This window comes from Capsicum annuum, chromosome 7 (assembly GCF_002878395.1).
Source record: "Capsicum annuum cultivar UCD-10X-F1 chromosome 7, UCD10Xv1.1, whole genome shotgun sequence".
NCBI classification, from domain to species: domain Eukaryota; kingdom Viridiplantae; phylum Streptophyta; class Magnoliopsida; order Solanales; family Solanaceae; genus Capsicum; species Capsicum annuum.
In genome coordinates, this window is record NC_061117.1 from 176,375,472 (window position 1) to 176,447,560 (window position 72,089).

At 34.6% G+C, this 72,089-nt stretch overlaps 2 pseudogenes; both read right to left on the minus strand.

The window, feature by feature from the left end:
• Positions 1-23,014: 23,014 nt before the first annotated feature.
• Positions 23,015-24,957, minus strand: LOC107878042 (annotated as a pseudogene).
• A 3,650-nt stretch (positions 24,958-28,607) lies between these two features.
• LOC107876626 lies at positions 28,608-29,808 on the minus strand (annotated as a pseudogene).
• Between the last annotated feature and the right edge of the window lie 42,281 nt (positions 29,809-72,089).

The following is a 72,089-nucleotide window of genomic DNA, read 5'->3' on the forward strand; positions in this document are numbered from 1 at the left end:
TTCCAACCCCAAGGGAAAGGAAACCAAGGTTGGAACTATTATGAAAGATAAAGAGACCATAGCAGGGAACGAATGGTGATAGGAGAAAGAAGGATAACTATAAAGAGAAGGGAGACTGGTACATTCCGCCTGGCAGATGAGATATAGAATCAAGAATAGAAGAAATGTTGACTAAGTTGGGAAAGGGTCAAGAAAATCTGGAGAATAGCCATAAGGAGAATAAGGCTGATATTTCAAGGTTGACCCAGAAGGTTGAATCTCATGACACTGCTATCTAGCATTGGAGTAATAATTTAGGTAGATGTCAGCAACACTGAAACAAAGGTAGCCAGGTATCCTTCCAAGCAACACTCTTCAAAATAAAAAAAATAATGGTCATATTCTTGCTATTACTACAAGGAGTGGTATGACTACTGTAGATCCCCCATTACTTGCTACAAAAACTCCAAGGCATGATGAATTTTCTATCGATAAGACATCTATTATGGAGTTAAAAAAAGCAATATGTGGTAATGATAAAGTTTGTAAGGACAAAGGTAAGAGTCATGTAGTTGAGCCAAAAATACGACAAATTCCAAAACCACCCCCACCTTATCCTCAAAGACTAAAGTAGAAAAGAGAGGAAGGGAAGTTCAATAAACTCATAAATATATTAAAGGATTTGATCTTGAACATCCTTCTTATGAGGCATTGGATAAGATTCCTGGATATGTCGGGTTTATGAAGCAATTGGTTATAAAGAAGAAAAGGGCTAGTATCGAGGATGTTGATGGATTGCACCACTGTAGTGCAGTTACGACTAAGTCTCTGGCCCATAAAAAGGGAAATCCCAGAGCATTCACTATGCCATGCATTATTAGGACATCCAGATTTACCAAAGCTTTATGTGACTTAGGAGCCAGTAAAAACTTGATATCGTTGGTTGTATTCAAACAATTGGTATTGAGCCCTCCTGAACCGATAGTGATGCAGTTTTTGATGGTTGACCATACTGTGAAGAGACTTTTGGGCATTTCCTTTGATGTCATTGTGAGAGTTGACAGCTTTATCTTTTTGGTTGACTTTATCATTCTGGACTGTGAGGTTGACGCTAAGATTCCCATCATGTTGGGGAGACTATTTATAGCAATAGGTAGAGTGATGGTTGACATAGAAAATGGGGAGGTAAAGTTCAAAGTCAATGGTGAAGAGGTCATATTCAACATCTAAAAATTAATAAAGCACTCAACTGACATAAGGATAGTGTCGATGATAGATTATATTAATAACTTGGGAGGGTATTCATATGGGTATCTTGATGAATTTTAAGTAATTAAGGTACTCGTATTGTACCACAATGTTAAATCAAGCGCTGCATAAAAGGCAACCCATGGGCTTTTTGGTAAAGTCTAAGTAACCAACATAATTAAGTTGTGCCACAATGTTAAATCAAACATTTCTTGGGAGTCAATCCAAGGTACATGAAAACTTAATGTGTCCCAAGTATTTACTCATTCACTTTGATTTATATTATTTTAGCATATTGGAGATAGTGCACAGCCTTTTAGTTGGGGTGGTGTATACCGTAACTGTCGTAGGTTTTTATTGTCATGCTTCTTTTCCTGTGGGTCGCATATGGTTGTAGAACTGTCATGTCTAAAGTAAAATTTATGTTGTATTATGTTTTGTTTCATACTGTGTTGTGTTTTTGTGTAGTTAGGATATTTTTAAGCATTTAGAGAAGTTATCATGTTTTTGATTGATTTTTGAGAAAAATGATAACCCTCTAAAATTTTAGAACTAAGTGAATGTATATATGTGTGAACATTGTGGAACTTTCCATGACATTAAGATTGGGGACATGATAATCGTTGCTAATAATTGTATGAACTAGATATGTAGTATCTTGTGATATTGATTTTTGCCATGTGTGTGTGAGATGCTACATAGTTCCCTTTATATGTCAAAACCAAAACTTGTCCAGTTAGTCTTGCCTAGGTTTTAGGAGAGTTAGTTAGGAAATGATCATAGGTTATTTTTTTAGTTAGCCCACTTTTAGCCTAAATAACCTTCCATGTGTGAATTGTATCCCTTGATCCCTAAATTTGAGCCCTATAGCCTATTTTTCCTGTTACGAATTTCACCTTCTCATTTGTTTTGCAATAATATGTTTTGGCTCATTTCTTGGATATTGTGCACCTCAACTCAGGCAAATCGCCTATGTTAAGGGTGGCTATCATAGGGGTGTGTGATGTAAAGTGGGTATGAAGAAGGGTAAAATGAGAGAAAAAGATAGCAGGGTTGGGTGTGGTATCAAAAGAAAAGAAAAAGAAAAAAAAAGAAGAAGAAAAGGAAAAAAATGTAAAAAAGTAAAAAAAAATAAATAAAAGACCACACCCAACCTGAATGTGCAATAAATAATAAAAGAGAGAAATAAGGGTGGAATAAAAAGAAAGATGGTTAATGAGCAGACCCCAAAGTTAGTGTAGTGACAAGGAGTCTTAGCAACTGGATATCCATATTTACCATATCAGCCCCCCAATCTTACATCATAAGTTAAGAAAATTCCTATAGTGATCCTAACTTGACTGTCTGAATAGTAAGGTAAAGAAAATAAGGGCAAGTTTATGGTGGTTGACATGAATTGACTGGAACTTCTCTTCTGAGTGTGTTTGTCTCTTGATTTTTCCTGCATTGACATGCATTATTTCATATAATTGAGTGGGACTCTTTTGTTGTGAGGGCACATGAGACATAAAGCGATGAAAATATGCAAGTTTCTAAGGATATTTTGTTATATATAATGTATTTTGGGTATGTTTTGTTGGAAACTAGGTGTTGGATGCTAAGTTCAAGAAAAAGATGCAAAATGGAGTTTTTTGCTACTTACGTGATCATTCTTAGGTATTTGTAGCACTTACCGGATGTACGTGACCAAAGCATGTGATGAAAAACTTGAAGACCAGAAGTTTTGTAAGAATTAGAAGGCCTGGTACTTACCTATGTCCACATATGGACCACATGTAGCATATGTGATCCATATGTGACTAAGGTAAGTACCAGAATTGAAGATTCTGAGCCTGTAAAAGCTAAAGAACTTACGTCACTTACCTATGTCTACATGTGAACTGCATGTGGTATATGTGGACCGCATGTGGGCAAGGCAAGTGCCGAAGTTCAAAGTCTTGAGATCAAAATGTCCCAAGAAATTTTTATGGCACCTACATGGGTCTACATGCAGACCGCATATGGTATATACGCCCACTACCAGAACACATGTAAACATAGGTAAGTGGCCACTAATCCTTTTTGTCCTTTTTTATCCAAGCTTTGATTATTAAGGTTTTCTTATGTACTATAAATACCATATATGTGTTTTTTAGTAGAGGTTATGCACTCCTTAAACTCACAAACATATACTTGATTCTGAGAACCATTTTTGGTCTTGGAATTATTCTGTATTGATTTTGGATGCTAATTAAGTTAAATTTTTGGGTTTTCAATTGTTGATTATTGTGTGATTGTTGAATGCCTTCAAAAATGAATTTGCTTAATTATTACACAAGCATAAGTGGCTAATCTCCCTTAGCTAGGGTTGTGGGAACCCTTTCTACATAACGAAGTAGGGGAAGTGTTCAATCTTTCTAGAGTATTGTTGTTGTATGTATTTGGGTTTTCTTCGCTTTGATTAATTTCTTAATCAGTGCACATGTTAGGATCTAGACTATATTCACTATGAACCTGAGAGGAAGGTAGGAAAAGGAAATCACAACGGCGATTCAGGGTTAATTGTCGATATAAACTTACTTGAACTATCTTTTAAGCCAGTTAAATCCCATATAGTAAACTTAAAACCGAGAGCAGATAGTTGTTACTAGGGTCCAAGGTAGGGGTTAGTAAAGCGACACTCTGAGACTGAGAGGAGATGAGTAAAATTTACCAAATGGTGTGGAGAGGCAGTTGGTGATACCAGCAATTATTAGTTGGACTGAGCACGAGAAGCTTACTGAGTTAGAATCCAGAGGGGACACTGCCCTAGTGTTTGTCTATGACTAAAATACAACCAAAGTTAATATTCGCTACTTGTTTGATAAAATCACTACAAACCCCCTATTTTCTTTCGATTTTTGCCTGTTGACTATATCAGTTAAGAGTCACAAATCCATGTATTCCCTTATAATTTGACCCCAACCTTTGTTGGTTTACTGTATTTGAAAACTACCGCATAATCTTCAGATTGAAGGTGTAGCTTTGGCATGATCATGGGTTCAATCCAAAAGGTATACACCTAAAAGCATAGGTTTCATATGGATGAGTAAGTGCTGTCTTATCCTAGTCTTCTGGCATTATGGCTATCTGATTATAGCCAGAATATCCATCAAGGAAGTAGTAATATTCCTGTCCAGCAAGTCTATCATGCATTTGGTCAATAAAAAAGATTGGATAATGATCCTTTCAGGTGGAATCAGTGATCTTTCTATAGTCCATACAGATTCTCCACTCGATTATAATATGGGTTGGGATCAACTCGTTATTTTCATTCATTACAACTTCTATATCTCCCTTCTTTGGGATGCACTAAATGGGAATGACCCTTTTGTTATCTGAGATAGGATAAACTATCCATACATCGAACCACTTGATCACTTTCTTTCTGAATACCTCCTTCATCACTGGATTTAATCTTTGTTGATGTTGCACACTTGGATTATGACCTTCTTTCATAAATATTTTTTGCATTCAGAAAGTAGGAGTAATTCCTTAGATATCTGATGTTTTCCATCCTATAGCTTTCTTTCTTCTTCTAAGCACTGCCAATGCCTCCTTTACCTATACATCAGATAAACATACAGAGAGAATTACATGTAAAGTGTCATCATCACTAAATAAGGCATATTTAAGATGGAAAGGTGGAGCCTTAAGCTCTAACTTAGGGTCCTTCTCAATGGAAGGCCTGGGGGAAGGTCTAAGGGTCCTATTCAAAGGTTTAAATACACCGTTTCAAATATAGACACTTGCAACTTCCAAGATTTAAACCATCTCATATGCTTCTGCATCACCAAGAATATTATACCCTACTAATACTCATTCCAAGGGCTCCTTGGATGTAATAAGAGGAGCTTAGAGTCCAAGTCGATCACTGTGATAGTAGATAATTCCTCATATATTGTCGGTAGCTTCATTTCCTTATACATATCAAATACTTTAAATCTATCATGACCTCTCATTGTCAACTGCCCTGCACCCATATCGATCTATACATGTCTGTTTCTAAGAAAAAATGTCCTAAGATAAATGGGACTTCCGAATCAACATTAATATCTAGAATTATAAAGTTGACCAAAATTAAGAAAAACCCCACTTGGACTAGCACATCTTCAAATATCCCATGTGGGATGGCCAGTGAATGGTTCTCCAACTATAAAATCACTATGGTGGGTCTCGAGCCACCCAACCCCATCTTCTTGAACAAAAAATATAGGCATGACGTTAACTCGCCCCAAGATCACATAAGCCTTTAGCACAGACAAACTGCCCAATAGTGATTCAAATAGTAAAACTGCCTAGATTTTAAAGCTTTTTTGGTAGCATATTCTGAATTCTTAAGGTTCACTCCTCAATAAGTTCAACAGTGCCAAATTCAATCAACTGGTTCTTATTTTCCATAATATCTATAATGTTCTTAGCATATTTCAGAACACCCTGTGGAATATCAACAAGAGAAAGGTTAATGTGAACCTTTTTCAACAAAATAAATTTAAGATAACATGCTTCCTCTTTCTGCTTCTTTAGCCTCTGTGGAAATGGTGGAGGTGGCTTTACACTTTCCACCTTGATCTTAGTACTTTCAACTTTATCATTCTCACCTTCTCTTTATCCTTAACAATAGCTCTGTGAGTCAACTTCCTCGGCTCTAACTCCTCTAATTGCAACCTAATGTGAGTAGACATTATTTTCACTTTCTTGGGATTTAGATCAATATCACTTGGTAAATCTACCTGAGGTCTAGTATTATGTGCTCCCGTAAGCTAACCCAACTGCACCTCTAGTGTCTTAGTTGCTAACTGCTAATTCTTTATATCGGCCACTATCTGCACTTGAGTATCCATAATCAGTTTCAGCATTTTCTCTATATTGTTTGACTGTGTATTTGCCTGATTACCCTGAGCTTGTTATTATTGATTCTGATTTTATGGCCCTCTATGCTAATTTGTATATTATGCCTAATTTCCACCCTATGAGAAGGTTGGTGATTTCTCCAGTTAGCATTATAAGTATTGTCAAAATTTTGATTTGCTTGGCGTTGTGCATTACCCATATAATTAACTGATTAAAGATTTGATGCACAAGCATGTGTTGTATGGTCACTACTTCCGCATACCTCATACCAAGTCTACGATTATGTACTGTATTTATTGTCGCTGGTGTGTGGCTCAAACTTAAAGTGCTAAACTATGTATTCATCTGGTTATTAATAAAGCAATTTGTGATGCAATATCTATCAACTGGTCAACTTCTAACACTCATGCAACTTTCTTGGGAGTGCTCCTCGATATATCTGCATTCTACTTAAGATTCCCCTATGAAATTTGATTCACCATCGTTTATAGTTAATCATAAGTCCTTTACAATGCATGCCCACCTATAACTAAATCCAGGAGAATCTTCTTATTTAGATCGAGACCCTCAATAAAAGTATACACCAACACGTCATTAGTCTGATAATGGTGAGGACAATCATAGAGCATAGACATAAATCTTTTCTAAGATTGGTACAGATTCTCTTCATCTTTCTACCTCAAACTCATAATTTCACTTCTCAACTATGCAGTGTTTCCAGATGGAAAGAATCGAATAAGAAACTTTGGAGCCAAGTCATCCCAGAAAATGATGCGATTCGGTGGCTCCACCTTTAGCCATCTCTTTGCTTCCCCCAATAGATAAAAAGGGAAAAGAATAAGTATAACATAGTTAGTAGATACTCTAGAGGGAATGTACGTATCACTGATCTTAAGGAAGTTCTATAAATATTGTTGTGGGTCCTTATAAGATAAACCAGTGAATTGACCATTCGTTTGCAAGAGTTGCATCATATTTTATTTCAATTAAAATCAACCACATACAGATGGTTTGTTGATACAATTAGTAATAATGTTTGCGAGTGGGATTTCCACTTTGCAAATGAGCATAGCCGCTGGTGCATTGGTAGGAACAATATCTGTCGGATCTACCATATGTAGCTGCTGAATTAGGTATTGGAGTGTAACTGCCCTCCTTTGTTGATGAAATACTCGCTCAGGTTCCAAATACAGCTCAACCGATTCTCTTTCCTTTGTCAGCTGACGTATCAATTACACCTGTAAAAGTCAGTCGCTAAAATCAAGTAGTCAACACTCAAATATTATTATAAAAAGCAAAAATTCAGAAAATTACTAATTACTTGAGTCTCTAGCAATGGCACCAAAAAACTTGTTGTGGCCTATCACACATGCAAGTGTATGTGGTCGGACAAGTAATATAATCACTCTAAAGAGCCAGTTATCGAACCCACAGGGACTACTTATTTAGTAATTCACTTAAATTTAGTTTCCGACAATATTTCAATCAAGTGTTGTAAGGCACCAAAGTGTTTTTGAAAGTTTAGTAACTAATAAAAATGTAAGAGAGTAATCAAAAGTAGCAATCACAACATAGGTAAAGTTGTAATCAATACGAGGGGAGATAAAAGGGCCAAGACACTCTCAGTAAATATGTAAATCATTATCTATTATGTTAGTTAGATTGGTTTCCGAGTTGTTGATTCACATGCTTAATAATACGATTATGGTCTTTCAAACCTCTAATCATCTACCTGAAAGGATATCACAACTACATCGTTGAGCGGGATGCAAGAATCTATTTTATACACTTTACATTATCTTCTTATAGTTGAAAAACCCAAGGCATTCTACGAATATTCCTATGCTAAACGCGAATTTGAATCTTTCGTTACTCAAAATATAAGAACTTGCTCATTAAACCCTTGATCTATCCTCATGATTTTCTTTCCGGGTTCGCAAAAGGATTAAACATGAATTTTAGTGACTGCTAATCATCAAAATAGTAAAAATAAGGAATTAAAAACAACTCATATGAATAACCAACGTTTAACCAACTCTATGTATAATGAAGTACAATCATGTGCTTGGCCTCAACCCTAGAACAAGGGAATTTAGCCATTTACGTTCATAATCCACATCCAAAAAATAGAAATAATCATACCAAATTCTATGTAAGATTAGAACAACAAAAACAACCCTTAAAAAAGCCCTCGTATGTTTTTCCTTGCCTCGACATATGCAAAATATATTCTAAAATATTACAAGTTTTTCTTTTATAGTTAGGATTGAATGCACAATTTTAACATATCAACGTGCTAGACCTATATTGCGGAGTCTAAGGGTCATGGTACTCTAATATCATAGAGGCATACTGGAAATTTCTATTCTGCTTTTAAGCCTTCTCTGAGCCACTCCCTTATCATAGAGGATAAGTGACATGGTACACCACTATTGCGCATGCCCACTGGAAATTTCCATCAGCTTTTAAACCACCAACGTGCCACACCCTTATCACGGAAGATAGGGTCTAAGGTATTCAGATATGTTAAGTTCTATATTTTAACTTATTATGCACTCTACCTCTTTTGATCCTTAATCCCATGATTTACAAGATTTTTCCACTCTTTTTTTGCTCGCCATGTTGCTTCTAACATTTCCAATGATCTATAGCTTGATGTTCATGCCCAAAACATGATCATTTTAACTGAATTCAAGACCAGCAGCACTAATCATATCCATTAGCTGGACAGTATAATTTTTGCTAAAACATAAGATATTTTACAAGATTTAGCTCATAGAATAAGTACACATATGGGTCATAATTTATACTTGGATGTACAAAATACGCCCAAGATCAATAGAAGCAATATTTTTTCTTAGTGGAGTTTGCTTATAATATTAGCTACCATTCAAGTATTTAGATAACACCTTTTGAGGTATTGTATGATAGACATTGTTAGTATCTTATTGGATTGTTTGAGAATACAAAGGTTAGACCTCGCGGTATTGACTTGTTTTGTGATTCTTTTGATAGGGTTCGAATGACTTAAGATAGACTTCAAGAAGCTCCAGTTGACAAAAGAGTTATATGAACCATAAGCTTCGTGCCTTTAAGTTTATGACTGGTGATCATGTTTTTCTTTATTTATCACCAATGAAGTGATTGATGAGGTTTGAAAATATGGCCAAGCTTAGTCCTAGGTATATTGTACCTTTTGAGATTCTTCAAAAAGTTGGAAAGATTGCTTATGAGTTGGCCTTACCTAAGGACTTTTCAACTGTTTATCTAGTTTTTCCTTTAACTATGCTTCAGTGCTATATTTTAAATGAGTCTCACGTGCTTTATTGGAAATCAGTTCAGTTGGATAAGGGATTGACCATTGTAGAGGAGTCGGTGTCCAGTTTATCTAGAGATGTTAGACAGCTGCATTACAAGATTTTCCTGTGGTTAAGGTTCAGTGGTGATACCATCTTGTTAAGGAATCTACTTGGGAGGTCAAATCTGACATGTATTATAGTTATGCTCAGATCTTTATCGATTTAGATATTTTCTTGCCTTTTAGATCGAGGATGACCTAGAGTCTTAGTGGTGGATGCTGTAATGATCAAAATTGTGAAATCTTACTTTTTATGTATTTAACCATTTTACCCTTCTATGCAGTTTCTAAAAGTTGATTTTCATATAAGGGGATGATTGGCGGCAATCAGGAATGATTTTGGTCCCTTTGTGGTTTTTAGAGGCTTTAAAAGCCGTATAGTTGACTTCGATCAATATTTATTGTTCTGAATATCGGATGTCAATTTTGACAGTTCCATTGGATCCTGATTGTTGAATTTAGGTTAGTAGCGTGGTTGGTTTAGGTTCAGAATGTTTATTTTGCATTCTGATCCTTTATTCAAAAATAATGAAAAAGGGTCTTCGGAATTGATTTATTGAAAATAATATTTTTTAGAATCTAACATCGCCATTGAGTCTGAAACATCGAAGAAATCCCGGTAGCATATATGGTTTGTTTTTGTCGGGTCTCGAACAAATTCCAAGGGTCTATTCAGAAGATTCAAAATCATGCAAAATCAATACTTTTGTTCATATAAAGTTCAAGCTAAATTCTTCTTTGCGAATGCGGACCTATGGCCATGAATGTGGAGAATAATATGTTCTTTGCGAACGCAACGAGGTTGTCGCGAATGAAAAGGCCCGAATCATCATCCTTTGCAAATATAAAGCCTTGTCCATGATTGTGAAGGCCATTTTAGTGGCTAGTCAAGATTAACCCTCGCGAACACGAAGGGTTGACTGCATTCGCAAGTACTATTCATAGAACTATATAAATACCCTATTTTCATGATTCTCACCATTTTTTGACCTGCGAGCTTCGGAAAGAGGCAATTTCTTAGGGTTTTCTCACCATTGTTGCTTGTCTAAACTCCTATATTATATTTTTATTATTTCACACTGATTACATCTTTGAAAATACCTTTTAATCATGATTTTAAAATGGGATTTTAAGGTTTTTACCAGTAAAGCTTAAAAATGATTTTTTTTATCTTGGACCTCATTTTTAATCTATTTTTGCATGAATTTTTAACTGTAGACTCCTATAATCTTAGAAAATATATTTCTAAAATAAAATTTTAATTTGATCCCTTTTATTTCTGAACTTAATTTTCAAACTCATTTTAGACCCAGCTCAAATATGGACAATATGGGTATCGTTGGCTTTTTTTTTTTAATATGTAGATGCTATTTTTAAATATTATAGTTGATTCTGGGTCCGTTCAAAAGGGAAAATCTCCGTGTTGAAGCACTTTAGGCTAGGATTTGATTATTTTGAGGTATGACTTAACTTCTTTCAGATTGGGTTGGGTAGTTAATAAATAAGTAAAAATACTATGGGTTGGGAAAAATAACTATGGATTTTATATTTTGTGATTTTAAATATTGTTGTATGTCCGAGTGGGGGCTTATATTCAATTGTTATTAACTTGTGATATATGATATTGTGTGTTGTCCATGTAGGGGCAGTATTTGACATTATTAGTTTTATCTGATGCCTTTATTATAGATATAATGTCAGTGCAGGGGCTTTAGTTGTTATTATATACCTTATTGAGAATTGGTTGGCTTTATCAGGATAGAAATACCTGAGTTAGGGGTTGATATGACATTTATGAGGTATTGCATGCATATTTATTTTGATGGTGTCTAATTAGAGTTGATAATCATAAGTTTTCGACATATTAAATTGATTTATGAGCTTACATATATACGTGTTGAGTGGATTGGATATATTCATATTGTTTTAATTATGATCACTACATCCTCATTCCAAATATATTCATTCATGAGATACCAGAACCATTGAGGAATACTATTTTTAAAAAAATAATAAGATATTGTTATTAAAAACCTCTCAATAAATAGGGGCCAGAATGGTGGGTTGATCTGGAGATACGAGTTATAGTATATGGGTTGTGAACCCCCATAAGTCCTATCTTTGGAGTTACGATCTTGATAGGTGTATACAAAAAGTCATGTAATGGCTTTCACCATTCATCCCATCTTTATTGCATTTGCATTGCCTATGCGTCTTTCATGATTTCCTTAGTTTCTCTTGACTTATGTTTTGTTTCACTATATTCTTTGTGTATGTCTATGCTACTTTCATTTCTATAAATATACTAGAACTATTAGTGGAGACAGTGTAAGTTACCATTTGGGACTTTTCTGCTTGCACGTAACGTACTCATAGTGTTATTTTACTTACCATACTTTTGACTTTACTCAGTCGACCTATGATACCTACAGAATACAAGTGGACTGTATTCACCTTCACTATGCCCCTTTGATGTAGATCCAAGTTTTAGGACTGCGTGTGGAGGTTGAGGTTTCGGGTAAAATTTTATCATATTTGAGGTACTGGATTGTTCTAGTGTTCAGAGATGATTTCAGATCTCATTCAATAGTTCACCTTATCTTTATTTTTGATTAGAGACAGATTTTGTATTTCAGTTTCAGATATTGTAATTAGATGTTCTTACATTATGAATCCAAATTTTGGGTGATTTATGGCATTTCTTTCAGACTTCCACTTTATTTATATTTTGTGTTGGCTAGACTTAATTCTAGAAGTCTCGTCTTGCTTATTTTATTGCTTGTTGGATTTTTCTTTTCTTTTTTTATTATTGGTGATAAAGCCCTAGCTACACCTTCACTCTGATTATATGGTCTTTTTCAAATATAGTAACCCAACAAAGTTTGGGGTTGAATCCTAAGGAAACACGTGGAATCGTGGCCCTCAACTGTTGTAACCAATGGGCTGAATTGGTAAAGTAAATGGGGGTTTTAAGTAGAAATATTGAACAAGTGGAAAATATAAACTTCGATTATAATCAGTCATAAGTGAGCACTAGGATTGTGTTCCCCTGGCTTCTCAACTCTGTAGGCTTATGTGATTTATTGAACCAACCTGATACCTTACACGCAGAATCAATAAGTTAAGTACCATCAACAGTCTTTTGGCTGAGCTAACAGATTTCACCGTTTACTTTTTGAGTCTCGAGATGCCACCTTTCTACCCTTATCTTGATCCCAGATAACTATTACCTTTTGCGTGTCTAGTTATTAGATGAAAGCTAACCATCTTACTTGGATAATACCTAGTAGCGTGGATCGACAGCTAAACTTCAAATTACTGTTGTCATTATCTTTTCCTAGTCACTACTTCTCTTTTGGAGTAAGTAGCAATAATTTAGGCGGGATCCTAACGTTACAACCGCTAAGACAACTATTAAAGTGAAGATAATAAAACGCATGCATGGGTATCAGTTTAGAACAACAATAGCACTTCCCCTACTTCGCCAGTCAGTTATGGTTTCCACAACCCTAGCTAAGGGTTTTTAGCTGCTCATGCTTGTGAAGTAATCAACAACATTCATGATTGAAAGCATAAAATGAAATCATAATAATCACAAGTAAAAATGCAAAATCATAACTAAATTAATCAACCAAAATCAATAAAATAGAATTACAAGACAAAATTTGAATCTCGGAATCAAAATATATTTATGAGTATCAATAGTGTGTTACTTTAACTAAAAAGTACATAAGGGGTATTTATAGTACATGAGGGAATCCTTAAAGGAAATTCCGAATTAAAAAGAATATAAAAAGGTCGGTGTCCACATGTGGTGTCCGTATGCGGCCTAGCCTTGGGAGAATGTGCCACATGCGGCTTGAGGCTGGGCGCATGTAGACACCTACATGTTTAGGAAAAATTTCCTGCAGTTTCTGCTCTCGGGATTTTGGACTTCTGACACTTACCTTACCCACATGTACTACATGTGGTCCAAAGGTTCACATAGGAAAGTGCCGAAAGTTATTTTTCATCTCTTTTACTCTCGGGATATCTAATTTTGGTACTTACCTTAGTCTTATGCAGACTACATGTGCTATATGTGGTCCACATGTGGACATAGGTAAGTGTTAGACTTTCTAATACTTGTAACCAAGCTTTAAATCTTCAACTTTCATCACATGCTTTGGTCACCTACATCCAGAAAGTGTCATGAATACCCAAAATTGATCAAGTAAGTATCCAAAAACACCATTTTTCATATTTTTCACGAACTTAGCATCCAATACATAGTTTCCTGCAAAACATATCCAAAATGCATCATATCTAACCAAACAACCTAAGAAACTTGCGTATTTTCCTTGTTTTAAGTGTCAAAAGTGTTAAATTTCGATAGCACATCAATACCGTCAACTTAAAACGTTTTCATGTCCTTAGGACACACAACACAACAAAAAAAACACGATGCTTAATTAGCAGGTTCTAAGCTATTCAAGGCAGTCAATCAACACTTTATGCTCAAATCACAACAACCACTCCTATGTCACTTTTCAAAACCAACTGTGTATAAACATGAAGTACAATAATATGAAACAATGGGATCAAGGTATGGCACTACATTAGCTATATACAACCATGCATATGTACAATTTACACTACTCAAAGACGTAGACAGTTAGCAATGTGACTCGTATGCCCTTACAACAAAGATGTCCCACTCACTCATATGAAATAATGCATGTTAATCCGGGGATATTCAAGAGACACTTATACTCAGAAGAGAAGTTCCAATCAATGTGCATCAAATACCATAGACTTGCCCTTATTTTCTTTACCTTAGTTTTCAGGCAGTCAAGTTAGGATCACTATAGGACTTTTCTCGACTTGTAATGTAGGCTTTTGGGCTGGCATAGTACATATAGACATATCAAGTGATTAAGCCTCTTGGAATTACACTAACCTTGGGGTCTCACTTATTAGCCTATTTACTTTTAATTCCACCCTCGTTTCTCTCCTTTTATTCTTTATTGTACATTCCGATTGTGTGTGGACTTTTATTCTTTGTTTTTCACCTTTTTACAATTTTTCTTTTTCTTTTTCTTATTTTTTTATTTTTCGTATTTTTTTTCTTTTTCTTTTCTTTTGCTACCACACTCAACCCTACTAACTTTTTCTCTTATTTTACCTTTCTACATATCCACTTTGTATTACACACTCGTATGATAGCCACCCTTAAGTTAGGTGATTTTCTTGAGTTGAGGTGCACAATATCCAAGGAGGAGCAAACCAAAATAGATTATTGCAACACAAATGGAAAGGTAAACAGTGAATCAAGAAAAATAGTCTACAAGGCTCAAAATTGGGATCAAGCAATACTATTTCATATTGGGAAGGTTATTTAGGCTAAAAGTGCACTAAAATAAGAAATGGCCTATGATCCTTTCCTAACCGACTATCCTACAACCTAGGCAAGACTAACTGAGCAAGTTCTGAATTCAACACACAAAAAGAACTAAGTAGCATCTCACAGACACATGGCACAAGGTCAATATTACAAGCTACTACTTATCTGGTTCATGCAACTTTTAGCAAGTGATTATTATGTCCCTAATCCTAATGCCATAACAAGATCCAAAATGTTGACACATATATACATTCATAAAGTTCTAAAAAATTTTTTTAGAGGAGTATCATTTTTCTTAAAAATCAATATAAAGCATGACAACTGCCCTAAATACTTACAAATCTCCTAATTACACAAAAATACATCCTAATACAAAACTAGACACAATACGACACAAATTTTAATCTAGACATGACAGTTCTACAACCATACTGCGGCCGACAAAAAAAAAGCACGACAACAAAAACCCACGATAGCTATAGTATACCCCACTCTCAACTAAAAACTTTGCATTGTCCCCAATGCGCTAAAATAATATAAAATAAATGGAATGAGGACATACTTGGGATGCACTAGGCGTCTGTGTCATGATATTTCCCATATGAGGGTATTTTTACTGGCGGAGGCCATGATGGTGGCAGTGCATTACGAGAAGATATATCCGCAGCTAACTTGGCATGCCTTTTTCTATCAACAAATGTAGTCTCCATCAAATCATTGGTGGCCTTTTTCAGGGCTTGCTCATATGGCCTATCTGGATTCTCTTGACCTTTCTTAGTACCAACTACAAGGACTTCCATATCATCCTCCATGAATAAGTCAAAGTGTCCGAGACCATATGGAGGTAATGGATGAACAACTGGGGATACAACTAGAGAAATGGATGGTATGTGGCTCTCAGTGAAAGAGCATTCCTCTGCTCTAAGTAGGTCTACCTCTCACCTAATGTCTCCAAGATCCTATATCTCAATCCTATTGAATCAGGTTCATACTCTACCCTCAAAAGCATCTATTCGTAAATGCAACTTAGCTCATAGCTCTAACATCAGATCCTGTTGTATAGACTGCAATCTATCCTCATCCGTCTCTAGTTTAGTCTGAACCCATGGTCAGATCTGCTCATATAATATCGATACCTCGATCTCAAAAATTGGTAGTCAAGTAGTTGTTACCTCTATTCTCTCCTTAACACCTGGTATATCTAGCACAATAGCCTTTGTAACAACATCCTCATCAATAGTGTCTATCACAGACACCACTCGTATATTGTCTGGTTGTTGTACTGTTATGTACATATCAAAAGCTATTTTCTCATTATTCAGTTTGAAGATTATCTCCCCCAAGTCCATATCAATCAACACCTTACTAGTGGATAGAAAGGGTCTACCCAATATAATGGGGGCTTAAAATTTCACCTCACAATCAAGAACTATGAAATCAGCGGGGAACATAAAGGATTCCAGCTTTACTTTTACCTCACCTAAAACGCCCACCGGTTTTTTCAAAGATGAGTCATCCATCAAAAGCTTTATAGATGTAGGTTTGAGTTCCCCCATCCTTAATAGCTTATACACAACCAATGGCATTACATTTAATCCTGATCCCAAGTTACATAAGTCTTGTTTGACATAGAAAAGGCCTAATAGAACACATAATGGTGACTACTCCGAGATCCTCCTTCTTTTTACTTAATGGTAAGGAAGGGGTCGCACTATAAGGGTTTACATGGTCATTAGGATCGAAGAACCAATCCTCACTGCTATCATGCTCAAAATCATTATCACCCTATATAAACTTCTCAGACTCTGCCTCAAGTGTCTCATCATTCTCAGTGCTATCATTCTTCAACTCCTTAATAGTAGGTATAGGGACATCATCAGTAGTGGTACCACAATTTGTAATAATAGCTAGACAATGACTGATGTTTGAAGGATTTTGCATCATGTTACTCAAGAGGGTACTCAGCTACCTTTGATGCAAAATGGCAGATATCTTTCCAAACTGATGCTCTAACTACTTGATAGTCGTTGCATAAAACTCAACCTTTTGGGTCAAACCTGAAATATCAACCTTGATCTCCTTAAATTTAGCCTCCTGACTATCTTACCCCTTCACCAGTTTGGTAAATATTTTTTCCATTCTTGATTTTGTATCTCGTTTGCTAGGCAGAATGTACCTATATCAATTCTCCTTGTAATCATTGCTTCATTTCTGGTCACTATTTATATATGTCATTATCATAGTTCTAACCTTTGTTTTCTTTCCCTTGGGCTCAAAAACCTATCATCTACCGATCTAGATACCAAGCCTCCTTTTCTAATTCAGACCCATAAGCTCTTGAAGTTGCACCCTATTCTTCTACTATATGAACTTTCTCAAAATTTACGGTCTTAAACTGCTTTGCCAGCAACCTAAGATCAGCCCTTAGTAGTGTAATCTCTTGCACTATAAAATCATCAGCTACTCTCTGGTCACTGGAAGCTCCAATGGCATAAGAGTCAGAACCTATCTCAGCCTCTAGAGTTTTCCACCCTCTATTAGTAAGAGAAATCTGGTCTATAATAACAGAAGATACTTTCTAGCGTAATCTCATAAAAGCTCCTCCAAAGATAGTGTCTGCCATAGCTCTAGAACTGACTGTCAGGGCTCTATAAAATATCTCTAATAAGCTCGTTTTTGAAATACGATGGTTGGGAACCATACTTAAATTCTTCTTGAACTTGAACCAATCTTCGTACATAGACTCAAACTGTAGCTATCTAAAATTGTATATCTTATCATTAAGTAGCAACATCTTGGATGAAGAAAAGAAATAAATCAAGAATTGTCTGCACAACTTATTCCATGTGGTGATAGATCCTCTTGGAAGTTCCCCTAACCATAAAAATGTTTCTCTTGTAAGTGAGAAAGGGAACAACCTCAATCTAAGTGCCTCATGATTCACCCCTAGATATGTATATGAAGTGCAAATTCCAATAAAATTGGCCAAATGCTTGTTTGAGTCATCTGTATGCAATCCCGCAAACATATACTTCAAATATAAGAGCTGGATTATAGCATTGGTTATGTGACAGCGCATACGCAAGTGTACGTGGTCTACCAAGTAATATAGTGGCCTTCAAGAAAGCCGAATATCGATCCCACAGGGACTAGTTCCAACAACCTTCAACTTCTAGTTCACTTATTAAGATTAACTTGATGCGAAGTAACTAAGAAGATGTTGGAGATTTTAAACTAAAGTAAAAGTAAACAATGTGTATAATAAAAGACTAAAGATAATTAATAGAGTAAAGCCTAGGTTTAAAGAAATTCGAGCAATCATATTATGCTATTGAACTTCATTTGTTAAATCATTTATCTTGGTTGTTGATTCGTAGGGTTTATTGCATGGTCATGGTCTCCCGACCTCTAATCGTTTACCTAACTTGAACATTACAACTACATCGTTGAGAAGGGATGTAATAGTCTAATTAAGTGCTTAAAGTTATCCTCATGCATGTTAACCAATCAAGGCTTTTAGGTACATCTCTGTCCTAGATGCTAATTCGAATTCCTTATTTCATAAAAGAATAAGAACCTTACTTTGTTTATCCCCACGTTCTATCTTCCTGTTCCCCCTCTTGAGATCACAAGGTCAACAATATATGTATTCCAAGGTTAGCTACTCCTTAAAATAGTTCAAACAAGGCTAAAAAAACAACCAAAGATGATAAATAATTCAAAAGAAATCAATTCAAAACAACAGTAGTCATGTTCTTGGCTTTAACCCTAGAAAAGGGGCGTTTAGCCACTAATCGACATAATCATGATCCAAACAATTTAATACATAATCAAATATATTAACAATCAAAAGTTAAAGAAATAAAATCCTAAATAAAGTGTTTAGAAGCCTCCTTAATCGCTCCAAGACATTAAAAGATGCTTAATAAAGTATGTACAAGTTGAATTTATAGTAGAGTGGATTTGTCCGTATAGGATTAGGTGAGGCTACGCAGGAATATGAGCACTGGGATAGCACGGTCGTTGCGGTCCCTAGTTCACTGCTGCAAAGTAGGCGTCGCAGGATTAGGACCACCTCTATATAGAGGGCGACGCGGGCATATCACATTGCCCCACTGGAATTTGCTTCTCAAATTTTGGCTAAGTGTTCATCATTCCTCTTTCCTTGTGACGTTGTTTTACCTTTACTTCCAACTTGTTCTGAATCAAATTATCATTACTTTAACTTCTCAAGCATCCTATATGATCAAACACCACACATTAGAGTTCAACACAATTCAACGTTAAGACTAAAAGCTAGAAACTCGAGCTAAGACTAAGCTTGCCCGCTTTGATCTTTGACTTATTGTATTGACTCTTGGCTTGTTCCCATTGCACATAACAAAAAAGTTTTTCAACATAATATTACACATTAAAACCATTAGGAACTCATTTGACACCTTAGAATCTATCACGGTAGACTAGAACAACACCTATCTCAAGCTAGTAAAACTAGTTTTCTCTCCTAAACTCTAATTGAACGATTTAAATCAAAACTTGTTTGAAAACACTTTTAAACATTGTAATAACATCCTTGAACACTTAAATTCTTATTTATATCATCATTCAGTCATTAAGCACATGAATTATCCTCAAAACAAGGATAAATAAGCTAGGATAACAATGCTAAAATGCATTAATACACCCAAAATCATTATGTTGAACTTAATGTCGGGGGGAAAAACAGGAGGAATAATAGCTCCAGTCTCTGTCGGCTCAACGTACCCTAGATCATCTTCTTCATCCTTATATGGCTGTAAATATTAGTACGTTGGGATCACTTGAGCACGAACACCTCTAACTCTATTTTGATTACCACCGAGTTCTGCTCGACGATCTGTTGCGTGTCTCTGCTCAGCTAGCTCTTCCTCCCTAGCTATCCACTGATCTTCATCTTATGCCCTCCTCTCATTAGTATCTTATGCTAAAATTACTCCTGTCTAGTGATCAACAATATCCTATACTTCTTCGGGAGAAGGGGAGGCATATCATCACGAACCCCTTTAGGAATATCATCTCTTTTTGGTTCTGTCATCCTACTAGGTTTTTGTAGGATCCTTTCTAGATTTAAATTCAATAAGAGTAAGGGATTGCCTTTACTCTATGTGCTGGGTATACAACAACGTATACCCAACTAAGAATAGAAAAAAGACCTAAAAATTACAACAATCTCAATTCACAAATCAATACTATCGTCCCCTACAATGGTGCCAAATTTTAATAACGCCTAAGCTACACCTTCACACTGAAGATTATGCAGTCGTTGTCACATATAGTAACCTAACAAAGGTTGGGGTTGAATCCTAAGGGAATGTGTGGAATTGTGGCTCTCAACTGTTATAACCAACGAGTAGAATTGGAAAAGTAAATTAGGTGTTTTGAGTAGTATTATTGAACTAGTGGTGAATATCAAATTCAGTTGTAATCAGTCGTAAGTGAGCACTAGGATAGTGTTCCCCTTGGCATCTCAACTCCGTAGGCTTATCGTGCTTTATTGAACAAACCCGATACCTTACATGTAGAATCGATAAGTTATGTACCATCAACAGTCTTTTGGACGAGCTGACAGATTTCACCCTTTACCTTTTGAGTCTCAGGATGTCGCCTTACTAACCCTTATCTTCATCACAATTAACTATTACCTTTTGAGTGTCTAGTTATTAGATGAAAACCAACATCTTACATAGATAATACCTAGTAGTATAGATAGACAGCTAAACTTTAAATTACTGTTGTCATTATCATTTCCTACTCACTACTCTTCTTTTGGAGTAAGTTGAAATAATTTAGCGGGATCCTAACATTGAAATCTCTAAGATAACTATTAAAGTGAAGATAATATAATGCATGCATGAGTATCGGTTCAGAACAACAATAACACTTTCCCTACTTCGTCAATCAGTCAGGGTTTCCACAACCCTAGCTAAGAGTTTTTAGCTGCTCATGCTTGTGAAGTAATCAACAACATTTATAATTGAAAGCATAAGATAAAATTACAATAATCACAAGTAAAAACCCAAAATTGTAACTGAATTAATCAACCAAAATCAATACAAGAGAATTCGAAGACCAAAATCTAATCTCGAAATCATAATATGTTTGTAAGTATCAAGAGTGTGTCACTTCTACTAAAAAATACATAAGGGGTATTTATAGTACATGGGGAAACCCTAAAATCAAAGCCTAGATGAATAAGGACAAAAAAAGGGGTCGGTGGCCACATGTGGTGTCCACATGCTGCTTGGCCTTGGGCGCATGCGCCACATGCGGCCTGAGGCTGGGCGCATGTAAACACCTACATGTGCAGAAAAAATTTCCTGCAACTTCTGCTCTCGGGAATTTAGACTTTTGTCACTTACCTTACCCACATGTGGCCCACATATGCTACAAGTGGTCCACATGTTGACATAGGTAAGTGTTGAAAGTTATTTTTCAGCTCTTTTACTCTCGAAATCCCCAATTCTGGTACGTACCGTAGTCTTATGCAGACCACATATGGTCCACATATGCTACATGTGGTCCACATGTAGACATAGGTAAGTGTTAGGCCTTCTAATACTTGCAACTAAGTTTTAAATCATCAACTTTCATCACATGCTTTAGTTACTTACATCCTGAAAATATCACGAATACCCAAAATTGATCAAGTAAGTAGCCAAAAATATCATTTTTTATCTTATTCATGAACTAAGCATCAAAAACCTAGTTTCCTGCAAAACATAACCAAAACGCATCATATCTAACTAAACAACCTAAGAAACTTGTGTATTTTCTCATTTTAAGCATCGAAAGTGTTATATTTCTATAGAACATCAATTGGCTTATTTGTCAAGGTTCGACCGCAACAAGTTTCATCAAGACTTTATATTTTGGTCGTGATCATGACCTCTTTTTTAGGTCTTGATAAATATAAATTGATAAATGTCGTTGATTGATTTTTCTCTTGAACATGCTAGCCAAGAGCGCAATCCACCCAATCGATTTCATGGATAGATGTGTTTACAGTACAAACGTCTATCAAAGGTCGTTTGAATTGACTTTTAGAAAGTAGTATTCCCCATTTTTAACATATTAAGAAAAGACAATTTTATTTTCCTATGTTATCCTTAACATTAATTGCTTATTTTCTAAACTAATTTCAAGACACAATAGTAATCATCAATTAATAGGGTAGTATGGAAAAATAGTCATGTCAATTTTTTTTTTAGTGAACGTGACAAGTCAAAATATGTCAAGTAAAATTAAATGGAGGGAGTAGCTTATAAGCTAAAAGCCATAAGTTGAAAATATCAGATAACTTACTTTGGGCTTTGAAAACAAGTTCAAATATGTTATCGAACTACTAAAAATGACTCATCCATGCCACTACCGCTACAGAAAGTTTCATTCGTGCCATTATTTTGTAACAGTGATTTTACAAAATTATTTGTGCCATGTGATCTCTTATCAGAGGTACAAGTTATCAAATTCAAATCAACCAATATTACTTAAAATAAAATTTGATCCACAGTATTAAAACAAAACTTGAACTTATTAAAAATAATAATCGGAATAATTAAAAATAAAAAATCAAAGTCATGAATCGAATCAGGTTTTATTTTAATGTGTATGATTCTTTATTTTTACTTAAGTAATATTAGTTTATTTAGATTTAACAACGTGGACTTCTAATAAGAGGTTCTATGACAAAAATAGTTTTGCAAATTCTGCTTTGTAAAATAATGACATAAATGAACTTTTTTGTAATGGTTGTGGTATAGATAAGTTAAACTTTTAAAGGCAATGAAATAGATAAACAAAATTTATAATGAGTGATATAGGTGAACCATTTCCAATAGGTTGATGTCATTTTTTAGGCTTTTTCCTTTCTCTTTTGACTTGTTTTTACACTTTTTGACATAAAAAGCATTTTTTTTTAGCTTTTCCAAACACCACTAACACTAAAAGAGGTGCTTAAAAGTTAAAAATACCTAAAAATAGTAAATTAAGATACAACATTAAAAGTGTATTAGTCATAAATTAAATTTGTATGTTTAACTTACCAACTAGTATTTCAAATTTAAGTGGCTATCTAGGTATTAACCCTATTAATAAGCAACCAGTTTATTAAGTAAAACATAACAAGGAACCAGTAATAAAGTTTGAGAAAAAAAATTGATTTGTTAATAAAGAGCAAAGCTAAAAGACAATTATGCGAAGGGTCGTTTGGTTGGAAAATTGTTATCCCGGGATAACTTATTCCACCATGTATATGGGATAAGTTATCTCATCACTATGGTGTAAATGGTGGGATAAGTTATCCCACTATTGATTAATCCCTCTAATTATACGCGGGATAAAATAATCTTTTATTTTATCCCGGGATTACTTATCCAATACCTCACACCAAACGACTTATATGGTACTTCATTGTTCAAAATTGAAGTTACACACAAATTTCCAATTATTTAAGTCAATCCTCTCAAATGTTCCCCAGCACCACAACCTCCAACAGCTGCATTATGACGACCTCAAAAACAAAATACTTATAACAAGATTTGACTAGCAAGGATCTGCAAATTGGGTTGGAGATAATTTACTACCACTATAACGACCTCAATAGTTACAAAGCTGCATTATTCAGTAGTTCATCGATAAGTTTCCCAAGGGACAAGTATGACGACCCACCTTCCATTATGCTGCCCCTGCTCTTCTCCTTCATCTCCTTTGCCTTATCTCTTACCGTGGAGTTAGTTTCCATCAATTTCGTTATCCCCTTTTTAATAGCTTCTGCAGTTATCATTGGTTGATCTTTATTCCTTTCGCAGTAATCCAATGTGAACTCCACTGCTACTCCTACTTCTTTCACTAACTGAAATGCATTTACCTGCTGTTCTGAGTGCAATGGCCATGTTGCTATAGGCACCCCAAACCATATGCTTTCGAGTATTGAGTTCCATCCACAGTGTGACACGAATCCCCCGACTGCTTCGTGGGACAACACCTTCAATTGTGGGAACCCACCCCACCACTTTCCCTTTCTTCTCTGTCCGGCCTAGTAATCCTTCAGGCAAAATTTCGGAATAGCTAGTGTATTCTCCAGGGAATTGCGCGTTGTTGCTTTGTGGTGGCCGTCGTAAAGACCACAAGATCCGGCAGCCAATGTTTTCTAGGGCTATAGCGATCTCATTCACTTGCTCCGCTTGTAAACTTCCTTGGCTCCCAAAACAGATTAGCACAACCGAATTCAGTGGCTGTTCGTCCAGCCAATTAGTTGTTTCTGCCTCCTCTGACTCTGATCGTGATTTTGACTGGTTTAAAATTGGACCAATTGGATAGATGAGTGGCAGTGGTTCATGTTCAGACCTTGACATGTTGTTGTAAGCATCCAAGGCATGAATTTCTAGTTCAGCAAAAGTGTTGATAATGACGCCTTAGGCTTTTCTGTACCCACGAGCGAAATCAAGAAATCTTCCTAACCATGTGTCTCTGTCTACTAGGACCATTGGCAATACAGTAGGAGGAATTGGGCAAGCCTAACTGGGAAATGATGATAGAGTACTACTGTCCGAGTTCTTGAAATTGGAAACATCTTGACGACACTCGTCTTCAAGAAACTGGAAATGAAGCATCAGTCCAAGGAAAGCAGCTGGCGAGGTGAAAAACACGTAGATCGAGATCCCAAACTCGTCTGCTACATCCATCAATGGAGTGCATAGCATGTCTACAACAAGCCCAGTGAGTTTATTACCAGGGCGTTGACTTATTAAAAAGTCCCTGATGAGCGATTTCTGGCTTTGTACTAATCTGTAGACAAAGTGTCCTCGGGTTTTCGAGCTCCATTCTGGGGTTGGATCAGCAGCTGGTAATTCAAAGAATCGAAGGCGATCGGAGGAGGATGAAGCAGCTACAGAGTCGACGAAAGGGCCACTGACAGCATCGATGTAATCGGGGAGTTTCATAATAAGGACAGTGATTGAGAGTTGATGATTTCGACTGAAGAAAAGCTTGGCTAATTCCAGCATCTGAGCAACATGGACATTGCTGGAGAAGGGATTAGAATCAGTTCTGCTAATTTCTCCATATAAGCTTTGTTGCCTGTGGTGATTTCACCTTCACCTTCTAATTTCTCATTTTCGCTCTTGCTTTTCTAGATTTATTCATTCTTATGTCCCAATCCCGTGTCAGCACGGACCAACATTAAAATATTTTAATCATGTATAATAAGTTAGATTGATATCAATTCTAATTATGAATTATACATAAAATATAAAAATACAAAATGTATAACTACTTAATAGTATTTTTTAATGAGCCAAATTATCTCAAAGAATAATTATGTATAACTTACTCATGTAAATAATAAAAGTTGATGCATTTTGAAGTTTAGGTCTTTAATCTTGTGACTGAGATTTGCTACACTAAGTATAAAATATGAAATTAAAATTGATACATAACACTTTATACTTATTGAATAAAATAGAAAATAATTGTTGAAAATGATAAAGAGTTGTCTAGTAATTGCATATTAAATGACATGCAGGTTGCAATCAATAACCCAAAATTGAATTGTATTCCCCTATTAATTCGGCATAAATATTCTTTATTTTTACTTCTTCTTTTCTTTTATTTATTAATTTGTTTTTTGAAGTTAAATTAAATTAATACTTTAAATTTAAATTTTAAGTGTTTTGGAAATTATAAAAAAGGAAAACTACAAGTTACCATCTTTCATATTAATTTAAGTTATTTGACTTTGAGAACACGATAAAATATATTTCTCTAAATGTTTTATCGAACTTTGTTTTAGTATATGTTTCTTTCATTAAAACGTCGGAGTCATTTATATGTTAACATTATTTCTTATGCATTATTTGATGTGATGTATTATAACTTGCCCTTTCAATTTAGATATATTTAAAAAAAAGTTTTGAAAAAAAATTGCATATACATTCTAAGATTCATCCAGGATCTAGCACAGATTCAATAAATGCTATTTTTGGGCTCAATTTATGTGACACAAATAGAATTTAGATAATTAATAATACTTTTAAAATGTATTTAGATAATTTAAGCTGTTAATTCTTGCAATTTATCATATTTGTTATGTAATTTTCAAATAATATACATTACTTTTTTTGTTCAAACTTTTGTTGAATTAATAGTCAATTATATTGTTAAAATAATTTTAGTTTTTTAACTATTGTGATTGATAAAACTTTTTTTCTATTCCAGTTTAAGTGACACTAATATAATTTCGAGAGTCCACCAAAAATTTTATATTTTATAAAAATTTTAAGCTGCTAATTATTGTGATTTATAGTATTTTTACATTTTTTTTTGAAATTTACAACAGATTAAATTATTTTTAAATATCTTAAGTTATTATGTATTTTAATTTATAATACTTTTTATGTAATTTTTGAATAATATATGTTACTTTCCTTGTCCGGAGTTTTGTATTGTCGATAGTCAATTATATTTTTTAAATAATTTAAATTTTTAATTTTTGTGATTTATAATATTTCTTCTATTTCAATTAAGTGGTACAATGCTTAGATGATCATAATAATTAATTAGGGGCGATATAGTAAAATCACGATTGAAGCAGCGAAGCATAAATATCTTAAATGACTTACAACAAATAATTAGAGTGACTTAGCCAAATTACTATAAAAGATGCTCGTAAAAAAATTAATTGGACCTCATATAAGACGTCAAGTTAATTTTAAACATCAAGAGTTAATTTATCATTTTTATACCTATCTTACCTTTTTTATTAAATATTATTATTTTTTTAATACTTAAATGACTTACTATAATTAATTAGGTGTGATATTTAGTAAAGCCATGGTTGAAGTAATTGAAGCAGATATATCATAAATGTCTATTTTACTTTTTAAATTAAATATTATTAATTTTTTAATACCTGAATAACCTATAATAATTAATCAGGGACGATATAGTAAAATCATGTTTGAAGCAGGTAAAGCAGATATATTATAAATATTTATTTTAATCTTTTTTAATTAAATATTATTAATTTTTTTAATACCTAAATGACTTATAATAGCTAATTAGAGGTGATATAGTAAAATCACGAATTGAATATTACTAATTTTTTAATATGATCTATAATAATTAATTAGAGTTAATATAGTAAAATTATGGTTGAAACAGAAATGCAAAATATAGTGAAGAAATTATTTACTTTTAAGTGAGTAAAATAAAAAATATATGAAATATTTAATCATACATTTTAATAAATATGGGCCCCACCATATTCAATAGAACTTAGGCATTATTGTAATTAAATAGAAAAGGGAGGACTTTTATTTAGGGTTATGGTTGTAATGAAATGAAAATAGGCGGACTTTTTCTTTAAAAGTGTTGCTAAAGTTCAACAAGTAAAGCATTAAAGATAATATAGAAAAGCAAGTTAATTCTACGAAAAGACCATTATATCCTTAATCTTTTTATTAATACCTTTAAGCTACCATGTTGAAACCAAAATATATGCTACTTTTCTTATCCAAAGTTTTGTGTCATTGATAGTCAATAATATTTTTTAAATAATTTAAATTTTTAATTATTGTGTAAAACTTTTTCTACTTCAATTTAAGTGACATGATACTTAGATGACCATAATAATTAATTAAAGGTGATATAGTAAAATCACAATTGAATATATTAGAAAAAAATTAAATTAGGTGAAATTGTAGTAACAAATAAGAAATAAAGTAAATTATATGTTTGATATGAAATTAAATAAAGAATAAAATTTATTTAATTGCATCAATTATAATTGATTTTTACAATAAATTATCATCCTACTAATCAATTTACTTAAATATATTTGAAACAATTTTATACATAAAAAAGATAAATAAGATTGAAAAATAAATGGAAGATAGAGGGTCCACATGTGTGGAAATATATGCAAGATCATGTATGATGGCATTATGGTAAATTTCTTACATGACATTGCTTGTAATTAAAGAGAAAAAAAGTGGATTTTTATTCAAACTTTTGATGAGGTTCCAAAATCAAAGCACAAAAAATAATTGAATTGAGCTTATAATTTATTGTAATGACTTTAATACTCTTTAAGTATGAATTTAAAGACAAAAAACTATCATGTTGAAACCACTTCTTCTATAATATAGAAATAATGTAGTTTGTTAGGGCACAGATTTAAAGATATCGGAATTTTTTTTTAAATTTTTGGTATGAAATTAGTCATGTATTTGTGTTACTATGAAATTAATATTAAAATTAAATTGTTACTCAATATAAAAATATTTTGTAATTTTTTTTTCAAGCTGATTAAAAAGAAGTCATAAATTTGAGAAAATATATCATCAGATTTCACGGATGTTGTCTTTGTTTCTCCTTCCCAATTAGATTAAACACAGTGCGCACGAGTCACGTGCGTTGCCCCCCGCCACCAATTCAAATGGCAAAACTTTGTAAACAAGTACCAGTGGTATTTATCAAATAGGTATATCTTCTTATAGAGTTAAAAGGACACACGATAAAGAGCCAATCCCTCACTCAACACATTTTCCAATAACATGAATATCTTTATAGTAGACAAAATGGTTCGATGAACCCCTGTACTATGTCGGTTTTGTAAGTTGGGCACTTTTACTTACCTTGAACCTACTAAAAAAACATCATTTTAAACACTTTTTTTGTGAGTATAATACACTCTGGCCATATCAGCTGCCATGTTAGCTTACACGTCTATCACGTCTGCCGCGTCAGCTGCCACATCAGCAGCCAAGTCATTTTTAAGTATTACATTAAATTTTATGTTATTTTTAAAATGCTACACAAGAAATTAAATATTAAAATAAATTTAATTAAATAATTTTTTTTTATAAATTGTAGAAATCCTAATACACAAATACAATAAATTTTTAATTTAAATTAAATTAAATTTTTAATTATAAATTTAAAGTTTTAACTATAAATTCACATTACACAAACATAATGAATTTTCAATTTTTATTTAAATATCTTCAACAATTTGTAAAATTTACAAAATTAATACTAAACAAAATGAAAAATTTTAATTGGGAAAATGAATAAAAAAAATTTAAAAAGTAAATCAAGAACAATTTTTTTTTTTTGACAATGAACAACAAACAATAATATCAACCACAGCAAAGACCTCTTTAAGGATATATAATTTTTTTTTTTTACAATGAACAACAATAACAACAATATCAATCAGCAAAGACCGTCTTCGGGAACAACAACAATGTTTTCTTTTCTACAATGAACAACAACAATATCAACCACAACAAAGCAAAGGCCCTCTTCACGAATATATAATTTTTTTTTTGACAATGAACAAAAATAACAATATCAACCAGCAAAGACCCTCTTCAGGAGCAACAATATTTTTTTTGACAATGAACAACAATGACAATATCAACCACAACAAAGACAAGTAATAAAATAAATTTTCGTTGAATCTTATCAATCTTAACTCCACTAACATCCACTTTCTTTGAAGTAGCAATAAAATAAGCTTGATTAACTCTCCTTAATGGAACCCCATTAACCTTAAATGATCCACTAACAAGTAACAGTCCAGAACATATAAGTTGTTTCAAGAACACAACTCTTTTTTCCTTAAATCTCCCAGCTAGAATAATCAAACTAGTACCAGGTGTAATACTGGCTCTCAATTTTGTGGGTTTGGTTTGTGTTCGTTAATGAGGGATTTTTTCACGTCATCAGCTGAGTAGAATTTTTGTGGTTTGATGGCGGTGGTTGAGGGCGGAGCAACGATAGTGGTGGATTTTGGGTGGGTGGGGAATTTGCCGCCCTTTTTCTTCTTGATAACACAAAGGCCCTTTTTGTGGTACATTTTGAAACGGAAGAATTTGTCGATTTCGTTGATTAGGTAAGGGTTACGGGGGAATTTCTCGGCGGCCATTACTGTGAAGTGTGTAAAGGGCATGCTTGGAGTGAAAGGGGAACAAAATGAAAGTGAAATTTAAATTGTGCAAAGGGTACATTTGAGAAAGTGAATAAAAAACCCTCTTTATTTTTTTTCAATTTTAATATTATTTTTAATTGTTTTAATTAGTTTAATATAAAATTGGCCAAAAATTGACCTTACTCGCACTTCAGGAGAGTGTAATCACTCTCATTATCCTAGTCAGTATTTTAATGCCATATAGACAAAGTCAACGGTCAAAGGATTTAAAATATAGCTTTTTTGTGGATTCAGGGGTTCAAATGACAAACATGTAAGTAGAAGTGCCCAACTTATAAAATCGACATAGTACAGGGGTCCAGAAGGTCATTTTGCCTTTATAATATAAAGTCTACATACGGTGCTTGTTTTGTGGCGAAAGAAGAAAGAGGAAATTTAAATTAAAAAAAGGGAATGAGTCGTTGGATTTCTAATTCTAGATGGATATGGTGTTGAATGAGGGAGAAATTTAATAAATGAATTTATGAGAACTTCCATGATCAAGATGGTGAAATTACATGGACAGTGAAATATTTTTAGTGTGCAATTTTCATGTTTAAAAATAGATAGTCTGTTGAATATATTTGCACTAAAGATGCTCATAGAGTCATGAACCTTCACTGAAAATTTTATATTTTGAATAAAGGCTCATTTCCTTTAATGCAGCTTCAATATTTATTTTGCTATTTTAAAATCTTAAAAGACTGTCATTTTTTGAATTGATTGGACAATATGATACAATTTTTTCATACCCTAAAGTTCTGTGTCCATCAAAGCACATTCAAGTAAATTACTAAAATGCCCCTTAAGCAAATTACAAATAACAAATATAGTTGTTCAGATCAAGAACGTGCAAATAATAGTCATAAGCAATAGCTAAAATATATTTTTATTGTAACGTTATATTATGTACTTTCTGCTACTTGTTTGATTTTAATGTATCAGTTGTTGTTATGAATTAAAAGACTTATTTTAATCATATTATTTGCAAGATTTTAGTATGTGTCAATAGTTTAAATAATTATTGTTCGATTGAAGTTACCTAAAAAGATAAGCGGGACCTTTCACCTATATCATATTATATTACAAGTGAGAAGCCCCCTAGCTAAAATTTTAATTAAAATTTTGTGAGTCTATACTATTCTATCATTAAAGTATGTGCTCTTCATTAATATTGTCACTCAATAATTTCTTATAATTCTTTTTATCTCACTTAACAATGGCAATGTATAGCATGTCCATATATATAGAGGAACAAAAAAATAATGTTGAAGATATGCAAGAATCAATTATGGAGAAGACTCTCTACTTAAGGGCATCCTTATAATTTGCTTGAAAGTGCATTGATGGATATGAGCCTTTAGGGTGTGAAAAAGTTGTTTTCTGTTGTCCCATCAGTTCAAAAAATGACATCATTTTCAGATTTTTGAATAGCAAAATAAATATTGAAGGTGCATCAAAAGAAATGAGTCTTTCTCGAAAATACTAAAAACTCATTGAAGACTCATGACTATAAAAGCACCTTCAGTATAAATATATTTAACGAAATGTCTATTTTAAAACGTGAAAATTACATGTTGAAAGTGCTCCATTGTCCATGTATTTTCACCATTTTCGTCATGAAAATTTTGACAAACTCATTTATTGGATTTGTCCCTCATTCAACACCATTTTGATAAAAAAATTCTTGGACTTATTTGGTATGTGATTTATATATGGGCTATATTTTGTCGGTGTTTGAACACACAATTTTATCTCGTGATTTAAAATTATGAGATAAAATCCCGAATTCACCAAAAATTATGATTTGAGAATTTCATATCATGATTTCACCTTTTTCAAATATAAATACTATCACGACCCAAAAAGTAAGGGTCATGATGACACTTATCATGCTGAGCTTTGATAATTAAGTCAATCACACAAACTTATATGAAGTACGAAATCAACACAAAATCTCAATGGAAGACTTTTAGAACGAAGTAGAACCATACACATGCAATAGTAGCGAAAATGTGAAATCATAGTAAATACCATAAAACATCCAAAAATCTGACGTCACATTGTAAGAACAATCAAAATACATTTCAACATCTGAAAATACAACTAATAATAAAAAAAAGGAACATAAGTTTGTCTCTGAGTACAAAATAAGACATAAACTAATTAGGATGGGGTAGGAGGTCGACTTTGGAAGCATAGAGCGGCCACTACCTCGGATGACTTGGATCTGAATCAAAAAGGCACAGTAGAAATGGGTACGATCCATTTGTACTTAGTAGGTATCATAGGCCGACTAAGCAAAGCAGAAGATACAGTATATAAATACACACTATGGGCACAACACCTGTGATCAGAAAATGTCCTATATGGTAACCTACACGTCTCCCTTAACAGTTCTAAATATGCATTCACCAGATACAAGTACGAAAAAGAAATATAGAATAGATAGACATCAAGTCAAGCATGAAAATAACAGATAGAAGATGCATAATGTATGAAATGCAATGATAATGATAATGATAATGATGTGATATATCTGAGGTTATCACATGACCTCTGTATACACCTACCGAGTACTTCCCTCGAGATAGGACTCATGGGAGGTTCACAACCCATATACAATAGGTAGGACCCATTGCGGGTACGCAACCCATATACAATCTTAATAACCAATCCTTGTCTCAATATTTATATTTCCTCTCTGGCTCGTGAACTACGATAGAAATTTTTTTAAGGCATCACATTTCTGTCAGAAAAATTAGTATTTCTATAATGGTACAAATGTATCATGAATCTATATATGATATGAGGACGTAATGCTCATAACCAAACCCGAATGAGAATCTAAAATCCAACCAATATACACGCAGGTGAGCTAGAAATCCATTCAATAGGTCAATCATCCATGATCCAACATAAGTTATGTACCATTAGAGTGAGATATACAAGTAATACATCACTGATATAACATAAAACCCAACTTAAGAAATTCTACCAGGAAGAAAACAACCATATGTATACACAAGCCAACAATATTATATAAGACCCCCAAAGGGGACACACATAGAATTTATAGTCTCAGCCCACATAAACCTCCACTCGGGCACATAACGGCATTAACACTGTTTTTATGATTCATTTCTATACCCATAACATGATTTTATATGATATATTAACTATTTAACCTAGTTTGAAGAAAATTAAGTCATAACCTACCTCATGATGCTAGAATCCAAGTCAAAAGCTCTTCACATAGAGTTTTCCCCCTTTAAAATGGCCCTAGAATCAACTAAACATATAAATATAAAATCTACACGTCAAAAAAGAAGCCAACGATATCCATATTGCCTATTCCAAATAGGGGTCAAAACGGACCCACAGTTTTTAAGAAAAAGAGGTAAATCAAAATTTTTATTCATAAATACATTACCCATGATTAAGGGTAGCCGTAGAAGAAAATTCAAGTGAAAGTGAGGTTTAAATTGAAGAACAATTATTTTAGACCTTCCGGCCAAAATTTTCAATTTTTACTTTTGAATTCTCATTTTAACGGGTTTTGGATGATTAGAATCGAAGTAAAATAATTAAAATAGTGGTCTGCGGCTTACCCAAGCTTGAAAATGGAAGAAATTGCACAAAAACTCTTAAACCCGAAGCTCAAAGTCTTAAAAATAGAAGAAAAATGAGAACAATTGATTTTTATATTATGTAAGGCTTGACCACTTAAGCGGTCAAGTGCCGCACTAGCAGTACCTGCATGCATGCACGGTCTACTTTAGTGGACAAGGGGCCGCTTTAGCAACCTCCTTTTAAGAGTACAGGGCTCTGCATTAGTGGCCCTCAATTGGTGTGCCAAACTGCTTTAGCAATCGACTGGCCACTTAAGCAGCCTCTGCTAAAGTGACCCAAGAACCATTTTAACGATTGAACCAGCTGGGAATTGAAAAAATTTTAAATCTCCGCGAACTCCTCGATATTCATCCAAAATTCAAAAAATACAAATTAACTATGCTATCCTAGAAAATTTGACATTCCAAAATCAGTGGCGACATCATATTTTTGAAAAAAAATTGTTTTCACAAAGTTGACCCCCGAGAACAATTTCACAATATACAAATCGAGGATCAAAATAAGATTTACAAGTCATAAAAACACACCAACCACGCTACTAATCCAAAATAGATATTTTAGATATGCTAGAGCAGACCGTTTGGCCATCCGACACACAAAACAACAAATATTGACCAAAGTCAATTATAAATCATTTTTAACCTTTAAAAATCACAAATTCGCACAAATTATAATAAAATACATTGAAAACTGTGTCAATCATCCCATACCCCAAAAAATCATGTTACCACGGGAAGGGGAAATAGTCAAATCACATAAAAATAAATAATTCACAACAATCAAGTCCTCAATATCCACTACTAAGAATCTAGTTCTCGAACAAAGGGCAAGAGAATTACCTGAATTATCAAAAATTTGGGGATAAGTACTATGTATATTAGACTCGACCTTTCAAGTAGCCTTATTTATAGGTCGATTGCCTCCACTGGACCTTAACCACTGAAATATCTCTAGAACGCATTCGTCTAACATCCCTAGCTAAGATGGAGACTGGCTTTTCAACAAAGGACAATCTCTCTTCTATCTGCACTGTTTCCCAATGAATGACATGAGACTCGTTTGAAAAATAGCATCATAGAATGGATACATGAAAAATTTAATGAACATTTGATAAATTTAGGGGTAGTTCTAACTCATAAGCTATATCCCCAATAGTCTGAAGAATCTCAAATGACCCAATATACCTGGGGCTAAGCTTTCCCCTCTTCCCAAACCTCATCATAATAGATGAAACACGAAGGAAGACTCGATCACCCATACTAAATCTTAAGGCATGAAGTCTATAATCTGCATAACACTTCTGCGTACTCTGAGCCACTCAAAGTCTATCCCAAATGACGCAAACCCTATCCAAAGAATCATGAAATAAGTCTGTACCTCAAGGTCGAATAAAGAAATATTGTTCTAAGAAAAAGACTACGTAATATTTGTTAATATAAATATGTGTGAATTATTTAATTAAATATATAAATTAATTTTAATATAAATATTAACAGCTTAAATTTACCTAACGCGTGATGAGAATCGCATAAAATAAAGAATATCCTGCCCAACACCCCAAAGATAAAGTTTTCACTATGATAATATTTGTACAAGTATTAAAATATAAAAATACAACACAAAATATAAAGTCTTCTTTGAAGGCCATTCTCGATAAGTATTCCCAATAAACTGTATAAACATTTATAAATAAAATGTTAGTAACAAATAAATAATAATCAAAATAAATTAAAAAGATATGTGTGTGTGTGTATATATATATATATTTATATAATATAATACAATATAATTTTTTGTCAAAAGAATGGGCTCAGATAAAGTTTTAAGAAATTATAAAGATTTTATTATTGCCCGAAATATTTATTTTATTACGTATTTATATACGTAATATTCGTCTTTTATTTGTGAAGGCCTAAAAAATTGATGAAAAATTTCCTCATTGGCCAAGGTGTAGTATTTGTCCATTATCAGTGCAAACAAGTGTGAGGGACAAAATTGACCAAGAGAACTGTGAAAGAGCAGCTAACAACCAGAGAAGTAAACAATAATTCAAATTTCCACAAAAACAAAGCAGCAAAAAGAACAATTATGGTCAATCTCGGAGAGATCTGGGCAAAACTTATACAAGAACAAACATAATATTATCAAGCGTTGGAGTAGACACCGCTACTTCAAACGACAAAAGAACGATGGAGCAACGTGTTTTTTGACCAAGTTCACTGAAGTTCATGAGGTTTGCCAGATAAACTCACTTCCGGCTATACTTATGAAACTAAAAACCAACAAATACATTAACGTATACAATAATACAGTGACTGGAGTGGCGTTTCTTCAATGACTTCTGCCGAAGCAACGCCAAAAATACAACAACCCAAATAAATCTAATAATAATAATAATAATAATAATGTCTTTTCTTTTAAACAGAAATGGAAGTAAACGAAGATGATACACTAGTGGTGGTTGGTGGTGCTCGCTGGTCATCACTTTCGGCGAAACGAGGGGAGTAAGGAGAAAGAGGGAGAAGAACATGGCGTGCTTGGTGGATGGACGCCCCCTGGTGACCAATTTCAGTGTGGCAAAAAAGGGGAAGGGGAAGAGGGGAGCCGCTGTTTGTGAGGGAGGTGTTGTCGACAACAGTTATCACCGGAGCCCATTCACCGGCGCTCCGACAGTGATGATAGTAAAGGAAAAAAGAGAAAGAGGTGTGTGAAAGAGTAAGGGAGAAAGTTTGATGTCTGTGTGAATCCTCTATTGTGTCTATATATTGTCCCTTTTTAAAGAAATTTTAAAGAAAGTAAAAGAGGAGTATTAAAAATTAAAAATAAATAAATAAAATATCAAATCTACTTTTTTCTCAACACATCCCTTAAATTATGGATAGTAGGTGAAGAAAAAGTCAAGTGTCATAATGATGACGAGACCTTGACTTTACTGATTTGTTGTTCTATGTATTAAAATAATTAATCCGACTCAACTTTTGCAGGTTGTAATAAATGTACAAAAATCTGGGTATTGATATGTAATTATAAAAAAATGTAAAGAATATTGAAATGTAATCAATTTGAAAATACTGTAAAAAATATGATGTCATATCGTGCATGTGTGCGGATGATTGTAAAATGTTAAAATAGATAATAAATTAATAAAAATTCTAAAATAAGAAAAATTATTAATAAATTTTGAAAAATAAATATATGACAACAAATTGATTAAAATCCTAAAGTAGGGATGGTTATCAACAATTTTTCAAACAATTGTAGAAAAAATAAAATTATATTTTATGTCCTTTAACGATCAGGAAGCCTGGAGATGTTAATTTTAGGCACAGAGAACAAAAATTGGGTGTCAACAGTTGTCCCTTTTTATTTGAGGACGATGTAGAAGTCTTCAAATAAAAATATTGACGTGTAGTCAATTTTTCTCGATAAAAATAATATATATTTTTTTAGTTTTTTGAAGAAAATTCGACCGAAATCTAACTCAAAGTTTCCTACATACCTCGAGTTGTATGAGGATCAGGTTGGGTGTAGTTCAAAATGTGAAAATAGGAAAATATTTTAGACGCTTCTCAAAATTTGTCCCAGCATAGGATTCATGACTAATATTTGGAGTGACGGTCCGTTGTCCAACATGTCTCATTGTAAGGTGGATGACCTATCTTGAATGTAATAGGCCACTTTGAACGGAGTGACGGTCCATTGTCCAACGTGTCACATTATAAGACAGATGACCCATATTTAATGTAATATGCCATTTTGAATGAAGTGACGGTACAACGTGTCTTATTGAAAGGCAGACAACCTATTTTAAATGTAACATATCACTTTGAGAGCAGTAATGGTCCAATGTGTCTCATTGAAAGGCAGATGACCTATTTTAAATGTAACATGTTACTTTGAGTGGATTGACGGTCTAATGTATCTCATTGAAAGACGTACGACCTATTTTGAATTTAACATGTTACTTTGAACAACGTGATGGTCCAATGTGTCTCATTGAAATACGGACAACCTATTTTGAATGTAACATGTCACTTTGAATGGAATGACGGTCCAGTGTGTCTTGACTGTAGTTGGTAACTATAATTAATAGTGTGTATAAGAATTCCTCATCTCTTTCCTAGCTAACCGAGATCGACTTTAGGATAACATGTATAGTTTCAAGTGGTACCTTAGACATGCCTAAGTATTGATAAAATTTCTTCATCTTGCTTCAAATAAAGATTTTGAACAATGCCTATTTCTCATGTTTCAAGTGTCCTCTCTAGAAAGAATGTCTCATTCTCATACCTATTTAAGTATTTTTTCTTTTGAATGTAGAGACATCCAGAGATATACGCTCACACTCAGAAAGAAATTTAATGAGTGCAATTGTGATACCATAAGCTTGACCTTCATGTAAGTATCTACTAATGTGAGAACACTTAGTAGGATCTTGTAGGACTTATTATTGGCTTGTAATGTAGGTCTGGAGATGGGTAGGAAGATATTTGGGTTGAAAGTGACTAATTCGTTAATGAGTGTTGCACTGTATCCATGCTTTTGACATTTGTTGTGCTTTGACGCTCGATCTTCTTTGTTGTGTTTCTTGCCTCTTATTCTGTATTTGCTTCTACTTCTTTTGAATTTTATGTTGGATTTTTCCCCATTTTTTCAATAAATATATTTTTCTTATTTTCTTTATGGCGATTCCCCATCTTTACCGGAGTTATCTCTATTTTTTTGCGGGAGTTTTTTCTCCTTCTTCTTTAAAGTCATTTTTTTTGTTTTTGTTCTTCTGGGGCTATACGTCCTTTGCCTTTGGCAGCTTTGATCTTGAATCTCTGTCTGCAATTTGCACATATTTATTGCACTCAATGAGGTGGGACAAGAGAGAAATAGTACTTGTAAGCACACAAAAAGGTATAGGCACAGATGTTGTTGTCCAAGAAAAGGTTTCAGGCTCAAGGGGGATTGCTAGGGATTAATGTCATTTGTTAGGATATTAAAGGCACAATCGGGTCAAACAAGACCTATAATCCTTTCCCAAACTAAGTGTAACTCAAAATTTCACCTCAACAAATATTCAGGTCATGTTCTGGATCAACAATGCAATGCAGTGAACTTGTCTAAAGCTCACCACACAATGCACTTAAAATGATGAGGTTGACTTTGTTCTTATCATAGATGTGTGCAAGAGAATTTTCAAGTGTTACTCAGGTTTGGTTAAAAGGTACTAAAGGAATCTATGGTTTACCACGAAGTCAGTCCTCTCCATCATATCAATTTATTCTTTCTCATGCACACTCCTGACTGTGTTGGTACCAACCAAGTCAAAATTTTAAATTTTTATTCATTTGGAAAAAATAATGGGACCGAACCCAAATGAGGGTTGCCTATGTATTTGTGAAAACAAGAATCAAGTCTGCGTAGTTAAGGCAAATTTTTAAATTTATATATGCAATTTATAATTGTAAAAATGTGATGATCATCCATGAAAATAATGTGAAAGATGATCAGGAAAGAATTGATTTTAGCATCAAAATTATTTTGATCAGATGATTGAGAAGATGAGTGTCAAGCATGGGAAGAGCTTTAACACAACTTTGGTATACTGAAAAGATTGAGAAAGTCAAACATTGAAGAAATTATGACATTATTTTGCCATAGTTGACAGGATTATTATGAATGAAAGAATATTAAACCCTTGCTTTGAAAGTGGGGATCGATACGTCGTAAATTTAATGATTTACGATGTTCGAGAGAAGAAGCTAGGTGTTCTCAGACCAAAATTGAGTGAGGATTTGGAGGTAGACCGGCTAGGCACTAATGTTATTGAGAATTTACGCTCTTGAAGACTTTTGAAGAACGTCTTTGAACTGTTTTAGAAAAATTGCCCCTGTTGAATTCTAGAGAAATTATTCCGAAACAATGAAGAGACTGAACCATAATGCAGGGTTGCCTACGTATCTTGTCAAGAAAAGAATCAGGTCAAAACGTAGTTCAAACTTGTACACAGTTATCGACTATATTGCTAAGGTGCATCTTTTAACTGATTCGCCATGTAAAACAAAGGTTAGGTTACACCTTCCTACTAAAGTAATCAATTTAGAGCAAATAATTAAATTACATACATATTTATTTTTCAAATATGTATAGAGATTATGATAACATGTCACTTGGGTTTACCTAAAAAGATATTGGTTTAGTTCTATTCTATGAAGAGTGGGTTTACTAGACTTATGGTTCTCGAGCGGACTACTAGAGTGAGAAGGCTATGTAGGCACACTGAAAAAGATTCGGACACCCCGCACATATGCCAACTCTACTCAAATTTAGGATTTTGAAAGAAATTTGTGGGTGCGCAAAACACACCTCACTTGCATGTGTGATTGTGTCATCTTTTCCCAAATGAAAGAAATATGAACGGGAGTACAGTTTACATAAAGCAATAAACAAATCGTAAGCTATACAAAATAAATAACAAGTTATACCACACAAAAAAGATAAATCAAGACAATTAGAAAAAAATAAATAATAATGCAGAAAAATATAAATATTTACCTAAATCTGTAGTGGTTAGAACCTTGCATCCTAGCAGAGTCGCCATTCTGTTATACCCTATTTTTACCTAGGATTAAAGTAGGCACGACATTATGAACTCAAAAAAAAATTAATTTTATATAGAATCGCCACCTAATTTTAATGAAAAAAATAGGAAACCTATTTGTTTGTTTAACAAGTATGACTTTATTTAATCTACGAAACTAGTTTTAATTTTAGGTAAGGGTTCAAATTATTCTGAAGGAGAGGGTTTAGGCACCCTTTAGAATCCACAAATGTGATACCCGGCCAGACTTAGGTTTATTAAAAAGAAAAAGAGAAAAAACTAATATTTGTAAATACAAATATAAAATATGTATTAAAATAATATAATGCATATACTGTCGTAAAATATATATAAACAAAGTATATAAATATCTATGTAAAGACAAAATTGAATAAAGAAAAAATTATTCTAAGAAAAAGACTAGGCGATATTTGTTAATATAAAAAAGTATGAATTATTTGATTAAATATCTAAATAAATTTTAATATAAATATTAACGGCTTAAATTTACCTAACGCATGATGAGAATCACGTAAAATAAAGAATATCCCGCCCAACACCCTAAAAATAAAGTTTTCACTATGATAATATTTGTACAAGTATAAAAATATAAAAATACAATGCAAAATTTAAAGTCTTCTTTGAAGGTCATTCCCGACGAGTATTCCCAATAACCTGTATAAACACGTGTAAATAAAATGTTACTAACAAATAAATAATTATCAAAATAAATTAAAAGATATGTGTCCATATATATATATATATATATATATATATATAATATAATTTTCGTTAAAAGAGTAGGCTAAGAAAAAGTTTTAAAAATTATAAAAATTTCATCATTGCCCGAAATATTTATTTTATTACGTTTTTATATATGAAATATCCGTCTTTTATTTGTGAAGGCCTTAAAAATCGACGAAAAATTTTCTAATTGTCCAAGTTGTAGTATTTGTCCATTATCAGTGTAAACAAGTGTGAGGGTCAAAGTTGTCCAAGAAAACTATGAAAGAGCAATAAACAACTAGAGAAGTAAACAATAATTTAAATTTTCACAAAAACAAAGCAGCAAAAAGAACAGTTATGGTCAATCCCGGAGAGATATGGGCAAAACTTATACAAGAACAAATATAATATTATCAAGCGTTGGAGTAGACACCACTACTTCAAATGGCAAAAGAACGATGGAGCAACGTGTTTTCCGACCAAGTTCACTGAAGTTCATGAGGTTTGTCAGAAAAACTCACTTCTGTCCATATTTATGAAACTAAAATCCAACAACCACATTAACATATACAATAAGACAGTAACTGGAGTGGCGTTGCTTCAACGACTTTCGTCGGAGCAACGCCAAAAATACAACAACCCAAACAAATCTAAGGAAAAAATAACAATTTCTTTTCTTTGTAAACAAAAACAGAGGTAAACGAAGATGATACACTAGTAGTGGCTGATAGTGCTCGCCAATCATCACTTTTGGCAAAGCGGCGGGAGTAAGGAGAAAGAGGGAGAAGCACGTGGTGTGCTTATGGCTGGACACCCACCGGTGATCGATTCCAGTGCAATGAAAAAGGGGAAAGGGAAGAGAGGAGCCGTTAGTTGTGGGGAAGGTGTTACCGGTAGCAGTGGTTATCACTGGAGCCCATTCATCGGAGCTCCGACAATGACGACAATAAAGGGAGAAAGAGAAAGAGGCATGAGAAAGAGTAAAGGGAGAAAATCTGAGAAAGAGTAAAGGCAGAAAATCTGATGTCTGTGTGAATCCTCTGTTGTGTATGTATATTGTCCCTTTTTAAAGAAATTTTAAACAAAGTAAAAGAGGAGTATTGAAAATAAAAAATAAATAAATAAAATATCAAATCTACTTTTTTCTCAACACATCCCTTAAATTATGGATAGTAGGTGAAGAAAAAGTCAAGTATCATAATGATGAGGAGACCTTGACTTGACTGATTTGTTGCTCTATGTATTAAAATAATTGACCCGATTCAACTTTTGTGGGTTGTAATAAATGTACAAAATGTGGGTATTGATTTGTAATCACAGAAAAATATAAAGAATATTGAAATTATTGAAATGTAATTAATTTGAAAATACTTTAAAAAAATGTGACGTCATGTCATGCACGTGCGTAGATTATTTTAAAATGTTAAATACGATAATAAATTGATAAAAATCCTAAAATAAGAAAAATTATTAATAAATTATGAAAAATAAAAATATGAAAACAAATTGATTAAAATCTTAGAGTAAGGATGATTTAATAATTTGTCAAACAATTGTAAAAAAAATTGTATTTTATACCCTTTAACGATCAGGAATCCTGAAGATGTCAATTTTAGGTAAGGAGAGCAAAAATTGGATGTCGACACATAGATACAGACCAACCTCTCAGCATTGTAGGAAACCTGAATATGGATGAAATGTGCAGATTTGGTCAATTGATCCATGATGACCCAAACTCTAGCAGAACCACGAGAAGTATGAGGTAACCCAGTCATAAAGTTTATAGTGATCTGTTCTCATTTCCATTCGGGAATGAGTAATATCTAAAGCAAACCAATAGGCAACAAGCTACAAAGTTTGGTACATCATTCCTCATACCACCCCACCAGTAGTGTTGTCTCAAATCACGATACATCTTAGTCACTCCCGAATGAATAAAATGCCTAGAACAATGAACCTCCTCCAAGATTAATCTCACCCAATCACCCACTCTTGGAACACAAACTCAAACTCCAATCCTCAAAATACCATCATAATTAAGTGAGGATTCCTCATCCTCTCCATTCAACACCTTATCCCGAATCACTCTCAAACCAACATCATTATGAGCTTGTAGCTGCTCTAATAAGGCAGATCAAACTTCCACAAATGCCAGAACACACCCAGGTTTCAAATTATTGAGCCTAACCATCTGGTTATCTAAAGACTGAACCTCTAAGGCCAAAGGCCTCTCCTGGGTAAAAAGATGTGCCAAGATACCATACAAGTTGACTTTCGACTCAAGGCATTTACAACCACATTAGCCTAGCCCGAATAATAAAGAATAGTAAGGTTATAATCCTTAAGAAACTTGAGCCAACATTATTGTCTCATATTAAGATCTTGTTGGGTGAAGAAATACTAAAGGATACAATGATTCGAGAAGATCTAATAATGGAATCCATACTAATAGTGCCTCCACAACTTCAAAGCAAAAACAATCCCGCACAAGTCCAAATCGTGGGTAGGGTAATTATTCTTATGAGGATTCAACTGATGAGATGCATTTACATTTAGCTTACCCTCCTACATTAACACAACACCTAACCCCACACCAAAAGTATTATAAAAGACGGTGAATCTCACACCCTCTTTGGTCTACGAGTCTCAATAGATGAAAAACCTTCAACAGAGCATCAATAGTAGCCTTCTAATCCAATAAAACTCTAAATCTTGGTAGAATAAGTAGGTCTATCCTAATCAGGAACTGCTATAATCTTGGAAGAATCGACCATGATACCATCCTTGTTCATGATGTAGCCTAAGAATGAGATAGACTCCAACCAAAACTCACACTTGGGGAAATTATCATACAACTTCTCCTCTCTCAATCTCTAAAGTACAATCTACAAATATTCCTTATCATTGGCCTCACTCTTGGAGTACACCAAGATATCATCTGTAAATACAATTACTAAAGAGTTGAGATATAGTCAAAATACATGGTTCATCGACTCCATGAATGTGGCTGGGCATTGATCAACCCAAAGGATATGACCAAGAACTTATAATAATTATATTGAATCTAAAAAGTTATCTTCAGAATATTCAAAGCTCTAATCTTCAACTTGTGAACCTAGACCTCAAATCAATCTCTGATAACACCGAAGTAACTTGAAGTTGTTCAAACAAATCATCAATATAAGGAAGAGAATACTTATTCTTAATCGTCACCTTGTTCAACTGTCGATAATCAATACACATATACAAAGACCCATTTTTTTTTTGTCACAAATAGGACAGGCGCACCCCATAGTGATACACTAAACCGAATAAATCCCTTATCCAACAACTCTTGTAATTAATCCTTTAACTTATTCAACTCTACTAAGGACATCCAATAAGGAGGAATATAAATGGACTTGGTTGCCAGCTTAACATCAATAGGAAAGTCAATGTCACAATCTAGATGCATACCATGCAAATCCATAGAAAAGACATCCATAAACTTATGGACAATACAAACAAAATCCAAGAAAGGCGGTGAATAAACACTAGCATCACGAATATAGGCCAAATAAGATAAAAAACCCCTCTCTACCAAGCGACTAGCCTAACGAAAAGATATAACTCTCTTGGGAATCAAATGAAATACACCCTTTAAAGCCCTTCTTGGAACACCCGGTGAAGCTAAAGTCACGATCTTAGCATAACAATCTAGAATAACATGATAATGATCTAACCAATCCTTATCCAAGATAACGTGAAAATCTACCATATCTAGGATAATCAGATCTACCCAAGTTTCACAGCCTACAAAAGTCATAACATAATATCGGTGCACTCAATCCACCACTAATGAGTCTCCTACAAGGGTAGATACACGAATAGGCATGGCAAGAGGCTTAGTAATAAAATCAAAACCCTAAGCAAAATATGCAGACACATAGGAGAAATTCGACCACGAATCAAATAACACAAATGTAGATCTAAAACAAATAGGGACGATACTCATGATAACATTATAAAAAACCTTTGCCTCAATTCTGGTGGGTATAACATAGCACTATCCATATCCACCACTGTCACATCCGAACTAAGGCCTAACTATGATGAGTATCTAAAGTTCATCGAGGATTGGATACCATCCCCTTTGCCTAGTCAAACAGAGTACAATACATGTATGACAGTGGAAACAATCCAAATAGACATGAGCAATAATAGCAGATAGCTCAAAAAGGAACTAAGAATTCATCGACCATCCTAATCCATAGTAATCCATAAATCCTCTAAGAAACAAACATTATCTTGAGTCCACACATGCCCTCAATAATAGCCAAAAGGGGAAACTAAATGAAATAATCTATGACATAAGGTAAACTAAGAAGTAACATGCCTTTCGAAAGGAGGCTCACTCTTTTAAGTTGACTCTCGAACAATCCAAGAATCACCTATTACTAAGTAGGAAAAAAAAGTGTGTCTGTTGCCCCTATCGCGTGTGGATACATCCTTCAGAGATGGTTAGTGGGGTGAGTTCTTGCACGTAACTTAGGGAGTAAGGATAAAATAATTCCATGATCAAATTAGTCCAAAATAATTCAAAACCACATGCACAAAATCATATACGTATATAGATATAAGATGTTGGGATAGGAAACAATATTTAGCATGAGATTTAATATATTAGCCTGGATTGTGTAGCTCAAACCATCATAAAAACTCCCACCGGATATATGGGTCCAGCCTTTTACTAGATGGGACCCAATGTGTATTAGCCGTAGGAACCAGAGATATCATAGAAGGTCAGGAAATCCACAACCCTACTCCATATGTGATACATATATTAAGTGTGACATAATCATACAGTCATTAAGATAAACCCTCACGCTGACAAATATGAGTTTCCATTATCATCTTCTTGGGACCTCCACCTTCACGGATCAGCTACACAACCTCCTTTTAATCCCACTTAAAACCTTTAGGCACATTCCCAACCATTAAGCAAGAAGTCATAAGGCATTTTTTGAATGGTATCGTCATACTAAATAAAAAACTTATAAGCCATTATCATTATGCTGAACCAAGTGATTTACCCAACTGGGACTCTAACCCATCAGCCAATAGGACTCCAACCCATTTAGCTAACTAGAACTCTAACCCATCAACCAATAGGATTCTGACCCATTTAGCTAAATGGGACTCTAACCCATCAGCCAATACGACTACAAAATATTTAGCCAATTGGGACTCAACCTATTTAGCCAACTAGACTCCAAAGTTCCAATTCAAAATCAATCCACAGCCACTAAGGCCTTTTAAATGCCAATTTATGTTCCATTAACCTTTTATACAATGCAAGGTTTCATAAGTGAAGAAAATTATGCCTATATCCATGTCTCAAATCAAACTTACCAAACTGGGTTGAGGTTAAAGTCAATTACAAACTATTAAACCATCAAGTTTGAGGAAACCCATGTTCCTCATTCCAATTCCCACACCCATGCATTTATTTAGACTAAAATCATGAGAATAATTCATAAACAATCAATTAAAAACTATGGAAATTTAATTAATACAATAACCATTCCAAACACCTCAACTCACATTTAAAATCCAATAATTAAACCACATGGATAACAATTAAATACATGTTCTTACATAAAATCAATTTAGGGAAGAGATACATGCCTTGGACACAAAAAAATTTGAAAGCAATTTGGAGCTTGGAACCTAGATGAGGAATCCTCTATAAATCCCTTGAGTTCATTTTGTATTTTGAGTTTGAGAGTAAAAGGGAGAAATTGATCTTTAAAAATATAATGAGAATAAACTTATTTAATGTTTAAGGGTTATACATGGGTGAATGGACCCAAAGCCCCTCATCACAAAAAAAGTAAACAATAATTGCATGAATTTAAAACATCAACATGGCACAACCTTATCATAGAGGATATCCTTCATGACACGCTGCTTATCATGGAGATTACCCTCCATGACACAGCAATATCACAAAAGCACACTACCTCTATGCCATGCCAATATCGCGGAGGGTAATGATGTGTCATGGAAATACGACACTTTCATTGCTTAAAATCATTAATTTATGCGGATACTTAGGTTATTTTAGTAGATATGATGAACTTTTGCATTTATTTTAGGTAAAACAGGTCTACAGTAGAGTTGAGATGAAAATAGAAGAAAAAGACCTATAAAGACCAATTCTGACCAAGATATGAGTCACCTAATGAGTCGTCAACTCACTATACGACTCATGTGATGACTTGTAAGCACAACAAAACCAAAGGTCCAGACAATAGACTAAGTGAAGGAAATATATGACTCATTTATATGAGTCGTATACTGAGGATATGGGTTATGAATAGGATTTGTAAGTATAATAGTGTCCAAAGCTATAATCAAGAGTTAAAGTCCCAGAAATATATGAGTTGGAATTTTGAGTACGACTCATATAGTCAAATTATAAGCAGACCAGTATCTAAGCGTAGTAGTAAGAAAGTCCTAGGTAGATACAAGAATAAGACACGAGTCGTATACTCGTGTACGCCTCGTAAGCTGAAGTCTTATGAAGAACAAAAAGTTGAAGCCTTGGGAGATCAGACACTGGAATAGATACGAGAAGGAATGGTACGAATCATATAATGCCAGTACGAGTTGAAGGCCGAGTTATATCGAGTACCGACATAACTTTACCTTTCTCATTTTTATAATGATTTTACGTTATTTTGAGATACTATAAATACCCTAGGGTTTATATTGTATTAGGTTACAAATTCTTACAATACTTTTACATACTTTACAATTATTCTTGAGATTTTGAGTTTTTATTCAATTCAAGACTTTGGAGTTTATTCATCTTATTCTTGTGAAATTAATTACATGTCTTCTTCATTGATAATCATGGATTCTTACATAAACATGAGCGACTAATCTCCTTGACTAGAGTTGTGGGAACCCTGACAGATTAGATACATAGAAAAAGTGTGATATTTATCTATTCTAAGGTTTATGCATGTATCTTAATCTTCTTCACAATAATTAATGTCTGAGCTGCTGTAGAAGCTTGAGATAGCTTGTATTTGCATTTATCCTTATAAAGGAGTTTGTGATTGGGAAAAAAAGATTAGGATAGTGATTTAGGATTCACCTCCATATTATAGTCCCTGCGATCTCATCTAATCACTTGATATTACAAGGTGATAGTGAACTGAGGTCATAACAAGTAGCAACAAAGCGACGCCCTAAGACTGAACTGGTAAAGGGTGAGATTTATCTTCACATTTGCAAGATGACTAATAATACATATTTTGTAGACTTTACATGCAAACTATTAGAATAGGTGGGTTGAACACGAGAAATTTATGGAGTTAAGAAGCCGGGGAAACATAAGCCTAGTGTTCATTTTTTTATTGTTTACAACTCAACAACACTCAAAGTTTGGTTACTACTTGCGATTGATACAAAATTCCCCCCACTTACTTTTCTGCACTACTCGTGAATTACATCTTATCAAGTAACTGTTTAGCATCTTCCCTGTGGTTTCGACCCCAACCTAGTTGGGTTACTATATTTGGCATTGACCACAACATACTTCTATTGGAATTAATCTTGGGCAGCATCAAATTTTGGCGCCATTGTCAGAGAAGACGATATTATTATTGAATTTGTTAAAGTTTGCGAGTTTTATTTTCTATTTTTGATTTGGAATATGCCACTGTATGTCAAACATGAGGAGAAGAGGTAATCCTTTACTCTCATTATATCTAGAGCCAAAAAGAATTCTTCAAACACCATGAATAATGGTCGAATAAGTTCGTGATGGTATTCCTGCTGGGTTTCAAGACCCCTGACCTATTGATCCAAATACGGCTCTCCATGTGCTTCACTTGATACATAAAATATTATAAAGATTCAAATATAACAACTATTAGAGAGAGAGATGAGAAGCCGAAGAGGCTTGGAGAGCTTAAAACAAAGAACTAGTCAGGCCGAGACAAGTGAGTAATCGAGTTCAGAGAGGGAAATTCCAATTATTCCCTACTTACCAACCTTTGCAGCCATATGAGAAAGATGATGATGATATGGGTTATGTAGAAATGGCTGATATAGGAGTGATCATTCCTCCGCATTTACCTCTCAATGTGAAGTTTGACATTACTAGTGCTATGATCCAGCTGTTGAACTTAAAAGGTTTATTTTCAGGAGAAATAGCGGATGATGCAAATCTGCATCTTGCTAACTTTACTGGATCTGTACATCTTATACCATTCTGGGGGTAGACCAAGAAGCTTTGTGGTTGAGGTTGTGCCCATTTTCGTTTATAGGAGAAGCATCACTATAGTTGGGGGAACTTCCAAAAGGTTCAATCACTTCTTGGCATGAGCTACAAAAATAATTTATTAGCAGATATTTCCCTTCTACAGGAATGTTATAGCTAAAAGATGAAATTTATAATTTCAGATAGTTATCGGCAGAATCCTTGTATGAGACATATTTTAAATTCAAGAAGAAGCTGAGCATGGTACCTAATCATAGAATCAGAGGGTCATATTGGCTAGAAATCTTCTACAGATCATAAAATGTTAGTTCGAGAGAAATGTCAAATACTATTTCAAGAGGTCCATTTATGTTTCTTCTGTGGGATTATGCACGAGAGATGCTAGATGATATTTTAGTAACCAATAGAGGATGGCATACTGGAGATACTAATTATGGTGAAAATATATATGTAATTGGAGCAGCTGGTGATTATAGCATGAAAATGATTTGGTCGCACAAGAGGTTTCTCAACTTCAGACAAATATTGGGCTCTTACTAAGCAATTTGCAGTAATGGGGGCTGAAAAAGTAAATGCAGTTAGGACTCAGGCATCTACTTTAAAATTTTTTAGATTGAATTTGAAGAGAAAGCAAACTATCTCAATCATATATTGGAGTATTTCTAAGCCGAAGGGCAAGGGAATCAATGTGGGAGCTATTGTAATAACAAATACAGAGATAGAAGCAGAGAGAGATGGTGATTGGTGTTAAAAAGATGACTACAAGGAGAAGAGTGATAAGTATGTCCCACCTGGGGGTCGTGTTTCATAATCCAGAATGGAGGCACTTTTGTCAAAATTTGTCAAAGGACAAAAAAGTTGTCTTAAGGATATTAAGGAAGATTTGTTAGGGTTAAATTAGAAAATTGAATCACATGCTGCAACAATTAAATAGTTGGAACAACAATTTAGTCAGATGTCAACCATAGTGAATCAGAGACAGCCAGACACCCTCCTTAGTAATGTAGTTTAGAATACAAAGAATAATACTTATTGCCATGCCATTACCACTCGGAGCGGCAAAACTACCACAAATACACCTGTTCCTACTAAAGATAATCACCAAAATAATGATGATCATGTTGATGTTGAAAGTAGTATTAAAGGAGACAAGGAGAAATACAAGGTTAAGAAGCCTGTGTTGAAGCCTATTCTAAGACCTCTACCTCCCTTTCCTCAAAGGGTGAAAAATAAATAAGAAGAGGGTAAGTATAATTTTTTTTTGTCTGTGTTAAAGGAGTTGTCATTCAACATACCACTTGTAAAGGCATTGAAGCAAATGCCAGGTTATAAAAAATTCATGAAAGAATTAATCACCAAGAAGAGGTCAGTGAGTTATGAGCTAGTAGACAATATTTATCATTTTAGTGCTGTAGTTACTAGATCATTAGTAGATAAGAAGGATGATCCTAGCGTTGTCACTATACCTTACACTATTAGATCTTTCAACTTCACTAAAGCATTACGTGATTTGGGTGCTAGCATTAACCCCATGCCCTTTGCAGTATACAAATAATTGAGGTTGAATACTCCCAAACCAACTACCATGAGACTAGTGATGGTGGATAGGATAGTGAAGAAGCTAACTGGTATTCTATATGATGTATTGGTGAAGGTGGCTTCTTTCATTTTTTCTGCTGATTTTGTGATCTTGGACTACGAAGTGGAATTTCAAGTCCTAATTATTTTGGGAAGACCATTATTTTCTACAGGTAGGACGTTGATTGATTTGGAGAAAGGACATCTGGTGCTGAGATTGAATGATAAATAAGTCATATTCAATATGTGCAAATCTATGAGGCAGCCTGATGAGTTGAGAGTGATTTCTGTGATAGATATGTATGATGATGAGACAAATTTATTTCATAATGTTAATACAGTTACTTTTTGGGATGATGGTTCTGATGTCGCTATTCTTACTGAAGAAAGATTGGGTGTTGAAGCAATGATAGCGGTGATCATAAACTTTGATAGTGATGGTATTAAGGATTATAAAGAGATGGTGCATGCACTTTATGGGAGTGGTTCTTATACTTATGCACCGAAGAATCTTGATTTAGATTTAAAGAATAGAACTAATCCTTCTCACCCATCCATTGAGGAGCAACTTGTCTTAGAGTTGAAAGATCTTCCTTCTCTTTTGGGATATACATTTTTTGGGTCTAACAATACTTTTCCTGTCATTGTTGCAGTTGATTTGATACAGTCATAAGTAGAAGAATTATTATCTGTATTGTAGAGATTCAAGAGGGCCATAGGTTGGTCCATTGTAGATATTATGGATATTTTGCCTGGTTTTTGTACTCATAAAATTTAATTTGAGCTAGAATGTATTCCATGTATAAAGCATCAGTGTCGACTCAATCCTCCTATGCAAGAGGTAGTGAAGAAAGAAATAATAAAATGGTTGGATACTGGTGTGGGGTATACCATTACTGATAGTAAGTTGGTTTATCCGGTTTAATGTGTTCCTGAGAAAGGTAGAATTATCCTTCCTGTCTTGAGTCCATCCTTATCATTTCCTCAGTTTTAAAAATTTCAGTAAATATTTTTCCATCCATTGTTACCATGTGATCAAAATATTCTGGATTTAATGTATAGATGAAGTATCTATTTCAGCTTCTTCCATAGGAGTATGTACCCTGGTCGCTTCTTCTCTCCAGTGTACGGCATATTCACGAAAACTGTAATTTAATTTTTGTCTTAGCTTTGTGATAGATATTTTGTAAGGAATAATATCAACATGAAACTTGTAGCGATTCACAAAAGCAATTGCCAGGTCATACCAAGTGTGCCACTTATTCACATCTTGCTTAGTGTACCATTCTAGAGCTTTTACAGTTAAACTTTGACTAAATATCTTGAACCTTATTCCTTCATTCTTGCCCACACCAATCAACTTTTCATAATAAGTTTTCAAATGAAAGAAGGGATTTCCAAACCCATCAAACTTTTCAAATTTTTTGATCTTATAACCAGGAGACAACTCGATCTCAGAAATTACACACAACTATTTGTATTTCACACTTTAGCTACTCCTAATTCCTCAAAGGCTTCTCATTGCATCTTCCAAGACCTTGAGCTTTCTATTCACTATCTCATCAGTCTATATTCTTAGATCATTCTCTATTTCAACATAATGATTAGCATCTAAATGGTATAACCCTTGAGTTTATGTGACTGATGGAATAATAGAATAGGTATACAATGGCCGAGCTTGATATGACAATGACATTTTCTAAACCTTCGAATGAGCAAATAAATACACAAAAGGAGCATTCTAAGATGCATGATCAAAATGACCTTCCTAATTAACTCCTTTTGATATTGGAAACATAGGCCCCTTTTATCGAGCATCAGGAGGCAGAGCTATGTTTGGAGAAGTCTGAGAAGGTGTTATACTTTGCATCACCATGATCCTTAGATCGACAACTTATTTCTCTAAACCAGAAATGACCTCTGGGGTTGTTTCTCTTTTTATCGAAGCACTCAGGTCCATTGCCACAGAGAAAGTGGGAACTGACTCAAATGAAGTATTTATGCTAATCAAACTAGGATCCATAGTTGAATGAGTCCTTCTATTAGTTCAATCAAGAGACGACGAATCTGTAGTCATTTTTTTAACCTTAGACCATGTGAAATACTAATGCTCTGCCAGTGATTTGTTTTTTGTCTTTGCAAAGCGAGCAAGTTTGACTACCAACACAAATCAGCCTCTCTAAAAGAAAAGAAAAACACTTAAAAAGGTAAAATGTTAGTTCATGAATCGTAATAAACCAAAGTAATATGAAATAAATAAGATTTGTTTAGCTCGAAACAGATTAGCCCAGAATTCAAAGAATGGGATACTTTTTGGAAAGTGGTTGAACTATTCAAATTTTGACCATTTGATATATTTTTAATTTAATAGGGAAAAAAACATTTCGAATAGGGAAAATTAAATGCTTTGAAGAGGTCGGGTGTTTATGAATAAACGTCCTAAGGGCATATTTGGAAGGCACTTTTGAAGCCATCTTAGTCTTGCCATTAATAGAATACCTGAATAACTTTAGCAATAATTTATAATGAGAAAATATGATTTATGAGAGCAACATGGTCAATGTGAATTGGTCAATGACCTACTGAATTTTGAATGAAACTTGGGTGATTTGAAAGGGATTTTATCGATAAAGTTTTAAGGGCATTTTAGGAGGATTCAAATTTTTTGAGTCTTATATGCCTAACAATGCTCTAAGACTACGAGATAGAATAATGGACTAGTCTTATTTCAAGCCAAACATATGTCATTTAAACACACAAATTAAGCGAATATAGATAAAGCAAAAATGGAACATTTTAGTAGGTAAATTATTTTTAACACGTCCTAATATATATGAGACCTTTCAAGACAAAGGTAAGCCTAAAGTTTGAAGGATGTACATGCCATTTGTAATATGTTCCATTGCCTCTAAATATATCTTGGAGATAATGGTCCGTACAATTTGACATTACAACCTTCAAATAAAATACATAAAGGATGATCGTCTGTTATTGACTCGTGGTTAGTAGACGTAAGGTAGGGTTTTCTAATGGGCCCAATACCTCCTCAGGTATTGGGTTGTTCTAGGCTCATGCCTAAAAAGGATTTTGGTTTCCCTCAATCCTAGGTATCTAGTGTGGGCTTTGACCAGGTTTCTAAGTAGATAACGCGGGTTTGAAAATACGAACAACCATCAGACACCTAACATGCCAATAAGTTGTCTTATTTTTAACACATCATTTGGTATTGATAAATAGGGGTTAGGACATCCGTGAAACCCCCCCCCAAAAAATTATATATTCAAATGTAGAAGTATGCCATGAAATGGAACAGTTTAAATTTTATGAAAATTTAAACACATAAGCAAACAAACAGTTCAAGTATTACAAACCCGAATAATTAGTCAAAAAAGTTAGTACAAATAATTGGGTAGAACGTTAAATCCCTAGCAGAGTCGCCATTTCTGTTTTATCCTTTTTCGGATTTCAAAAAAAAAAAAAAGAAAATTGTTTTGATCTCTTAAAAATATTTCAAAAGATTCAAGAAAATTTTGAAATAATTTTTAAGAAATTCACAGAGTCGCCATTTCTGTTTTATCCTTTTTTGAATTTTTTAAAAAAATTATTTTGATCTCTCAAAACTATTTCAAAAGATTCAAAATAATTTCAAAATAATTTTTAAGATATTCACAGAGTCGCCACTTGATTTTTATAGAAAAAATCAAGAAAAAACTTAAAAGAGGTTCAAAAATAAAAATAAACCTTTAAAATTAGAGAAACTGGGTAAAGGTTCAATTAACGTCCTAAGAAGGTTTTTAAGGCACTTAGGAATATCCGTTTAAAATAGTTTACCAAAAAGAACTAACTTGACTAACTAAAAGTGGCTAATTTTCGCAAAGACTTGATTTTATAGAAAATATTAAAATTATTTATTTAAACGTTTAAAAATATATTTATTTATTTTAAGGAGAAACATTCTACTTGAATTAAACTAAATTGCAATTTTCTTTGGGATTTTAAAAGGAAAATGAATTTTGCCTTTGTAACAAAGAAGAAGAATATGAAATTGTTTTCTTATTATTAATTATTATAGAAAATTCGATTATGATATAGATAATACCTTTGAAAAAAATATTAAGAGAGTATTAAATAATAAAAGCTTCGCTAATTTTTGAAGAGTTAATTTTCAAAACAAATTAATTTCTTAGATTTAGAGATTACTTTCCTAGGTTTAGAGAAAATTACTTTAATCCGAATAAACTATTAATCGTATGACAAAAAAATGTCGTCTTAAAATAAAATACTCACTTTTAGAAGACTTGTTTTAAGGAGAGAATTGAAGGGACCAATTTAATCCGTTGTAGACAATATAGATTAGGTGAAAAAAATCATGAATTAAGTAAAAGAAAACTAAAATAAAATAAAATGACAACATCTTTGGAAATTTTCCTAGATTATTTGATTTACAATGTTAGTTAGTACAAATAAACAAAGGCAAATTATAAGTTACAAAAGATGAATACAAGAATTGAAGTTGGGCCCTTAATTTGCCCATTAATAAAGCTTTCCAGTTTTGGGCTTTGAATTATGGACTTTGGTCCATTTTCTGAAGTGTATACTAGCTATATATCACATCTCTTTCCTTTGCGTTTTTCTATATATACGTTTTATATCAGCGTATAAAGTCCTATCTACTTGCTCCCAGCTTCATCATGCACAATATCTAGATGTATATCAATCACCTTTGACCTATAAAGCCCGTATATATGGCATATACAAGCGTATACTAGAAGCTGTCCATGGTACATTAATCCATTTTATGGACTTGGCACGGGTCATTACTCGATGCTAGTTGGGTTTAACACAATGAAATGCGAGAGATGGGAGTCTGAGGGACTCGACGAAGGGGTTCATGCATATAAAAGGGGTAAAGAGTTAGATATCAATCGGCTACGAACTAATCAAATTAAAATAATCATTTGTAAACACTCAATATGACAAGGGTGCCTAAAAAGTACCTAAAACTTTTGTATTAGGTACTTTACCACTTGCATCTACCAAATATATAAAATTAATTTTTCAATGAAACATACACCATTGTTAAGTGTGAAAGAAAATGAAAAAGAGAAAGTTTGCTAATGGAATCTTCTTTTGATTCTTAATTAGTATTAATATAATAATTTTTTTCTATCTTTTAGAGAAAGGGAATCGGCTAACAACAATCAACTTCCAATTCACACAACCTAGACAATGTTGTAGAGAGTTCAAGAATCCAAGTAAACTACAACTTATTTTTTTTTGACTTACTTGCAATTTTCCAACAAACCAGTCATCATCATCATCATACTAATATAACAATAACATCATGAAGTATTGTCAGTTGGTGAGAGTATATTGAATATGTTATTATTGTATCATGAAGAAGTTAAAGAAGACTTTACAGCATTCATAAGCAAAACAAAAAGAGAAAGAGGAATATCCAAGTGAAACTTTAGCCAAAGCAAACATGATAATTAGGTCAAACTTAACACACATTGATCAAGCCCCATTGGACTTCAAATTTGGAAGAAAACGGAAATTTGACCTGTAGAATCTCGAAGTTTGGACAAAAAGCTTATCTATTTTAGTTGGGAAACCTATCCATAATGTGTATGGCAGTGTATGAATTATCCCAACATTAGACTAATGGACCATATAGTATTAAGAGTTATAAAAAATGCTCAAAAATAGAAATTTTTAAAATGGACAAGCAGACTTCTCTTGGTAAAGATATGGGTGCTTTGACCTATGATTAAACATGCAAAACAGACCCATGACCACTTTGTCAACTAATTATAGATACCAACTGACACAACCCAAAACCTGGCCTTATCGTATGGGCATCTCGAGTCCAACAAAGACCTAAGATCACCCCGTTAACCTAACCATCACATCAAGCCACAAGTGTCGGATGAACTCCGACCATATAACAAGATAACGAAAACAAGATTAACAATCCTCACTTAAGAAGTGTCTAATCAATCCATTAATATCAACATACTAAACCAACATACCCAGGTCCACAGTCATCTACAAAGCCTCTATAAACTTGATGTCTATAATATGTCGGGACATGCCCCCGACAATAGCCATAAACCAAGTCTAAAACAAGTCTATGACATAGGATAGAAAGACCATAAAATGTATTCCTTCCGAAGTATGAAAGATCACCACTTAAAAGTTAACACACGAACTGCTTGAATGCCTGGTCACTGCGCAGAAAGAAAAGAAGAAACTCCAGCCCTTGTATCGCTTGCAGACATAGCATTCAGAGACGGTTAACAGTAGGATAAGGATAAAATAGTGACATTATTCAAAAAAAAGTTAAACCATCACAAGCAACCAAATTTATATACATAAGCATGTATGTAGATGTATATAGATACACAAGTAACAGAAAAGAGAACAAGGCTTAGCATGCATTTCGAAGCACCCAATCATGATACATGTGGTAGAGGAATCTAACGCATACTTGTGTAGGTTAGGAAGTTTTAACTTCCTTGTTATATTGAGCAAGAAGACTCTAACCTCAAGCCGTATTTGTAATCAAGTGGACTCTAACCACAAGACATTTTGTTAAGCAAGTAGACTCTAACCACAAGCCATTTTATTCGACAAGTGGACTCTAACAAGAAGCCATCTTTTTAAGCGAGTGAACTCTAACCACACTCCATCGTGTACATTAATAGTCAATATTGGGACTCTAACCCTTTGTCTATGTATTCTTATCCACTTAGTTTAAAATTTAAGGAATCTAACCCACGTAGCTAATTCTAGCCATCATGGCTACAATTCAACACCTTACATGACGACAAAGTCTTTATGAACCATTTACCAATGAATCACTTTAATAGGAAAATTCCTTAGTTTCAATCAATATTCAAGTCAAATTATGGTCATCAAGACCTTTAGAAAACCATTCATTCTTTATTAGTATTTTTACATCAATATTCAGATTAAACACAATTCAATTTCATGTTTAGGGATTCAAACCCTTTTAACCAATCAAACCCCCAGAGTTACCAATTAACTCATTGCATGGCCAACAAGGCCTTTACAAATTCATTTACTAATCAATCTTACTAATTAAGCCATTGACTTAGTTCAAAACGCTACCAACATGTGACTAGTTATCTCTCTTAGACATTTTCACAAATACCTTCAGGGCATACCTTTACCATGACCGAAAACAAAGAGAAAACCATCAAGATTAGGGTTACTCTTGGCTCATTTGTTAGACCATAATCAATAAGCACCCACATATGCAAATAATCACCAAAAATATGTATAAACATAAGTTATACCAGGAATAAACATTATTCAACGATATGCAACAAAACCCTCAATTTTTGGTTTTCAAACCACTATTTATGAATCATAATAACACTATAAAACATATTATATTTGAGAAATAATAATGAGAGGAGATTTATATGCCTTATACACAAAGATTGATGGAGAGATTCTTGGCGTTCAAGCCCCTAAATGGCCTACTTGATGGACCCTAACCCCAATCTTATTAGAGAAGTCTTTAGAGAGTGTTTTGGAATATTTTGATCTTGTCCAAGTAAATAATAAAGGGCCGAATAATGTTATAAGTCGAGGGTCATATAGGTTAGGGGTGGGAAATATCTAAAATATCCTCAACTTAAAAGCTGAAAAACACACGCAAGAGGGTACAACTCACCCCCTTTACCCTTACCTAGGGTACGAGTGGTACCCTTACTCATACCCAAAACCTACCCTTAAAACCCTATACTGATCAACATACGACCACTCATGACCAAGTCGTATCTTAACATACAAGTAGTACCTATCTTAGTCGTACCTTCATCAAAATCATGTAGACTATACTTAAGACACCATACAACTTAGAAATATACCACTCGTACACTATCATAAGATTGGTATAATGCTTAGTCTTACCTAGGGTAGAAACCAACCCAAACACACTGCCCAACTTACGAGAGAGAAACCCTAACCAATACCCAAACATATGACTAGTACCTTCTAGTCATATGTTTTCCAGAATCTCCAACTTAGGCAATTCTCTAAGGGTTCAAAGCCAAGATGTTTCAATTCTACCCCACTTGGATCATTCGTCCTCAAATGACGGGTAAGGCAAGAACAAACACAAGTTAACAAATTATCACACATTTAAATCACCTATTAACCATGTAAGGAAATAAATATACAATAAAGATAAGAAAATCAACACATACCTCAAGAATAAGTTTTCAAAATGAGGAACAAATGCGGATACTTTGACTTCATTTCCTCTTCCGCCTTCTAAGTGGCTTCCTCGGACTTTTGGTTTCTCTATAGAACCTTCACTGAAGCCAACTCTTTCATTTACAACCAGCAAACTTGTCAATCCAAGATCCTCATCGAGACCGCCTCATAGGAAAAAGAGTCTGAAATACCAACATTCTCAAGGGAACAACCAACGAAGGATCACCCATATATTTCCACAACATGGACACTTGGAATACCAGGTGGATGTCGCTCAAACTAGAGGCCAACTTTAACTCACAGGAAAATTACCAACCCTTTTTAAAATCAAATATGGACCAATATACCGAGGACTAAGCGTCCCCTTCTTACCAAATCGCATCTCTCCCTTTATGGGAGATACCTTCAAGAATACCCAATTGCCATTATTAAACTCTAAATACGTACGCCTCACATCTACATAGGACTTTTGGCAACGTTGAACGACTTTCAATTTATCACGAATCACTTTTACCTTCTCCAAGGCTTGGTGAACAAAATCAGGGCCAAGCAACTTACCCTCACCATCTTCATACCACCCAATAGGAGAAGGACACCTCTTACTATACAATGCCTTAAAAGAAGCCATACCAATGCTAGAGTGGTAACTATTGTTATAGGCAAATTCAATCAAAGGAAAATAGTTGTAAGAACTACCACCATAATCAATCACATAAGCACGCAACATATCTTCTAATGTCTGAATGGTCTTCTTCATTTGTCCATCCTTCCGTGGGTGAAAAATAGTACCAAGGGACACCTTAGTTCCCAAACCTTTCTGAAATGACTTTCAAATATGAGATAAGAATGGAGTACCACGATCTAAAATGATAGAAATCAAAGAACCATGCAGCTTCACAACCTTCACAAGATACAACTTAGCATAATCCTCCATTGAATAACTAGTCCTCACTGACAAGAAATAAGTGGACTTGGTCATTCTATTCACAATGATCCAAATAGAATCACATTGATTCTGAGATTGGGGAAGATTGAAAATGAAATCCATATTAATTGTCTCCCACTTCTATTTGTGCAACTCAATCTCTTGGTATAAATCCCCAGGTCTCAAGTGCTCAAGTTTTACTTATTGACACACCATATCATTAGCTATAAAACTAGCCATATTATTTTATATTATTCCACCAACAGAACTCCCTAATATCATGATACATCTTTATAAAACCTAGATGAATAGCATAACAGGATCTATTAGCCTCGGCCATAATCCTTTCCCTCTATCCATCGACTTTGGGAACACATAACCTACCTTGGTACCTGAAGATACCATTACCACCAATCGCAAAATCAACAACCTTTTGTTGACCCTCATTACTTTTAATCTTCATCAAATTGGGGTCCAACATTTGCTTTTCCTTTATCTTAACCATAAGAGATGACTGTGATACTTGATGAACAAATTTACCGCCATCCTCAGAGTCTGTGAGACGAACTCCAAGATTAGCCAAATGATGAATGTCCTTCACCAACTCCTACTTATCCTCATCCACATAAGCTAAAATCCCCATGGATTACCTACTAAGAGCATCAGCAACTATGTTAGCTTAACATGGATGGTAATAGAGACTCATATCTTAGTCCTTTAGCAACTCAAGCCATCTTCTTTGTCTAAGATTCAACTTTTTTGAGTAAACACATACTGAAGGCTCTTATGATAAAAAAAAATATGTCAACATGAACCCCATACATATAGTGTCACCAAATCTTCATTACAAATACCACAGCTAACAACTCTAAGTCATGAGTAGGGTAGTTCTTCTCATGAATTTTCAATTTCCTAGAAGTATAGGACACGACACTACCATGATGCATCAACACACAACCAAGCTCAATATAGAAAGAATCATAATATACAACAAAACCATCATTACCCTCGGGCAAGGCCAAAACTAGAGACAAAGTTAATTTATTTGTCAACTAATCAAAATTACCCTTACATGCATCCAACCACAAGAAGTTGACCTTTTTCTAGGTCAACTTAGTTAATAGAGTGGCTATCATCGAAAATCTTTCCATAACTCTCCTATAGTAACTAGCTAGACCCAAGAAGCTCTAAATATCGATTGGGGTCGTAGGTCATGGACCCTTCTTAACAGTCACAACCTTTTGAGGATCCACCATGATTCCTTCACTACAGATAACATGACTAAGAAAAGTCACAACCTTTAACCATAACACCCATTTAGAGAACTTGGCATAAATAATTATCCTTCAAGGTTTGCAACACAATACAGAGGTGGTTGACATGATCCACCTGACACTTAAAATAGACCAAGATGTCATCAATGAGGACAATGACAAACAAATCTAGAAATAGATGGAAGACCCTATTAATTAAGTCCATAAATTCTATGGGGTCATTGGTCAACCCAAAAGACATAACTAGGAACTTATAATGACTATACCAGGTCCTGAAAGAAGTCTTAGGGATATCCACTTTCATAATCTTAAACTGAAGATAGCCTGACCTAGGTCAATCTTAGAGAAATACTTCTTACCTTGAAGCTGATCAAATAAATCGTCGATCCTAGGAAGAGGATATTTATTCTTTATGATCACCATGTTTAAATGACGATTATTTATGCACATTCAAAGAGAACCATACTTCTTACGCACAAATAACATGGGAGCACCCAAAGGAGATACACTAGGATAGATAAAACCTTTATCTAAGGGATCCTTCAATTGCTTTTTCAGCTCTTTTAACTCCCCTAGATCTATTCTATAAGGAGGGATAGAAATTAGATGAGTGTCCAGAATAAGATCAATCACAAAATCACTTTTTCTATCAAGAGAAATATTGGGAAGATCATCGGGAAAGACCTCAGGAAACTTATTAACCATGAGAATAGATTCTAGAGAAGGACCTTCTAAGTTAGAATCCTTAACTCAGATCAAGAGATACAAACACCTTTTAGAAATAAACTTTTGGGGTCTGAGATATGAGATAAACCTTTTCTTAGGTACAAAACAACCCCCTTTCCCATACAATGACTGACTCATTAGGGAATTTAAACATGACCTTATGGATCCAACAATCAAAGGAAGCATAGCATAAATACAACCAATCCATCACTAGAATAACATCAAAATTGACCATGTCAAACTCTATCAAGTCTACCAGAGTTTCTTTACTACCAATAGCTTCTACACACACCCTATAGACTTTTTTAACAACAACAGAGTCTCCTATCAGGGTAGAAATAGAAAATGGAATCTACAGACACTCAAAACCAAAAACAAATACACAGCCACAAATGGGGTCACATAAGAGAGAAAGGTCCCTGGATTAAGTAAACAATACACATCATCGGAGAAAATTTTCAACATAATCGTAACAATATCTAAAGATGCCTCAGACACCTGGCGAGTAGCAAGTGCATAGAACTGATTCTGGCCAGTGTCGTTACTAGAAACAGAAGCAGAAGTAAATATAACACCCTTCGACATAGGAGTAGATAAAGTAGCAATAGGGGCCCTATTGGTCCAAGATGCCATTAGAGAGGGGCACTCTTACTGCATGTGCCCAATCGACCATATCTAAAATATCTGTTCTTTCCCTTCTCACACTGGCCACAATGATGCCGACCACAGAACCTACAAGGAGGGTAGATTAGCATTGATTGGGCCACACTTAATTGAGAATAAGAACCTTATGCCCTAGAGGCATTACCACTCAAAAAATATCTATCCCTCGACGACCTCGAGTAGGGAGTACTAGCCGTAGAATAGGAGTTGGGACTCAGACAATTCTTCCTCTTAGACTACTTACCACCAAACTGTTGGCCTCTACTTTGTCAATAAAACTAAGACCTCTTGCTCTGCCTATCATCAACCTCAACTTATGTTTTTCCTCTTCCTCCACTTGTTGTATACACATAACTAATCTAGAGATGTCCATGTCTTTAATCAACAAAGTTGTCTTACTTTCAAGGACCAACTCACAAGATAGTCTTGAAGCAAACTTATGCATTCTAGCCCTCATGCAAGAAACCATCTCTGAATCATACTGAGATAATTGATGAAACTTTAAGGCATACTCCTTAACTGGAATCTTTTTTTGCCTCAAATTAACAAACTCCTCTATTTTTGCTTTCCTCTACTCTTAAGGAAAGAGGAGGTTCAGAAATGCATTAGAGAAATCCTTCTACAAGGATGACTCATCAATATCACCTCTTACTTGATCCATTCTTAGTGCCATTGGTACTCTACATCCTTTAGCTGATTGGATGCAAACTCCACCCCATCCATATTAGTGGCACGCATAACTCCAAAAATAGTTTTTATCTCATCCAAAAAACCTTGAGGATTCTTCTCTATATTAACACCGATAAAGGTTGGAGGAATCAACCTCATGAACTGGCCAACCCTTGTGGCCTCAGAAGATGGAGTAAAAAATGCACCACACGTAGCTTGAGAAGCCACCAATAGAGTAATCACATAAATCGACTGACGAAACTTAGCATTGGTCAAATCAGCATGAGGAACTGGGGGAGGACCAGAGAGAACCGGTGGAATTCTAGGACCATCAGAAACCGTAACCCTAGATTAGGTTTGGACTCCATAAGTTGGATGAGCTTCGTCAACATTATTCTTAGTTGGGACAGAAGGGTTTTCCTGAAGATCAGATCACCTTGGAGGCATGATCTCAAAGGTAAGCAAATAGAAATCAGAAAGATCTAAAAACATAGAATCTATAGCTCTAAATAAAACCACAAGAGAGGAAAACATTTCTAAATGCCTTGTAGTATCTCTATTATGAGTGTGACGCATTACAAACCCATAAAAGAGACTCTACATTACACAACTTTGTGGAAACCCTACTGACCATGAACTTAGGCTCTAATACCAACTTGATATGACATGAAATATGGCTTTATTATATGGAAATATCGAGCCCAACAAGGATTAGAGGTTGCCCCATTAACCTAACTTAGCCATCATATCAATCCATAAGTGTTAGATAAACTCCAACTATAAAACAAGATAGCGTAAATAATATTAACAATAATCACTTAAGAAGTTTATAATCAATCCATTGATATCAACATACTAAAACAACCTACCCAAGTTCACAGTCATCCATAAATCCTATACAAATATGATATCTATAATATGCCAGGACATGCCCCCAACAATAGCCAAAAACTGAGTCTAAAATAAGTATATGACATAGGATAAAAAGACCATAAAATGTATGCCTTACTAAGTATGGATACTTATCACTTCAAAGTAAACACGCAAACTTCTTAAACACTTGGTCATTATTTAGGAAGAGAAAAAGAAGCTCTAGCCCCTGTGTCACGTGGGGACACAACATCCAGAGATAGTTAGTGGTTAGAGTGTTAGCATGTAACTCAAGGGTAAGGATAAAATAGTGACATTATTCAAAACCAAGTCAAACCATCACAAGTAGCCACATTTATATACATAGGCATGTACCTAGATATATATAGATACGTAAAGTTCCAAAAAAGGGAACAAAGCTTAACATGCATTTCAAAGCACCTAATCATAATACATGAGGTAGAGGACTCTAACCTCCCACTTGTATAGGTTAGGAAGTTTGAACTTCTCAATTATATTGAGCAAGAGGACTCTAGCCTCAAGCCATCTTATTAAGCAATTGTACTCTAAGCACAAGCCATTTTGTTAAAAAGTGGACTCTAACCATAGTCTATTTTATTAGAAAAGTGGACTCTAACCACAAGCTATCTTATTAAGTAAGTGAACTCTAACTATAAGCCATTGTGTCCATTACTAGTCAACATTGGGACTCTAATCCTTTTTACGTAAATTCACATCTACTCAGTTTAATATTTAAGGAATCTAACCCATTTAGCCAATTCAAGCCATCAAGGCTATAATTCAACACCATACATGACCATAAGGTCTTTATGAACCATTTATCAATCAATCAATCAATCACTTTAATAGGCCAATGCCTTAGTTTCAATCACTATTCAACCATATACAACAAAACCCTTAATTTTGGGTTTTCAAAACACCATTTAAGAATCATAATCACACTATAAAATGTATGATATTTGAGAAACAATAATGAGAGGAGAGTCACATGCCTTATACACAAAGATTTTCAGAGAGATTCTTGGTCTTCAAGCCCGTAGATGACCTCCTTGATGAACCCTAGCCCCAATCTTATTATAGAAGTCTTTAAAAAGTGTTTTGGAATGTTTTGATCTTATCTAAAAGAAGAATGAAGGGGAAAACAATGTTATAAGTCATGGGTCATATGGGTTTAGGAATGGGAAGTGTCCAAAATATCCCCAGCTTAAAAGTTGAAAAACATATGAAGAAGGGTATGATTTAGCCCTTGACCTATGCCCTAGGGTACGAGTGTGTAAGAACTTGCAAAATTCTTTCGTAGTTTGAGCCTTAGAGTGTGTTTAGTGAAGTATAAATCCGACCCTTAAAGGTTGAGAAGTACCTTCCCAAGTGAGAAGTATTTTGAAACAGGTATAATTTTCCTAATATCAAAATTTTCTCATGTAGATCATTGAATAAGCTTTTCATCGATACCAATTTTGTCAAAATCCGACGTCGGACGAAGAAGTTATAGCCATTTTACTGAAAGTAGTCGGAACCGCCCAGGAGCGATGGCCAGGTTGACGGACCGTAAAGCTTGCGATGGACCTTCACCCAGACTATAACAACAAAGGAAGTGACTCCCTTTCTTGACCTAAGTGCGACGCCCATGACGATAACCTTCAAGGTTGCGATGGACCGTCGCTGGGACTGTCGCCGCTGAGGCAGTGTGGCCTCATCCTGGCCAACGTACGATGGATGATCCGACGGACTGTTGGGTTTGAAAAGGACTATCAATGAGACCATCGCATCGAGGTAGTGTTTTCTTTTTCTGACCAATGTGTGACGGATGATCCGACGGACCGTAAGACTAAGCGACGGACCGTTGCTTTGACCATCGCAGCTGCAGTTTCGTAATTCTAACTCGATTATAAAAGGGCTTTTTAGTCTTTTTCGCACACTTTTTAGACCCTATTTATATCTGATAAAGGCTCATAATTTCATTCTTCATCTTTAACACAAAAACTAGGGTTTCTACAAAATTAAAACCCTTCTTTCTTCTTTAAGAAAAATCAAGAGAAATCAAGAATCTCTCCAAGAGACTTTAAGAAAGAGTTTCCTAAGGTATGCAGATGTTGAATCTTGGGTCCCTTTCATCCAAGAAGCTTAAGAATCCTTTTCTAAATTTCAAAGATCTTATGTTTGTGAGTTTTCATGATTCATATGAGTTGAAATTAATGTCCATGCTATTATTGAGTTTTGATTCATGTTTGTTTATAAGGTTTTCAAGCTTTGACCCTAGTATATGATATTCATGTGATGTTCATGATAAATCCTCTTCAATTTGCTTGCTAAGTGATGTATTCATGTCAATTAAGTGTAGAAATTGTTGAATAGGCAAAGCATGCTCGCTATATGTTTGATAAAAGACTTATGTGAAGGAATTAGAGCCATTATAGCATGTTGACTAAAAATCCCCAATTGTGTGCAAGCCCATGCATGCCAAGTGTTTGTTGAAAAGCCTTAGTGAGTGAATTGTGGTATGATAGTATGAAATTTCCCAATTATGCGCTCTTTATACATGCTAAATATTTGATGCAACACCTTATTGGATGGAGTATGAGCCAATAGCACGTCTCCCTATATTATTGCATGTTTATGATTCCTAAGTGTTTGAAGAAATTTTTAATGATTATGATGGAGAATGAATGTCCATGGTCATGAATGGTTATGTTTTACTTTTACGTTATCGAGTCCTGGGAGTATTTATACCTAATAGTTTAGCTGCTGTCTAAAGCCCGTGTCAATTTTTATGATAATCTCAGTCAATTCATGATTCTTAGAACTTAGTAAGTTACAGAACTCAAAACTCTCAGACAGTTGCAGAACTTGAAAAATCTTAGAAATCTTAGTAATCTCAGTAATCTCAGTGTCACTAGTATTTTAGCCTTAGTTCAGTACTAATCTTAGATCTAGTAGTAATCAAGTGTTCAGTTCAGTCCTCAGTAGTATTCGAGTAATATATCCCTAGCTCAGTATCATTTAGTCAGATGACGAGATTCAGTAGTATTTTGTCAGATACGGAACCAAGTGAATTCAGCATAACTCAGTCAGATCAGTCAAGAAATATGATCAGTATCAAATTCAGCTCAGTTTAAGTTCAGTTAAGAATCAGTTCAGAGTCTTTTAGTTAGGAGTAGGAGCTAGCACCGAGTAAGTGCAGGGATGGCGGCTCCCATTTAGAGAGGCTGAGTCGTTAGAAGAAATCCCTTAACTCCAGAACTGCCTAGCCAGTGCAGGATACAGGATTCACCCGTTAGAAAAAGGATTGTCACCCATTAGGAAAAGGCTTCACTATTATACTGCCTTAGGCTTAACTTCCTGTGAGGGTCACTCATTAAAGAGGCTTGACCAGAGTAGAGGTCTTTACCCGTGGCACGGTATTGATACCCTTCCAGCTAGGGTTATAGGTTGGACCCCACCAGTTGAGATTTGAGGCATGTCGATTAAGTAAGCACTCCCACAGTTGTAGTTTCAGTATCAGTCTTCAGAGTAGAACTCAGAAATCAGGACTGTCAGATATAGTCACCTATATTAGTAAGGAACTCAAATAGTTCCATTGATTCATGGACCACTTGTTAGATAGGCATGGTCTCATATAAAGTTATTCAGTATCAGTATTATCAAATCCAGAGATCACCCATCAGATAGGCTAGATCTCAGTCTCAGAGTCAGTTGGGTAATCTCATTATTAAATCTAGAGATCACCCATTAGATAGCCTTGATCTCATTCTTAAATTCAGTTGAGTAATCTCATTATTAGATCCAGAGATCACCCATTAGATAGGCTTGATCTCAGTTTTAGATTTGGTTGAGTATTCTTATTATTAGATCTAGAGATCACCTGTTAGATAGGCCTGATCTCATTATTAGATTCAGAGATCTTCCACTAGATAGGTTTGACCTCATATATAATCACTTCTTATCATTGATAGTAGATTCATGGATTATCCATTAGAAAGGTTTGATCTCCAATTCAATTGAGTGTAGCAAACTCAGAGTGCAGTAATTGATGTGAGTAAATTCAGTTAATCAGTTTCAGTATCATCAGTTTTGAGGTTACTCGCTAGATAAGACTAACCTCAACTTCAGTACTCAGCTATCAATATCAGAAGATTCAGTTGTTCAGTATCTCAGTATTAGTAGTGATTTCAGATGTTAGTAAAGCAGCACCCGAGTTGTAGTATTTTGAGTCAAGATGATTTTAATTATGATTTGTGTATTCATGCATGTGTTCTTATTTCGTACTCTCATAGTTATTCAGTTAAGTAATTGTTGATATATGCCTTTGCATTTAGCCTTACCTCATTTTCATACTTGATACATTCCCGTACTTACTCATTTGTGCTATGGTATTTTATTTGACACCATAGTTTTAGAGGCACGAGATCCAGGATACCCCTCGCAACTCAGTTCCTGTCAGTAGCAGTAGACGTAGTAGTGATTACTCTTCATTAGAGGATGATTCTTATTTTTTTTACTATCTCATTAGACTTAGTTTATTTTTAGTAGACGGAGTTAGTTGGGGGCATATCCCATCAACTCCACAATTCAGACAATTTAGAGGCTTTTCGGACAAATGTATCAGTATTTAGTTTTTAGTTTTGAGTATTTTTAGATGTTTTGAACCTTATGGACAGTTTCCGTATTTATTATCTATATTATGCAGTGCTCAGGTATAGATATCAGTAGAGGGTTAGCTTGTGGTTCTTCAGTATCATGAGCATCGTGTGACGTTCTAGTTCCAAAAAATTGGGTTGTTATAAACTTGGTATTAGAGCCTAAGGTTCAATAGTGTCCTAGGGAGTCTGAAAAGCCCCAACAAATAGTTTCTTGTGCATGGGTGTGTTGTGTGACACATTTAAGTACAAGAGGCTATAACATGTTTTAAGGAGTAGTTTCCTTTCTTTCAGTATTCATATCGTATGAGTGAGCGTGAGCTCAAGTTGATCCTCACTCTAATCCACTTCTTTATTCCATTTACAGAGGATGCCTCCTCACAGAGATAATGCCCATAGGTTTGATGACTATCCACCTCAGCCAGTAGATTCTGAGAATGAGAACGTGTCACATGCAAAGTTTCGGGCAGCTTTTTAGGTGCTAGCCTAATCCGTGAATACTAGTATTTAGAGAAACTATCAGGCTGTGGCCTAACCTTAGCAAGATGAGGGTTTAGCCGCAGCCAGAATTAGAGAGTTCATGAGGATAAGCCTGCCAAAAGTCTTTGGGTCAGTAGCAGGTGAGGACCCATAACTTTATCTATAGAAGGTAAGGAAGATCACCCAGATTGTGCATGTTTCTGAGAAAGAGAGTGCAGAGTTAGCATCCTATAGGCTGAAGGATATTGCTCATGATTAGGTATTGATGTGGAAGAAGGGTAGAGGGAAGAAAAAAGCTCCCATAACTTGGAAAGAGTTTCAGGATGCCTTTTAAGATAAGTTTTTCCCACTAAAGATGAGAGAGGCTAAGGTAGAAGATTTCATGAACCTAAGGCAAGGATCAATGATAGTAAAAGAGTATTGTATTAAGTACAACCAATTAGCTAAGTATGCTCCTAACTTGATAGCTTACCCTTGAATGAGTATGAGTAAGTTTGTGACTAGTGTGTCTCTGTTAGTGTTAAAAAAGTGTAGGACTGCTATGCTCAATAGAGATATGGACCATGATATACTAATTATGCATGCACAACAAATTGAGGTAGATAAGATGAAAGAAAGAGAGAGTGAGTAAGAAAGCCAGAACAGGTGGTCATGGTTTCTCTTAGGTAGGGTCCTTGGGTGGTAGCTGTTCTTAGCATAGCTATAGATTTTCAGTCCCAGCTCCATTCTCAGCTAGTGTACCTGCACCAGAGTTCGGGGGTGTCAGTCATGATGGGGCGCCAGACCCCAAAGCCCAGAGTAGTGCTAGTGGTGTTCGTACCTATTCACTTTGTGGAGAGTGTGACAAGAGCCACCTAGGTGTGTGTAGAGACAATAGTGATGTATTCTTTGGGTGTGGTAATCCAGGCCATAGAATGGAGAATGTAGAGTGCTATCTCAGAGGGGTAGAGAGTTTTATCAGCATAGTGTCCCTTCCGACTTCATGCGATTCAGACCCACTATGATCAGGAAAGGTTCCCTGATATAGATTCGGGTATGTTATGAGTCCTTCATCTTTATGATATGTATTGTTAGATCTCTTGCTCCCATTTTGAGCTTATATGTCAGCATGAGTCATGCATTAGTTTTAGATCTCAATCGGTCAATTATGACCCAATTGTAGGTGCCCCGTGCACCCCCCAGTATTTCAGTAAAGTGTGTTTGAGGGGCATAGAGTCCCAAGGGGGAGATACCCCATGATATTGCGATGCTTTCATGTCCTTAGACTCATTCAGTTATATGTCAAACTCTCCTTAAAAAGTTAACATCAGTCATCATTGCACAGCCAGTCATGGATTCGAGAGTTAGTTCAGTCAGACATTCATGCATTAGATATGCATGTTTAGTAGAAAGAGTTCAGCTTTTCAGTATATTCAGTCATGCATTCATGAAAACAGCTCAGTTACGAATCCCTAAATTATATATGCATATCTATTATGAGAATTCAGCTTATAAGTAGCTTCAGTCGAGTATTCCATGCATCAAATATGCATGTCCAGTATTAGAGCTCAGTATATCAGTAGCTCCAGTTGGGTAGTCATGTTTCAGATGCTCTCGTTCCTTGAGTAAGTTCAGTTGATTAGTATTCTTAGCCTATCGAGTGACATTCGAGGATGAAAATTTCCAAGGGTGAGATATTGTAAGACCCCATAAAATTCTCTCGTAGTCTGAGCCTTAGAGCGTGTTTAGTGAAGTATAAATCTAGACATAAAAGGTTGAGAAGTGTCTTCCCAAGTGAGAAGTATTTTGAACCATGCAGAATTTCCCTAATATCAACTTTTTGCCATGTAGATCATTGAATAATATTTTCACCAATAAAAATTTCATCAAAATCTGGCATCGGGTGAGGAATTTATGGCCATTTTACTGAAAGAAATCAGAACTGCCCAGGTGCGACGGCCGGGTTGACGGACCGTCGAGCTTATGATAGACCATCACCCAACCCATCACAACCAAGGTAGTGACTCCCTTTCTTCGCCCAAGTGCGACGGCCAGGACGATGGACCATCAAGGCTGTGATGGATCGTTGCTGGGACCGTCGCTGCTGAGGCAATGTGGCCTCATCCTAGACAAAGTACGACAGATGATCCGACGTACCATTGGGTTTGTGATGGACCATCAATGATACCATCATATCGATGCAGTGTGTTATTTTTCTGACCGATATGCGACGGATGATCCGACGGACTGTCAGACTAAGCGACTGACCATCATACCCCAGTTCTGTATTTTTAACTCAATTTTAAAAGGGCTTTTTGGTCTTTTTCCACTCTTTTCATCCCCTATTTATATCCAATCAAGTCTCACAATTTTATTCTTCATCTTTAACATCAAAAACTAGGGTTTCTACAAAATCAAAACCGTTCTTTTTTCTTCAAGAAAAATCAAGAGAAATTAAGAAATCAAGAATCTCTCCAAGAGCCTTCAAGAAAGAGTTTCCTAAGGTATACAGATGTTGATTCTTGGGTCCCTTTCATCCAAGAAGCTCAAGAATTCTTTTCTAAATTTCAAAGATCTTATGTTTATGAGTTTTCATGATTCATATGATTTAAAATTGATGTCCATACTATTATTGAGTTTTGATTCATGTTTGTTTACAAGATTTTCAAGCTTTGACCCTTGTGTGTGATATATATGTATGTTCATGATAAATCCTCTTCAAGTTGCTTGCTAAGTGATGTGTTCATGTCAATTAAGTGTATAAATTATTGAATAGGCAAAACATGCTCCCTATATGTTTGATAAAATGCTTATGTGGAGGAATCAGAGCCATTATAGCATGTTGTCTAGAAATCCCCAATTGTGTGCAAGCCCATGCATGCCAAGTGTTTGTTGAAAAGCTTTAGTGAGTGAATTGTGGCATGATAGCATGAAATTCCCCAAT